Source organism: Lactuca serriola, chromosome 2 (genome assembly GCF_051521515.1).
Source record: "Lactuca serriola cultivar US96UC23 chromosome 2, Lser_US96UC23_V15, whole genome shotgun sequence".
Taxonomy (NCBI): Eukaryota; Viridiplantae; Streptophyta; class Magnoliopsida; order Asterales; family Asteraceae; genus Lactuca; species Lactuca serriola.
This window is the reverse complement of record NC_136409.1, coordinates 126,983,566-127,055,654: the sequence shown is the minus strand read 5'-3', so window position 1 is coordinate 127,055,654 and position 72,089 is coordinate 126,983,566. Positions and strand designations below refer to the sequence as shown.

General features: G+C 36.7%; 2 protein-coding genes across 2 annotated transcripts; both read right to left on the bottom strand.

The window, feature by feature from the left end:
* Positions 1-18,696: 18,696 nt before the first annotated feature.
* LOC145086778 (pyruvate decarboxylase 1) lies at positions 18,697-21,370 on the bottom strand. The gene is made up of 5 exons (XM_079024618.1): positions 20,786-21,370; positions 20,274-20,437; positions 19,534-20,184; positions 19,153-19,459; positions 18,697-19,058 (listed from the first exon to the last, which is right to left on the bottom strand). Exons 1-5 carry the CDS (start codon positions 21,302-21,304, stop codon positions 18,888-18,890), a joined length of 1,812 nt encoding a protein of 603 aa, XP_078880744.1. The 5' UTR covers positions 21,305-21,370; the 3' UTR covers positions 18,697-18,887.
* Positions 21,371-32,320: 10,950 nt separating this feature from the next.
* Positions 32,321-35,000, bottom strand: LOC145086777 (pyruvate decarboxylase 1-like). The gene is made up of 5 exons (XM_079024617.1): positions 34,369-35,000; positions 33,811-33,974; positions 33,072-33,722; positions 32,685-32,991; positions 32,321-32,605 (listed from the first exon to the last, which is right to left on the bottom strand). The coding sequence occupies exons 1-5, from the start codon at positions 34,888-34,890 to the stop codon at positions 32,435-32,437; spliced, it is 1,815 nt and encodes a 604-aa protein (XP_078880743.1). The 5' UTR covers positions 34,891-35,000; the 3' UTR covers positions 32,321-32,434.
* Positions 35,001-72,089: the final 37,089 nt, after the last annotated feature.

Genomic DNA, 72,089 nt, shown 5'->3' with positions numbered 1-72,089 from the left:
ACTTGTATAGTGGGCTAAAGGCTCCATGGATTATCAAGTTGGGCTAAGACCCATAGGATGTTCCATGGAGGTTTAAACCCATGGGTCATGGGAATGAAGAGTTATGTTACATTAGGGTTTACATGGTGTAACCCTACGTGTAACACACTATATAAAGAACATGATATCATCTGAAATCGGTTACACTAAGAAAAGAAGAGGGCTAGGCCAATTTTGAAGTGTTCTACATTCTCTCAAAGTTATTCCAAAGCACTTGGTGTTGTGTGAAAGATTTGAGGCGTCACACTTGGGGTGTTAGGCTCTCAAGGTTTTCAAGGAATCAAATCAACTACAAGGTAGGTAATTCTAGCCATCTTTTATGTTAAAAGTTCCCCATGTATGCTAGATAGGATTATGAACCTTGGAAATCATATTTTGCATGTATTTTAGACAAACATAGATCCAAGGTTTTCTAGGGTTGCATGTACACTTAGGGGTGTTAGAATGCTCATAACCCATCACATCTTTCTCTCCAAAATTGCCACCGACCTCTCAATATAATTCAGGCGCTGATCGACCTGAATATCATCCAAAGGGAACACCGCCTCACCGTCCAACATACAATTGCACAACTGAGACACATGGAAAGTGTTGTGGATCTGACTGAGCTCACTCGACAAATCCAACTGGTAGGTCACCCTACCCACCCTGGTAATCACCCGGAAAGGTCCAATATCACCGACTTGAAATTCACCCTCTTCCTGAATCGTATCATACCCTTCCAGGTGAGACCTTTAGTAATACCATATCACCGACCTGAAATTCCAACTCTGATCGATTTCAGTCAACATAACTCTTCTGTCGATTCTGAGCAGTCTATAGTCTCTACCTGATCAATAGAATAAGCTTTGTGGTCTAAAGGACTACTTCGTTCCTTCCCATGACCCTGTGACCAACCTCTCCCCATGATATTGGGGTACGATATCTCCGACCAGCTCAAAAGGTGGGGCACCAATGCTAGAGTGATAGCTATCGTTGGAGGAAAACTCCGCAAGAGGTAGGTAGGAACCCCAACTCCCACCGAAATCTATGACACAAGTCCGCAACATATCCTTAAGGGTCTGGATGATTCGCTCACTCTGACTGTCGGTCTGCGGATGATAAGTAGTGCTGAAATGTAGCATGTGCCCAGTTCCTCGTGGAACTTTTGCCATAATCGGGAAATGAACCGAACATCTCGGTCTTAAACAATGGAGACCCAAACCCGACAACGAGCGACGACGAGCAACAATCTCTCGAACATATACATCGACCAACTTTTCAGCCGGAGAGCTCTCCCGGATGGCCAAAAATTGGGAACTCTTAGGCAATCGATACTCAATTACGCATATAGCATCAAAAACCTTGGCAGTCTTCGTCAATTTGGTGATAAAATCCATGGTGATCTGTTCCCACTTCCACATAGGAACCTCTAAAGGTTTCAGCTTGTCATGCGGCCTCTAATGCTCGGCCTTGACCATTCTACACGTCAACCACCTCTCAATGTACCAGACTATCTCCCTCTTCATATATGGCCACTAAAAACTCAATCTCAAATACTGATACATCTTGGTAGAAAAGCAAGACTTATGAGCCTCCTCCAACACTATATGCCCGATCCCACCAGAAATGGGAACCCAAACCCGACCGCACCGGGACAACAACCTCTGACTATCGGTGACAAACCTATTGATCTCGCCCCTGATCCTCTCCTATTTCCAGTTCTTCGTCCAAACCCCCTCGGCCTGTGCCTCTCTAATCAAACCCAAAAGTGGAGAATCAACAGATATCCTCATACACATGTCTCCCACTAAAGATCCAACCGACTTGAGGCTTAAAGAATCCGCTACCACATTCATGTAAATAGTACAACAGATCCCATAAAGATAATGTCTCCAAATCTTGAGGGCAAACACCACTGCCCTAACTCCAAGTCATGAATAGGATATCACGCCTCATGCGACTTCAGCTGTCGAGAAGCATAAGCAATCACTTTTCCCCTCTGCATAAGGATCTCCCTCAAACCAGTGAAGGATGCATCATAAAATACCACGAAATCCTCAACACCCTTGGGAAGGGTCAACACTGGGGCCTCACATAACCTCTGTCACATCGTCTCAAAAGAAATATGTTGCTCAGGGCCCCATCGTAAATCCACTCCCTTCCTCGTCAGACGAGTGAAGAGTACTGCGATATTGGAGAAGTTCTGAATAAATCTATGATAGTATCCCGCCAAACCCAAGAAACTCATGATCTCTAAGGGAGATTTCAGAAACTCCCATTGCATCATAGCCTCGATCTTGGCTAGATCGACCAAAATCCCATCTTGGTTAACGAGATGTACCAAGAATTGGATCTCTTGTAACCAAAGCTCACACTTTCAGAACTTGGAATACATTCGTTCTCGCCTCAATACTGCCAAAAGCTCTCAAAGGTGCTTCTCGTGCTGCTCTATGGTATTGGAATACACCAAGATATCATCAATGAACACTGTAACAGATCGGTCGAGCATTAACCTACACACCTGATTCATCAAATCCATAAATATTGCAACCACATTGTTGTGCCCAAATGGAATCACCACGAACTCGTAATGCCCATAACAATTCGGGAACACGGTCTTCTCCACGTCCTCCTCTCTCACTCTTACCTGATGATATTCAGACCTCGGATCGATCTTGGAGAACCAAGATGCACCCTGCAACTGATCAAAGAGATCATCAATCTGAGGGAGGGGACTCATTGAGCTTCAAGGGTGGCAACCCTAAACTCAAAATCGAAGTTGCATGACCAAGCTCCAATCTTTGGACCTAAAAGGTCCAAGTCTTCCAAAACCCTAGATCTAGACTTTGAGGAGGAAAGTTAGAAGCTTTATACCTCCTCTTGATGCCAAATGATGAGCTTAATCCAGATCCCTAAGCTCAAGGTAATCAAGGGCTTCTTCTCCAACCTTTCTTTTCTTCTTCTAACTCCTTCTTTGCCAAAATAAGCTCAAAAATGTCAAACACACACACACAAGGAAGAGTATGAATGAGTTAGGGTTTCTCTGAGGGTGATGGACAGGTAATGAGGTCAAAAAGGGAGGCTATAATGATGTATTTATAAGTCCTTAACCCTAAAACTAGGGTTTAGCATCTGCCCGCGTACGCTGGGCGTACGCACCCGCGTCCCTCGAATCCAATGGCCATTATGCCCCGCGTACACCAGGTTACACCTATCATACGGCTTATAGGCGGCCTACTTCCTAAGCCCACTCCAAATAAATCCATTGCCCAAGTATTAGTCCAAAACAATTATTAACTAAATAAATCAAATTATACCTTGAGGAACGGGTGTTACAATTCACCCCTACTTGAATCAGACTTCGTCCTCGAAGTCTGCTGCTGCTGTTGCATCCGGGAACAACTCCGAGTAGTGCTCCCTCATTTCCTCCTCGGACTCTCATGTCCACTCAGAACCCTTCATGTACTGCCACTACACGTTTACTAGCTCGACCCTTTTGTTTATCAACTCCTTCGTCTTGCGATCCAGAATCGCCACTGGCCTCTCTATGTAATTCAGGCTGTCATCAACCTGAATATCCTCTACGGGTACCACTGCTGAATCATCCACCAAGCACCTCCGCCATTGAGAAACGTGGAATGTACTGTGTATCTGGCCAAGCTCTGCTGGAAGATCTAACCGGTATGCCACCTTTCCCACCCGGGCTACAACCCAAAAGCAGCCGATGAATTTGGAGCCCAGCTTGCCCCGCTTCCAAAATCGAATAACATCCTTCCAGGGTGACACCTTTAGGAGGACCATGTCACCCACTTGAAACTCCAATTCCGAGCGTCGTCTGTCAGCGTAACTCTTCTGCCAACTTTGAGCAGTCTGGAGCCTGCTCCGGATCTGATGGATCCGCTCTATGGTCTTGAGTACTACCTCAGTAATCCCCGTGACCCTCTGACCGACCTCACCCCAACAGATTAGGGTCCTACACTTCCTCCTGTAAAGCATCTCGAAGGGAGGCCGGTCTATACTGGAGTGGTAGCTGTTGTTATACGAAAATTCCGCTAACGGAAGATATGTATCCCAACTGCCACAAAATCTATTACGCATGCTCGAAGCATGTCCTTGAGAGTCTGAATCGTCCTCTGGCTCTGACTTTCCATCTGAGGGTGGAAGGCAGTGCTGAAATGGAGACGAGTGCCCATCTCGTCGTGAAACCGCTTCCAAAACCTAGAAGTAAAATGGACATCTCGATCTGACACCACTGAGACAGGCTCTCCATGGTGTGCCACTATCTCTCGTACATAGATCTCAGCCAGCTTCTTGGCTGATATGATCTCCTTGATCGGTATGAAATAAGCACTCTTGGTCAACCGATACAATAACCCATATTGAATCGACCCCACGTGCGGTCCTGGGAAGCTTAGTGATGAAATCCATGGTGATGTCCTCCCATTTCCACTCGTGAATGTCTAAAGGCTGCATCTTTCCGTGTGGCCTCTTATGCTCCGCCTTGACCTTCCTGCATATCAGGCATCTCTCCACGTACCAAGCTATGTCCCGCTTCATGTAGGGCCACCAGTAATCGGGTCGAAGATCTCTGTACATCTTCAGCACCCCTGGATGGATGGAGAACCGCGACTGGTGGGCCTCATCCGTCAATACATGTCGTACTCCGCCCCATTACGGTACCCAAACCCTCCCATGCAAGGTCAACAATCCTCGGCTATCGTAGTCAAATGAAGCCACGTGGCCCACTATCCTCTCACACTTCTGGCATTCCTCCTTTAGGCCTTCAACCTGTGTCTCCCTAATCTGCTCCAGCAGTGGTGTAATCACTAGCATCCTCAGACAGATATCTCGAATCGGAGCCACTACCGCCTTGTGGCTCAGGGAGTCGGCCACTACATTGGCCTTGCCTGGGTGGTAAAGGATCTCACAATCGTAATCCTTTACCACGTCTAACCACCGACGCTATTCAGATTTGGCTAATCCATTAGGTACCGCAAACACTTGTGGTCCGTGTAGACGGTACACCAGACCCCATAGAGGTAGTGCCGCCAAATCTTGAGGGCGAACACCACCACCCCCAGCTCTAAATCATGCATTGGGTAGTTAGCCTCGTGAGGCTTCAACTGTCTCGAGGCATAAGCTATCACTTGCCCCCGTTGCATCAACATTGCTCCCATACCTGTGATCAAAGTGTCATAGTAAACTACAAAGTCATCTACTCCCTCTGCAAGGTAAGGATCGGCGCCTCGCACAGTCGCTGCCTGAGCTTCTCAAAGGTTGTCTACTGCTCAGGACCCCAACAAAACACCACCGGCTTCTTGGTCATTCGGGTCAACGGAACTGCTATCTTGGAGAAATCCTGGATGAATCTCTTGTAATACCCTGCCAAACCCAGGAAGCTCTGAATCTTGGATGGAGACAACAGAATCTCCCACTACATCACGGACTCTATCATGGCCGGATCTACCATAATACCCTTCTGGTTGATGAGGTGCCAAGGGAACCGCACCTCACGCACCTAGAACTCACACTTGGAGAACATCGCAAAAAGTCTCTCCCTCCTCAGTGTCTCTAGCACCTCTCTCAAGTGCTCCTCATGCTGCTCCTAAGTCTTGTAGTAAACCAAGATGTCGTCAATAAACACTATTACAGACCGATCCGTCATCATTCTGCACATGCGGTTCATGAGATCTAAGAACGCGGCTGGAGCATTGGTGAGCCCAAATGGCATCTGTAACATCCATCAATTTTACGCCAAATTTAAACTTTTTCAATCATAAATAAAACCCAATAGTATTGTTTACAAAAAAATGTTTTCAAATCATTATTCAATCAGAGTGTCCTAAAATCCAAATCATAAGGATGAGGAGTGGTACGGTCACGCCTTCGCCTTGCCATGATCTCCTGCAGTACCTGAAACAATAACTGAAAATTGTAAGCCCAAGGGCTAAGTGAGTTACCCCCAAAATACCAATACCACACTGATAATACCATATCAGTAATAATCAATCAATCAACATCCATACTGGGCCATCGACCTGACTGGACCGCCCTACAAGGCCTACAGTCTAACTGAATCTATACCGAGCCTTCAGCATGACTGGACCGCCACGTGGGCCTACAGTCTCCTCGGACCACTCGGGGTTTAGGGTTTCATCTTCCAGGTCCTACTCGTAGAGTCCCTAGATGGACTTGGCGAGTAGGCCACTAAATACGCGTCCCCAACCCGCTGCTACTCGGCGAGTAGAACAACTAAATCATTGTGTAGACCTCAAAATCAAAGAAATTCATATTTAAACAATACCTGAGAATCGGGGCGTTACAATTCTCCCCCACTTGAACTAGACTTCGCCCTCAAAGTCTGCTGGAATAAACAACACCGGGTAATGCTCTCGCATTTCCGCCTCCCGCTCCCATGTCCATTCGGATCCCCTCTGATGTTCCCACTGCACTTTCACCAAAGGTATTTCTTTGTTCCGCAAGATCTTTTTCTTCCTTTCCAAGATGGCTACAGGCCTCTCCACGTAATACAGGCGCTCATCGACCTGAATATCATCCAACGATAATACTGCCTCCCGATCCATAATACACTTCGCAATTGCGAAACATGGAACGTGCTATGAATTCGGCTAAGATTCTCAGGTAGCTCAAGCCTATAAGCCACTTTGCCAACCCTGGCAATGATCCTGAATGGCCCAATATAACACAGGCCCAATTTTCCCCTCTTCCTGAAGTGGATCACACCCTTCGAGGGTGAGACCTTTAGAAGTACCATGTCACCAACCTAAAACTCTAAATCCGATCGGCGTCTATCAACGTAACTCTTTTGCCGACTCTGAGCGGTCTGCAGGCGCTGTCTGATCTGTTGGATCTTTTTGGTAGTCTGCAAGACTACCTCCGTCTGACCCATCACTCTGTGTCCAACCTCACCCCAACAGACCGGGGTTCTACATCTCCGACCATACAACAGCTCAAAAGGTGGGGCGCCAATACTGGAATGATAGTTGTTGTAGGCGAACTCTGCAAGCGGTAGGTGGGAATCCCAACTCCCACCGAAGTTAATGATGCACGCCATCAACATATCCTCTAGGGTCTGAATGTTCCGCTCACTCTTCCCATAGGTTTGCGGATGGAACACCGTACTAAAATACAGCCGTGTACCTAGTTCCTCATGGAACTTCTTCCAGAAGCAGGAAGTAAACCTGATATCCTGATTGGAGACAATGGAGACTTGGACCCCATGGCGAGAGACAATCTCGCTGACGTACATGTCGGCCAATTTCTCAGCCGACGAACTCTCCCGTATGGCGGCACTCTTGGTCAACCGATCCACGATGACCCACATAGCATCGAACCCCTTCTTCGTCTTCGGCAACTTCGTAATGAAGTCCATCGTGATCTGCTCCCATTTCCACATGGGAATCTCCAGAGGCTGCAGCTTACCATGCGGCCTCTGATGCTCGTCCTTGACCATCCTACAGGTCAAGCACCTCTCCACATACCAAGCAATTTCTCGCTTCATACCAGGCCACCAATAACTCAAACTCAAATCGCGGTACATCTTGTTGGCCCCCGGGTGAATGGAAAAGTGAGACTTATGAGCCTCCTCCATCACTGTCTATCGGACCCCTCCGGACATCGGAACCCAAACCCGACCGTATCGAGACAATAATCCGCGGCTATCCTGAACGAACCGGGCGCTCTCCCTCTTAATCCTCTCTAACTTCCAATTCTCCGATCTCATACCCTCAACCTGAGCATCCCTAATCAAGCTCACAAGCGGGGAATCCACCACTATTCTCATACACCTTGTTGGGGTAGAAGACCTAGCTGACTTGCGGCTCAAAGCATCTGCAACCACATTTGCTTTACCAGGATGGTAAAGGATCTCACAATCATAGTCCTTGACCACATCCAGCCACCTGCACTGCCTCATGTTCAGGTTCAGCTGATCGATGATGTGTCTCAAACTCTTGTGATCCGTATATATAGTGCAACGGACCCCGTACAGATAATGCCTCCAAATCTTGAGAGCGAAAACCACCGCTCCCAACTCAAGATCATGCGTAGGGTATCTCGTCTCATGCGGCTTCAGCTGCCGCGATGCATAAGCTATCACTCGTACTCTCTGCATGAGGACTGCCCCCAAGCCCGCAGATGGATGCATCACAAAATACTACAAAATCCTCGACTCCCTCGGGGAGTGTCAACACCGGCACCTCACATAAACACCGCCGGAGGGTCTCAAACGCCTTCTGCTGCTCAGGGCCCCACCGGAAATCCACCCTCTTCCTCGTTAAACGAGTGAGGGGTACCGCAATCTTGGAGAAATCTCGAATGAATCTCCGGTAGTACCCTGCTAAACCCAAGAAACTCCTGATGTCCGAGGGAGATATCGGAATCTCCCACTGCATAACCGCCTCCACCTTGGCCAGATCGACCAAAATCCCCTCCTGATTAACGATATGTCCAAGGAACTGGACCTCTCGTAACCAAAACTCACACTTTGAGAACTTGGCATACAACCGTTCACGCCGCAGAACCTCCAACAGCTCCTTGAGATGCTCCTCGTGCTACTCTCGGGTCTTGGAATACACCAAGATATCATCTATGAACACAATGACCGAGCGATCGAGCATCGGTATGTAGACTCGGTTCATCAAATCCATGAACACTGCCGACGCGTTGGTGAGCCCAAACGGCATCACCACGAACTCGTAATGACCATAACAAGTCCGGAACGCGGACTTCTCCACATCTTCCTCCCTCACCCTGACCTGGTGATATCCGGACCTCAAATCGATCTTGGAGAACCAAGATGCACCCTGTAGCTAATCAAAAAGATCATCTATCCTCGGGAGTGGATAACGGTTATTCATAGTTAACTTGTTCAACTTCTTATAGTCAATGCACATCCTGTGCGAACCGTCCTTCTTCCTGAGGAAGAGGATCGGTGCTCCCCAGGGTGAACTACTCGGGCGAATAAACTGCTTACCCAGCAGCTCCTACAGCTGAGATGCCAACTCCTGCATCTCTGGCGATGGCAGACAGTACGACGCCTTGGCGATAGGGGCCGCACCCGGCATTAGATCAATCCTGAAGTCTACCTGCCTCTCTGGAGGCACTCCAGGTAGCTCATCAGGAAACACATCAGCAAACTCCCTAACCACTGGAACCTCTGAAACTGAAGTATGATCCTCAATCCGCGTATCTATCATATACACTAGATAACCGGCACACCCGTGCTGAATGAATTGCCGAGTCGTGGCGGCTGAACAAAACCCTGCTCCCAATTTGGTGCCCTCACCATACACTACCAGTTCACCCCTACTTGGGGTTCGAACAGCCACTCGCTGACCCTCATAGTTAATCATGGCGCCAAACCGGCTGAGCCAATCCACCCCTACGATCACACATACTTCCCCCATGGGAATAGGAATCAAATCTATCGGGAATGATACCCCGAAAATCTCCAGCTCGCATCCCCAGAAAATCGAAGAAGCATAAATCCTATGCTCGTTGGCAATCGGAACTCGCAACGGACACTCAACCTCATCTACCGACATACTGAACCCTCTACTGAAGGTCTGAGATACAAACGACCGACTCGCCCCTGAGTCGAATAAAACCAAAGCAGGCAAAGAGTTTACTAATAACGTACCTAAACACAGGTACCACCGATAAGCATAACACAGATACAATAACTGAAATAGAAAATAGAAACATACCAGCAACCACATCCGGTGCTGCCTTGGCCTCCTCGGCCATGAGCTGGAAGGCGCACCCCTAAGCCTTCGGAGGCTCCACCTTGACCGGCCTCCCATCCCCAATCCTCAAAGTAGTCGGTGTGGATCCCTACGCCGGCTTGGCGGCGAGCTGCGGGCAGTTACTCTTCACGTGACCAACTTGATGACACTGGTAACAAATCCTCATATCTGTTGGAGGGGCGGACTGGAGACAGTCCCTGGCATAGTGCCCCTCATTGCCACATTTGTGGCAACCACCTCCTGCTCGACAAACCCGAGAATGACCCCTGCCACACTTTCCACAAGTGCGGCTCTGCTGACCCCCGGTCCGAGTATCAGTGGTCTTGGACCACTTAGGTGTTGTCTGAGACTGTGTCGCAACCTGACGTTGCTCCTTCAACTGCAGCTCTAACTCCAACTCACGGCTTCCTGAAGATCCAAGAGAGTCTCACAACGTTGCGTAGCAACAAACTGTCGAATATCAGTCTTGAGCATACTCAGATAACGAGTCATCTAAGACTGCATTGAAGCAAACTCTCGACAAAACATATCCCTCTCCGTGAACATATGAGTGATCTCCATCACTGACTCCCCATCCCGCCTCAATCTCAAAATCTCCCGAGCAAGCCGCTCCCGCTCAACGCGTGGAACGTAGCAGGTGAGGAACATATCCCAGAACTGCTCCTAAGTAACAGCGGCTCGCTGATCATCAGTGTACGACCCTGTCGTCAATCTCCACCAGTCCTTTGCCCCAAGCCTCAGCAGGTTCAGGGCACACCTGACCTTCTGGTCAGTAGGACATGAACAGATGAAGAAACAGCCCTCCACGTCAGATAACCACCTCATAGCCCTGATCGCATCTTGTGTACCATCAAATGTCGGGGGATTCGTCTTATCGAAGTCCCGGTACTGGAAAGCCCTGTCGGCTCCTCCTCCAACCCCTGCCGCGGTTACAGCCGAAGTGACTGTAGCGGCAGTTGTCTCTTCTAGAGATGCATATCGCTCATCAAAGTACTCAACCATTGCGATCTTAATCGACCCAAACATCTCTGGAAACTGCGCTCGGAATGCTGTAGCTATCTCATCGTGCAGAATCTCCCGGATCCTGGCATCCAACTCCTCTGTCCCTATCTATACCACAGGCTCAGGTGCTACCGGCACCTCCGACCCTCTGTCTCCCGATCCTAATCCTGATCTTGATCCTGATCCAGATCCAGACCCAACATTAAAATGTCTCGTCACCACCATACTAAAAAATACTCAAGACATCAGATAAACAACATAATATCGGGAGACCAAAACCCACAAACCCTAGGGGTTGTGACTTCCTTGCTACATGTATGGGTCCTATGCTTTCAGTAGTACGGGCCCATACTACCTTCCATACCTACCCATATTTTTCTCAAGTATCACCACAACACCCTAACACTATCGTCATCATAATATGCACTCAACCCTCACTCCTAGGGAAACATCGCCTATCTCGCAACTGATCTCACAGCTCCTCATAACTCACACATCCATGAAACTTTCATCAAGCCATGCAGTGCTAGTGCATGTTAGTCGCACATAACACAGGACCTAATAAACTTTTGAATATCCAATCCTATCCGAAGACTGAATCCAACATTCTCAAGCTATAAGATCTTGATTACGCACAACTGTGATGCATACACTAGCAACTATAGTAATGATGTCAATTCCATATACAAGAAACCCTAGGCTAGTAGGCATCGTATAATCAGGCAAGTCTATCATGTGATTCCTGAAGATCCCTAGCCTAGCACTAGCATGTTGTTCTAACATATCATAATATCAAATAATTGTATGGTAATTTGGGGTTTACTTATAGGCTCCGGCTGATCGTACCTTCTGCATCGTCCATCCTTTATTTTGAAAACCATTTTAAAAAATTTTATTTTCCAAATATTCCCTTGATTTGAGACTGGATTCACACGAGTGTTCCTCCATTTCACTCAAACCAAGGCTCTGATACCAACTTGTAACATCCATCAATTTTACACCAAATTTAAACTTTTTTCAATCATAAATAAAACCCAATAATATTGTTTACAGAAAATGTTTTCAAATCATTATTCAATCAGAGTGTCCCAAAAGCCAGATCATAAGGATGAGGAGCGGTACGGTCATGCCTTCGCCTTGCCATGATCTCCTGCAGTACCTGAAACAATAACTGAAAATTGTAAACCCGAGGGCTAATTGAGCTACCCCCAAAATACCAATACCACACTGATAATACCATATCAGTAATAATCAATCAATCAACATGCATATTGGGCCATCGGCCTGACTGGACCGCCCTACAGGGCCTACAGTCTAACTGAATCTATACCGAGCCTTTGGCATGATTGGACCGCCACGTGGGCCTACAGTCTCCCCGAACCGCTCAAAGGGTATGTTGGCCTTCAGCACAAAGCAGGACCACCTCAACCCAACCAACAGACAATTAATCATGTGCGCATAACTAACATATACTGGCATATACAGACATCAAACATATCTATCTCATTGATCATCAATCATAGTAATCTCTCATAACTAAAGCACCGTCCTAGCAGGCCACTAACATGCCAATCCCTAAGGATCATGAAAGCATAACATCTTGTTTATCCTGATTCCGATCTATCATATCATAACCACATATATCATATCATAACCATAACAATGAAAGGGCAGGCCTTGGTGCCTTAGAACCTTTTGATATAGTGAGGATAACTCACCTTGCAGATGTCGATTCGGTAGATAAACTCCAACTCTCGGATCACTTGCCAAAGACTCCACCACCTATTACCATAATACGAATATACCCATAATTCCTCAACCTTACACGGTACTCCATAAGCCAACTAGTCGACCCATGGTCAAAGTCAAAGTCATTAGTCAAGGTCAACAGTCCATGTTGACCCTAACTCGCCGAGTACCCTCGGCTACTCGCCGAGTTCCTTGAAGTACTTGCCCACTCGCCGAGTCACCGGAGTCACTCGTCGAGTTCCTTTGGTTTATGATCAAAACCCTAAGGTAACTCATTGAGTTTCCTTCTTGCAACTCGACGATTACACACACATGCATAAATTAGGGAAACCTCAACCGACTCGCAGAGTTGTTCATCCAACCCATCGAGTCTGCAGCAATCTTCATCGGACTCGCCGAGTTGTTCATCCAACTCGTCGGGTCCAGGTTCATCTTCATGAGACACGCCGAGTCAACCTTGCGACTCGCCGAGTTCCATCAGTCCTTAAGCCATACAGACTCTTTTAAGCCATGCAGTGGCTCCAAGTTACAGATCCAAGCTTCTAAGGCATGCTTTTCATGTAAAGTTGCAAACTTTACGTGCATGCATAGCTACAAAGGCTCTAAATGTCAAATCCAAGCTCACAATGGGGTTTCATACTCAAAGAGGCTTCATACATGACCAAATTCGGGGCTTTATGAATTTAGAACCGAAGAAGGGTCCAGATCTAAAGTTACAACTTCAGATCTATCCCATATCCCACATTATCATCTCAACCAAACCATAAAACCCTAGATCTTAACCAAATGAGGTCTAGAAGGAAAATGAAGTAAAGGTACCGACTTTATACCTCCAAATGATGCTATCTGAGGTAGATTTCTGATTTCCCACACCTCTTTACCCTTTTGTCCTTCAAGTTCCTTTTCTCAAAAGATCTCCTCCCCAAAGCTTTAAATTCAAAAGAATGAAGCACCACACGAATTAGGGTTTTCTGAGCTCCCAATGGACTGCAAAGAGGCCAAAGGAGGCTTATGCTTCCTTAAATAGGGTGCAAAACCCCGCGATTTAGGGTTTCATCTGCAAGCTCCTACTCGGCGAGTAGGCCACTAAATACGCGTCCCCAACCCGCTGCTACTCGGCGAGTAGAACAACCAACTCGTCGAGTAGACCTCAAAATCAAAGAAATTCATATTTAACAATACCTGAGAATCGGTGCGTTACAGCATCACCACAAACTCATGATAACCATAGCGGGTCCTAAAAGCGGTCTTCTGCACATAATCATCTCTGACCCACATATGGTGATATCCGAACTGTAGATCAATCTTGGAGAACCAAGATGCTCCCTGAAGTTGGTCGAACAAATCATCTATCCTAGGGAGTGGGTAACGGTTCTTCACCGTCACCTTGTTTAGCTCCCGGTAATCTATGCACATACGGTGCAACCCGTCCTTCTTCTTTACAAACAGGATCGGGGCTCCCCATGGTGAACTGCTCGGCCTGATAAAACCCTTGTCTAGCAGCTCTTGTAGTTGCGCAGACAACTCCTGCATCTCGGGAGGAGCCAGCCAACAAGGTGCCTTGGCTATCGGAGCCACACCAGGGACCAAGTCGATCCGGAACTTAACCTGTCTCTCCGGAGGTATCCCAGGCAAATCCTCCGGGAATACATCCGGATACTCTCGTTCTACCGGTACGTAATCAACCGTCGCCTTACCCTTATCCTGGATATCCATAACATAGGCGACGTATCCTGCACATCCTTGCTGCAAGTAGCGCCTCGCTCTCGCCGCAGAACAAAGGATCGGTCCGCGTTGTGGGCTCTCGCCCTGAATCACTAACTCTCCCCCACTGGGAGTACGAACCCTCACAAGCTACTACTCGGAGTCAATCACTACCCCATTGGGGCTCAACCAATCCATTCCCACGATAACCTTATTCCCTCGCAGGGGAATAGGAACCAAGCCCACTGAGAACTGCTCATCAAATAAACGAAGTGTACATCCTCTATGAACTCTCGCGACCCTAACGGTCCTATCATCTTCTATCTCAACATCGAGGGGGCAATCCAGCTCCCCCAGAGCTCTGCTAAATCGCTTGCTAAGTGCAAGAGACACAAACGATCGGCTAGCCCCCGAATCAAACAATACCATGGCTGAAATACCGTTCATTAGGAACGACCCTATAAACAACAATAAACATGAGTAATAATCAAAAGTAATAAAGAGAAGATGGAGAAAATACATACCAAAAACCACATCAGGATTCGCTCGTGCCACCTCTACTGTCATCTGGAAGGCTCTGCTCTTCGCCACTGGCGCCTTAGCACGACCTTGTCGGCCGTCTGTAATCCTCAGTGTGGTCGGGGCGGGTGCTACCACCTGTCCTGCAGGTGCTAAAATCGGACACTGGGACTTCTTGTGTCCCCTCTGATTGCAATGGAAGCAAATCAGATCAGATGTTGTGGTAGTGGTTAGACAATCCATACTCATATGTCAAGTCCGACCACACTTGAAGCAGCCGGAACTCCTCGCCTTACACACCCCATCGTGCAACCTGCCACACTTGCCACACCGACTATAGCTCTATTGTCCCCTAGACCTGTGATTAGACACCTTGCGCTTTTTGCCCGAACCTGCAGCGCCAGACGCTACCTCTGGCTTCTTCTTCCTCTCCATCTCTAGATCAATCTCCCTCTCACGAGCCCTCACAATCATGTCCTCCAGCATTTTGCAGCTGGAGTGGCTCACAAACTGGCGGATATCGCCCCGCAACATCTCATGATACCGGGCCTTCTTCATCTCCTTATCCACCATATATTGCGGAACGAGGAGAGCCCTCTCCCTAAACTTGACGGTAATCTCCGCTACAGTCTCTGTTGTCTGCTGGAGGTCCTGAAACTCCCTAGCAAGCTGTTGCACCTCAATCATAGGTGCAAACTCGGCCCTGAACCTGTTTGTGAAATCACTCTAGGTCATCGCATCCAAAACTGAGTCATCACCAATAGCTCGTCCAATCTCCTCCCACCAATCTTGGGCCCTATCCTTCAAAATGTAGGATGCCAATCTGACCTTGTCCCCCTCGGTACATTTTCTGGTGTGGAACGCATTGGAAACATCTACCAACCATCTGGTACTCGCAATGGGGTCTCGAGCCCCATGGTAGTTGGGAGCTCCACAAGCCCTGAACTCCCTGAAAGTCAGTGTGCGCGAACCCATCATGGTCGCCACCTCAGTGCGGAACACACTCAACCTCTCATCCAAAAGCTCAAGAATGCCCTCCTTAATCATGCCAAAGATCACATGAGTATGGTCTAGTATGTTACGCGTGATCTCTGAGGAGATGAACTCCCTGGTCTGCTCATCTAGCTACTCAGCTCCAGAGCCTGAGCCTGATCCCCTACCGGCACCTGAACTTCTGACTACTGGTCTAGGGCGTAAAACCACCATTCTGAAAAATCCAACAATACAACATCAGAATACTAAAAATAACTCGAGTGATATCATACACTACAAGTTTCCTGGATTCATCTCAGTCTTCCTTGGTTCGAGTACGGATCCTTTGCTTTCAGTAGTACGGGCCCATACTACCTTCCACACCTATCCGTACTTTCCTCAAGAACTGCCTTGACTCCACCAAGTCCCTTCTACTACTACTGCTTCACGTGCTACTCTCATCCTAGGCTTTCCCTAGGGTAATCACCATCCCACTCTCCGCCATCAGCTGCATAAGAAGTCTCGGTTACCTTCCCCTAACTAGCTCGCGAATACTATTACATATTACTTAGACTAGTTAATTTTTCGAATGAGAGATCCTACCCTACAACAATTGGACTCAAACAAGAGCTGCACAATAAAGCTAGACCTAACCTTCTGAAATTATTTAATCCTCGCAATATGTAACGCAACATATTCATTCACTAGTTAGTAAAAGATAAGTAGGACTCCTAAAGGCACAAAGCAAGCAACATTCGAGCATTGAGTACACATAATCAAGCATATACTACTCTGGCTATCATACTGACAATTCTGTACTAGCATGCAGTTCTCATAGAGGTAAAACACATATAACATGCACATAAGGCATCCTTCCTAGATCCTTAGTCCTAATCTAGCATGTTGTTCTAATAAAGTTGATTATCATGACATAACATAAACTTGTATGGGTAATTTGGGAGTACTTACTTGAGCTCGGCTGATTGCATGCACCACACCCTTTTTCAAAGTTCTTTTCAAATTTCAAAATCCCTTTTTGTAAAAATGATTTTCTTTTGAAAATTTTATACCACTTCCTTAGTTTGAGTTCAGACACACCCAAAAGTATGCCCGAATCTCTCAAACCAAGGCTCTGATATCAACTTGAAACATCCCAAAAATACGACCCAAAAATTTTGTTTTCAATTCATTAATAAAGTCATAAATCATCATAATTCATAAGTGAAATCATAAGTCATGTATCATAAAACATCATACTGTCTGTCTCAAATCAAAATCCCATAACAAAACATCAGAGTAAACTCCCAGGCTGTGACTGTGGTGTGTGACATGCAATCAATCCGAGCCCTTCCCTTTGCTAATGGAAGTACCTGAAATCAAAACTGAAAACTGTAAGCACGAAACTTAGTGAGCTCCCCCAAACAACCACATACCATATAATTGATGGGTTTTGAGCATTCTAACACGCATATGGTGTACATGCAACCCTAGAAACCTTGGATCTATGTTTGACTAAGATACATGCAATAATTATTTTTTTCCAAGGTTCTTATCCTATCTAGCATGACATGGGGAACTTGAATCAAATAAAGCTAGTAGAATTACTTACCTTGTAGTTGTAGTTGATTGCTTGGAGTTTTAGAGTCTAGCACCAATAGTGTGGATGCCTCAAATGGAAATCACAAATCACCACAAACTTTGGAACTTTGAGAGAATAGTAACAACCTTCTTGAAATCGGCCCTCTTAGTATATACTCACAACAACTAGTCTGATTTCAAGAACCAAAGCCTCATTTATATAGTGTGGTGGATTAAGGTTACATCCATGTAAACCCTAATACCCATGTCTTTTTATTTCCATGAGATCCATGGGTTAAAGCTCCATGGAGTATCCATGGACTTTCCATGCAAGCCTAGCCCATTCCAAATAAGCATTAGCCCACACTATATAAATATAAAAGCCCATATTTAATTAGTCATACTTTTGATCTCTAAATTAATTCTAGATCAATTATAGATCAATACTAATTAAATAATATGATTTTATATTAATATATTAGAACTTATAATATATTAATATATAGTAGTCGGAACACTGCTGCACCACAAGCATTTATGGACATGCTTAAAGTTGTTAAATAAAAATGGTGAATAAACTAACACGAGCATTAGGTTGTTAAAGTTTAGTTTTTAATAAACCAACCACCCTTATATCTTTTTGTATTAGTAAATAATATATGAATATATGAATTTCTTAAACTAACAATTACTCCAATTAACAATTACTCCAATAGAATGAATGTAGCACATCCGTTCACATTTGAGTGAATACATTGCCTAATTATCAAGATTCTAAACAAGGTGAGATATGGCAAGATCAAGCCTAAGTCATGACGACCTTGGTGTGTCATAACGTTTTTAAAAGACGTGACAATTTTATGTACTTTAAAAAAGATAAATCATAGAATTATAGAATTATTTTGCATTACATTTATCTTTTACCAAGTCTATTGTTTGTGTATTTATTTTCAAAGAGTTGTATTTACTTTGCTTTACATTTATGTTTACTAAGTCTATCGTTTGTGTGGATCTCTTTGTGCAAATAAGATGCATGCAAGAGTTAAATTAAGTGAAATTACATATGTCACATAGTTTGGATGATAGGTTTTCTTATATTAATTAAAAAAAAAGCTATATTATATGATCTAATTAAAAGATCTTTTGAATAAAAATATATTTTTTGAACATATACCGATATTCAAATAAAGCAATTAATGTTTATCTTTATGTATATGAATCTTTCTCATCTCTTTCAAAAAAAAAAAAAAAAAAAAAAAAAAGTTCACGAGAATACAATGTTACTTGCTTTGTTTTTCTTTTTCAAAAAGTTCGAAAGACAATCACAAATTTCACAATCGGAGAAACAGTTGGGCCTTTCCACGTCTCAAAAACACAACCATAATTTTGAAAACTCCATTTTCATACCAAGCGAAAACACACACAACTAAAAATCATTATTCTTTCTCGATCAAAATAGCAACAAACGTTTATAGACTCCTAACACTTTATACATCATAAAACCACTTTATACATCATAAAACCCTAGCAAATCCTCATCCGGCCCCACACAGTAAAAATAAATTAATTTTATTTTCACTGAGGGTTCGGAGGTCGGCTGTTAGCAGCTGAAACTCTGGAACCCCACTCGAGCAACTCTTTGCTCGTATCATCTTTGTGCACAACCACTTCAATAAAACACAAACAATCCTTTTTCTCCCCCATCGCCTTCTCAATAGCCACAACAAGCTCCTCTTCACACAACACCTACAAAAAAAACATAAGTTTCACTTAAACTACTGCTCTGATACCATCTGTAAAACCAACCAACATCTGTAACAGTCGAAGCCCAATAACTTACCTTACTAGTCCAACACTTGCCCTCGCCATTATGGATCGCGTCAACTAAACCAGTGTAGTTCCAATTTTTTATGACATTGTAGGGCCCGTCATGGATCTCGACTTCAATGGTGTATCCGCCATTGTTTATTAGGAAAATGATGGTGTTTTGGCCACATCGAATCATTGTTGAAATATCTTGAGCCGTGACTTGGAAGCTTCCGTCACCAATACACGCAATCACTCGTTTGTCGGTTGCGGCTTGTGCGTATCCAAGTGTCGCTCCCACCGACCACCCAATCGACCCGTATTGCATCTGGAACTCATACCTACAAAAACCAAATCATCCTCTCAACTTTAAAACCAGATAACAGATAACAAATAGCAGATAATCGAAACTTACCCGCATCCTTTTGGAAGCTTTAGCTTCTGACAATTGAACCACGAATCACCGGTTTCAGCAATGACAGCTGTATCACCTGACAACATATTCTGTATGTGTTGAAACAGAACGTTAACCCTCAATGCCTCTTTAGGAGCAGATTTAAGAGGGTGACCTTCTGGAACATAAATTCTATGATAATTCTCATATGCAGTGGTGTTCTTCTTAAGTCTTTTTGATAAACCTAACAAGAAATCTTTCATCAACACGCACCCGAAAGTTGGGCCATTTCCAATTATTACACGATCAGGTTGCAAGATTATGGCTTTGTCTTTCTTGAGGAGAAGAGAATAGCCTACAGAGCTGTAGTCGTTGAATATAGGTCCAGCAAATAAGTAAGCATCAGAAGATTCGACAATTTCTGCACAAAAAGCAGTGCTTACAGCACCCCAATATGTTCCGATGAAATGAGGATGGTGTTCTGGGATCATCCCTTTCGCTGATGGCATCACAGCTACAGGATACCCACATGAGTCTGCTAATTCAACAAATGCGTTGCTGGCTTTTGCTACACGGAGTTTAGGTCCGGCGACCATTACTGGCTTCACCGCTTTGTTTAGAAACTCTGCTGCTGCTTCAATGGCTGCTTCTAAACCCATGTGATTGCTCAACCTATGTGATTTTGGTAGAAGAGATCGGAATTTAAAATTGATTTGAATGAAATTATGATTAGTTAGAGATTCGAAGGATGTGGAACTTACTTGGGAGAGAGAGAAAAGGGAACAGGGTCCCGGGTAAAAGTAGGATGAGGAATTGCAGGTAGATTGCAGCTGATACTGATGTAAACTGGCTTGCTTTCTTTTAAGGCTGTTGAAACAGCTGTGTCGATCAGTTCGTGTGCATCTTCCAAATTGTTAACCACGGCCTATATTCAAAGTAGTAATTAACTCAGAATCATAGAACATAGTAATAACCAGAGTGATAAGTCATTGTGATTTCTATATCGCAATGAATCGATGTTGTATCTGTTTAAGTAACTAAGGATTTTACTGAGTGATTTATAGCAATCCAATGCACACAAAAGGATGAACGAAAACAAATCATAGCAAAGACATTTGTAGGTTTTCGATCAAATTGAAAATAACCTAAGTTTAAAAAGTAACGCGAAGTGGTTGATCGAGTGGAATGTGAAGTATACACGATCGGCGAAATTGAACGATCAACACTCAACAGAATCATATATTCGAAAAGTATGTTAGCTTTGAATTGGTACCTGAAAGCAAGTAACGGTTTGAAAGCATCGAATCTCTTGGCTAAAATCCGGCAACCCGATCGTATGATGAAGAATTCTGTTAGTACCGTAATCATTAGAATTCGGACCACCGACAATACAAATCACCGGTAGATTCTCACTGTAAGCTCCGGCAATGGCGTTGATCACACTGAGTCCGCCGACAGTGAAAGTAACGACGCAGGCTCCAACGCCGCGAGACCTAGCGTATCCGTCAGCAGCATAACCTGCGTTGAGCTCATTGCAGCAGCCAACAAGGTTGAGTCCAGGCTCGGCGATGAGGTGGTCAAGCAAAGTGAGGTTGAAATCGCCGGGAACAGAGAAGACATCAGAGACGCCGATCTGAACTAGCCTGCGAGCCAGGTGTCGGCCGAGAGTGGCCTCAGAGAAGCTGATAGGAACGGTGGATATCTGGACGGAAGATACACCACCGTGTGGCGGACAGCCGATGTCGCCGTTAGGGACGGCGACGACGTCCAGAGAGCCTACTTTGGTGTCCATTGACACGTGTCCTCCAACAGAAAAAATGAGAGTGAGAGTATGAATGTATGAGAGAGTGTAATTTTGACTTGTGTTTGATTTATGACGACTCCGTGTATTTATATATACCCAGAGAAGCGTGGGGCCCAAGAAATACAGTCGCCTGTCTTGGTTTTACAAGTGGTTTTTAAAACCGGCATCGCCAATAGCAAGTTCATCTACCAAAAAAGAATTACAATTAAAAAAGTTAAGATAAAATATTTGAGAATAAAAACATTTTTTATATTAAAGAAGAATATATGATCAATGAAAAATAGTGTAGTTTTGTAATTATTTTGGACTAACTAAAAACATGCATCATTTCAAGAAACTAACATAAGTTTTTTAAAAAACATCTAGGCCATCTTATGGTGGTATGAAATGACATCAAAATTAAACCGATTATTATTTAAATTTAAAGCATGTATTTGTTAATTATAAGAGAAAATTAGTTAATGTTATATATTATATAGTAAAAAGAAAAGAAAGAAAAAAAGAAAGGAAAAAAAATAATGCATATATGATATCTAACATGAAGAATACCGTTGGCCAAAACACTTTTCGCGAACATATTTATAAAAATCCAAAATGGGGACTTTCCTCGTTCATCCCATGATAACCCCTTGAATTATTGTTGACATTTTTTTTTCTTTTTTCTTTTTCAAAACTCAAAAGGGCCCAAGATATAAGCAAAGGAAATAACATGGTGGAACTGTGCGTTTTAACAATTTTTAGCATGTTGTATTTCCGTTGTGGTTTCTATATGCACGAACCAATTCGTATGTTACGTAGTAGTATGTTATTTATGGAAATATGACTTGTTAAAGTAATTAACTTTTTGGAATGTTCATATCTAGGTAATTTTTTTTTTTTTACACATCTAGGTAACAAACTTGTTGGAAGTGTTCACATATGACCATTATGACCTGCTATAGCAGGTTAAATCCTAGATGTGAACGCTTTCAACAACTTCGTTACCTAGATGTGTACAAAAAAAATAGTTACCCAAATATGAAAAAAACGAAAAGTAAAAATTAAATTACACGAATGGTCCTTGTGGTTTGGGAGAATTTGTGTGTTTGGTCCCTAACTTTTTTCTTTTTAACTTGGTTGGTCCATATTGTTTATTTTTGTTGCGCGTTTGGTCACTGTCTTTCTTAAAAAGACTATTATGCCCTTATTAATTTAATTTTTAATTAATTTTCTTATTTATATATTTATTTTTTACATATTTAAAAAAATTAATAGACCCCACATATTTGTATCTCTCCTCGGATGAACCCTACTGTTTATTTTTTAATTAATTTATTTTTTTAACTCGGATGGTCCGTACTGTATATTTTGTTATGGTTTTGGTCCCTGTTTTACCTAGAAAGACTATTTTGCCCTTATTAATTTATTTTTTAATTAATTTTCTTATTTATGTATTTATTTTTTATATATTTAAAAAAATTAATATACCTCACATATGTGTATCTCCTCACCGTAAACTTGAAACCAGATTTGAGAACTTTAAATTGAGTCTTACCGGTCACCATCTCATCTCTCATCGTCCCCAACTTCTGTTTCTTTTCCATCTTTAGTAATATCGACGTCTTCACCATCCTTCGTTTTTTGGTACTTCAACTCTGGCGAAGCAGCACCATAACCTACTGTTTCTTCATCTTTAGTAGGTTGTGGTGTTGATTCGACGGAGTTAAATGACCGAAAAAAAAGGGATGATGAAGACGTCAATATCACTAAAGATGGAAAATAAATAGAAGTTGAGAAGGAAGAGAGATGGGATGGTGAGGAGATACCGATATGTGGGGTCTATTAAATTTACTTAAATATAGAAAGCATAAGTACATACACAAGAAAATTAATTAATAAGGGCACAATAGTCTTTTTAGATAAGACAAAGACCAAGATCGTAACAAAATTAAACAGTAGAGACCATCCGAGTTAAAAAAAATAAATTAATTAAAAAATAAACAGTAGGGATCATCCGAGGAGAGATACAAATATGTGAGGTCTATTATAATTTTAAATATGTAAAAAATAAATACATAAATAAGAAAATTAATTAAAAAATAAATTAATAAGGGCACAATAGTATTTTTAGGAAAGACAGAGACCAAACATGCAACAAAAGTAAACAATAGGTACCATCCAAGTTAAAAAAAAAATAAGCTAGGGACAAAAAAACACAAATTCTCCCAAACTACAGGGACCATTCGTGTAATTTAATTTTTACTTTTCGTTTTGTTCGTATTTGGGTAACTATTTTTTTTGTACACATCTAGGTAACAAACTTGTTGAAAGCGTTCACATCTAGGATTTAACCTGCTATAGCAGGTCAGAATGGTCATATATGAACACTTCCAACAAGTTTGTTACCTATATGTGTACAAAAAAAAGATAGTTACTCAGATGTGAACATACCGAAAAGCTAATTACCTTAATAAGTCATATTCCCTATGTTATTATATCATATAGCATGATTTAATAAAGTTTTGGACATTTTGGTAAACTATGGACTTACTAGTTAGTTAAGTTTTTGGTTAAAAAAATTAGTCTAACTTTTTGTCTTCCTTTTAAAAGGACATGATCAAATATTTTATTCAAGCATGAAGATGTTTGCCAACCTTCCTCTTTTGTCCCTTATGTCTCTAAAGTGTAAAGAATACTTTAGATTATTAAAGGGATATTTCCAGAAAAGTCCCAATATTTTGGGCAAATTTTAATAAAGTCCTAAAGTTTATTTTTTGAATAAAAAAGTCCTGACTTTTTCACCTTTTGAATAGAAAAGCCCAAGAAACCTGCTAATTTATTCACTTTAGCCTTTTTTGACCTGTTCAGCAGGTCATGGGACCAAATTGTTAATTTTTCGAAAATAACGGGACTTTTTTGCAGATTTCGTCAAAAATTTTATATAATGTATAAACATATTTTTTTACATATCTATATCAAATTTTACGTATTTGTGTATTTATTAAGTTTTTATATGTATATATTTACGTATTTTTATGTATTTTAAATGTTTAAACGTATTTTTTTTACTTATTTATATGTATTTTAAACAATTTTACATATTTTTTTTATGTATTTTTATGTGTAATTTTTTATGTATTATGTATTTATATGTATTATGTATTTTTACGTATTTATGTATTTTTTAAGCTTTTTATATAGATGTTTATGTATTTTAAATGTATAAGCATATTTTTTTACGTATTTACATCTATTTTTTAGTATTTTACATATTTTTTATGTATTAAGTATTTATGTATTCATTTAAGTGTTTTATATAGATGTTTTTGTATATTTATGTATTTTAAATGTATAGACGTATTGTTTTACGTATTTATATGTATTTTTTTTAATATTTTACTTATTTTTTGTGTTTTTTATGTATTATGTATTTATATGTATTTTTGCGTATTTATGTATTCTTTTAGTTTTCTTATATAGATTTTTATGTATTTTTATGTATATTAAATATTTAATTGTATTATTTTTACGTGTTTATATATTTTTTACGAAAAAATAATACACTTTAACATTTAATGTACATAAAAATACATAAACATCTATATAAGAAAACTAAAAAATACATAAATACCCAAAAATATATATAAATACATAATACATAAAAACACACAAAAAAATATATGTAAAGTACTTAAAAAATACATATAAATACGTAAAACAATACGTTTATACATTTAAAATACATAAATATACAAAAACATCTATATAAAAAACTTTAAAAAAATATATAAATACATAATACTTAAAAGATATGTAAAATACTTAAAAATAGATATAAATACGTAAAAAATACGTTTATACACTTAAAACACATAAACATCTATATAAAAAGCTTTAAAAATACATAAATACATAAAAATATATCAAAATACATATAAATACATAATATATAAAGAATAAAACATAAAAATACATAAAAAAATGTAAAAAGGTTAAAAATACATATAAATAAGTAAAAAAAAATATGTTTATACATTTAAAATACATAAAAATACATAAATATATACTTATAAAAATATAAAAAATACAAAAATACGTAAAAATAGATATAGATATGTAAAAATATGTTTATACATTATATAAAATTTTTGACGAAATTTGCAAAAAAGTCCCTTTAGTTTCGAAAAATTAACAATTTTGACCCATGACTTGCTGAACAGGTCAAAAGGTGAAAAATTCATGACTTTTTTATTCAAAAAATAAAATTTAGGACTTTATTAAAAATTTGCCCAAAATATCGGGAGTTTTCTGGAGATATCCCATTATTAAATGGGGAAACTTTTGACTTGCATTGAGTATAAAATAATCCATGTGGCTTGCATTTATGACTAGTCTTTCTGTAACACCCTGTTCCGGGTTATTCTGTGATTCAGGGTCGTAGGTCAGAAGTCGATTGTGTAAAGGCTTGGGCCTTAAGGAGGCGAGGTTTAGACCTTTTGGAAGAAAGCAATGAAGGTTATGAGACCTAAATCCTTTATATTGTGCATTGGGCCGAATGGTAGAGTGGGAAAAATCAGAGGTCGGTTTCTTGCATGCAAAATGGATTTTTGTTCGAGGAGTTCTTAGTCCAAGATATTTAGATATTATTCAATAACTTTTCGTGGATATAAAAAACGTCAAAATCGGAGTTAGAACAAAGAAGTTATGGTCATTCGAAATTGGAGGGTTTTTAGGTTGATCCTAGTACGTTGGGCGTACATGGTGTACGTTTGGTGTACTAGGCAAGAGGTGATATCGGAGTTGAACCTAGTACGCTGGGAGTTAGACATTAATCAGGGTATCCATAAATTTGTTCAGGACGGATAGGTTTGTGCAGTTCGGGATATGAAGTTGAGTCATTGTGAAATGGTTTGAAGTGGTTTTGCTTTCCTGGGAGTCAGGGTTTTCAATAACTTTTCGTGGATATAAAAAACGTCAAAATCGGAGTTAGAACAAAGAAGTTATGGTCATTCGAAATTGGAGGGTTTTTAGGTTGAGCCTAGTAGTTGGGTGTACATGGTGTACGTTGGGTGTACTAGGCAAGAGGTGATATCGGAGTTGAACCTAGTACGCTGGGAGTTAGACATTGATCAGGGTATCTGTAAATTTGTTCAGGACGGATAGGTTTGTGCGGTTCGGGATATGAAGTTGAGTCATTGTGAAATGGTTTGAAGTGGTTTTGTCTTCCTAGGAGTCAGACATTAATCAGGGTTTTCAGTTTTAGGCGTAGCGGTTGGTCACTCGTGGGCATAGAGCAAAGTTGAGGTTCATTCGTTGTTAGGGCTAGTGATTTCCGCTATTTTGGGTTTGAAAATAGTAAGGGTGGATGGTTATTGGAGTGAGATGATTTTTCTCGATCATCTTTGGGATTGAGGGAGTGCAATCAGGATTGTTCGGTTCAGCAGAAGGTAGTAAGAAATGATTTCGAGGATGAAATCTAATTTAAGTGGGGGGGGGGGAGTTGTAACACCCTGTTCTGGGTCATTCTCTGATTCAAGGTCGTGGGCCGGAAGTCGATTGTCTAAGGGCTTGGGCCTTAAGGAGGCCATGTTTAGACCTTTGTGAAGAAGGCAATGAAGGTTATGAGACCTAAATCCTTTAGATTGTGCATTGGGTCGAAGGGTAGAGTGGGAAAAGTCATAGGTCGGTTTCTTGCATAAAAAATGGATTTTTGTTCGAGGAGTTCTTAGTCCAAGATATCTAGATATCATTGAGGGGCTTTTCAATACCTTTTCACGGATATAAAGAACGTCGAAATCAAAGTTAGAACGAAGACGTTATGGCCATTCGATATTATTGGGGGGCTGTTCAATACCCATGCATGGGTATGATTGTCTTAATGGATTAAGATGTTAGGGTTTTAGTGATTAAGCACACTAGGGCCATGCAAGACCATAAAGTTGGAAAATTTATGGTCAAGGACAACATTCGAGACTTGGATCTATAGTTTGGTCGAAAAAGGCTTATACATTAAGCCTCTAATGAGTTAAGAACATTCAGATATGTATGTTGGGTGTACCATGCGGTACGCCACGCGTATGTGGTTAGGCCCCTGACTGTTTTGGTCGCATTCGAGAATGCTCCGCGTAAGTTCGAAGTATGCCCCGCGTACCAGAGTGAGGCAACTCGGTTGGATTGACTCGACTGGGTTGACTCGGCTGATTTATTGAGTTTGACCAATGTTGACCTAAGGATATTTTGGATAATTTAGTGTTAATTAAGGTTGTATTATGAATTGCATAATTGGTGATGGGTAGAGCCAGTATTCGGGTTCGAGACTTATTTCAGTTTTGTGTTCGGTTTGAAAGGTGATTTCTCTCACTATGCCAATGGTTCGAAGGCACCAAAGCCGACCCATTTATTGAGTTATGTATCCTGAGGTGTAGGATTGTTGTGATTGTTCTATGTGTTAATTGTTTATATATATGTCAACATATGTGTGGTTGGGTTGAGGCCATGGGCCAACAAACCCGATGTGGTAAGGTTAAGGCCATGTGGCAACAAACCTCGATTGTTAGGTTGAGGCCACGTGCAAACAAACCCTGGATGATTAGGTTGAGATGTTACTACTCCGTGATATAAACCAATAAACCCAGTGTAGTTGGGTTGAGGTCAAGGACCAACAAACCTTGTATGCATGCTTGTATTGTATATGTATTTGTTTATGACGTGAGTTATTTTGGAAAGCTCACTAAGCTTTGGCTTACAGTTTGGATTTCAATGTTTCATGTACTTTTGATGAGCAGGGAAAGGCAAATGTGTGATTATACACAACATCCGGTAGTTTATGTCGACTGATACTTTGATTCGATGTTTTGACTTATTATGATTTGTAAAAAATGTTTTGGTAACTTTGGGGCATATGGATTTTTCTTTTGAAAACGAAAAATTTTACTCTAATTTTTTAGACGTTACATTTTTAGTATCGGTGTAATTCCTAGCGGTTGTAACCCCTCATTTATAACCTTAATTCTTAAGGTTTAAAATTCGTTATTTGTGTTAGACTTAGAAACAATATCATTGATAGTTGTGCAATATATGATTATTGTAAAAGTATTATCAAATTCGTATAACTAAAGTGGTTGGTGTGTTGGTTAGTAAGGAATAGATGGCCTATAAATGTCAACAATTTTTAGATGGGACGTTGATGTTGAGTGAGATCGTAGCATGGTGTAAAAAGAAAAGGAAAAAGCTTATGATTTTCAAAATAGACTTTGAAAAGGCATATGATTCATTAACCTAGGAATATCTCGATCATGTTATCGGGGCTTGTGGTTTTGGTCTTAGATTGTGTGGATGGATTAATGCTTGTCTTTATTCAGTTGGAGCTTCGATGTTGGCCAATGGTATTCCTACGGTAGAATTCTCAATATTTTGTGGTATGTGTCAGGGAGATCCATTATCACCTTTCTTATTTATTTTAGCTGTGAAAGGGATGCATATTGATCTGGAAGATGCATATTGATTTGGAAGATGCTATGGAGGCAGGGTCGGTCATGAAAATTGAAATACCCTAGACAAGCTGAGAAAAAAAGACCCTTTGGTCTTAACGTGGAACGAATTAAATTACATAAACTGTTTTTTTAAAACAAAGATAAACTTTCTAACAATAAAAACAGCAAAATCATGGTATTTTAATAAGTACCGACTAGTTGTTCTGGACCGGATATTTTATACTATATTTTCATTAAAAATGTTTTTTTTAATTAAACGAAGATTTTAAAAGTTAGTTTGGTCATTAGTAAAATGTGACAAAAATCTACTATTCTCCATCAACCGTTCAACGATTCTGTATTGATAACTAAAAGCCGTTACTATTATTTTCTTTTCGGAAGTCATTATAAATCAGTGAAACAAATGGGTGCATAGTGTTCTAAAACTCGTAATTAATCTTTTAAAAAATTACTTAATACTTTAATAAAGTATTACTTGAAGGATCTTGCAATTTTGTTCTTAGTGGATGGGAAAAAAAAAGAGAGAGAAAGAGAGAGAGATAAAAAGGCACGAGAATTTAGTGGAGGCACACAGAGAAAAATAAAATATTACTTGAAGAATTTTGTTCTTAGTAGATTCAAAAAAAATAAAAATAAAAAAGGCAGGAGAATTTAGTGGAGGCACACAAAGAAAGTTTAACACAATTAAAAAGGCACCACCTGAAGGGATTCGAGCTCGGGTAGTTTGTATTATCTTAAAAAATTAGAAGCACGCTTAACACTTGACCATAAGGAAACTATGTCTTTGTTTGAACGATCTATTATTTATATAAATATTAAATAAACAATACTACTAAATCTCAGGCACTATTTTTTTGGGGCCCTGAGCGGCTGCCCACCTTGCGCCCCTCAAATCCGGCCCTGTATGTAGGCAAGGTTGATTAAAGGAGTTCGGCTCAAGAGGCAAGCATTCTGGGTATCACATTTATTACATACGGGTGATGGTGTGTTTGTTTCAAAGTGAAGTCAAGATGTGATTGATAATATTATTAATGTTTTGGAAACGCTTTATTTGGCTTCGGCCTTGAAGTTGAATATGCATAAACTGAGTCTTTTTAGTATTGGTGTGGATGATCAAGAGGTTACCAACGTTGCAAACTTGGTGGAGTGTAAACCGGGAAGGTTCCCATTAACTTACATTGGCTTACCGATTAGTGATAAATTAAAGTCGCGATTGTCAACATGGAAATCCAAATGTTTATTGGTCTGTGGTAGATTTACCTTAACCAAATCGGTTTTAGATAGTATATATATATATATATATATATATATATATATATATATATATATATATATATATATATATATATATATATATATATATATATATATATATATATATATATCACATGTCGAATTTTGAAGCATCAAAATGAGTAATTAAGGAGTTGGAGTCGTTGAGAAGCAATTTGTTGGGGGTTGATATAGCGTTGATAGAAAAATGGAATGGATTAAATGGGAACAAGTTATTGCTAGCTTTGAGAATGGTGGTCTTGGGATTGGTAGTTTATCGACTTTTAATCATGTGTTATTACAAAAATGGCGATATCGCTTCCTAGATGAAATTGATGTTTCATGGGTGCGATTTCTTAAACCCATTCACGATGATTCGGGTGGATTTGATCGACTTTGGATTTTCGGGTTTATGACTGTTGGCGTGATGGGAGTTGGGTTTGGAATTGGAGGCGGGAAGGTTAGAGGGGGCATTCAAGTCGAACAGTTACGTGATTTACTTTTAGTCTTGGGAGATGTCGTGGTTTCTACGACTCTGGATCGTTATGGTGGAGTTTTGATTCTGTTGGATGCTTCTCGGTTAATATTACAAAGAAACATATTGATGAGGTTTTGTTGGTGAGTGGTGATTATGCTACAAGGTGGTGTAAGGTGGTTCCAAAAAAAGTAAACATTTTCATTTATCGTTTGGCCTTAGACAAGCCTCCTATTAGGTTTAGCCTCTCTAAAAAAGGTTTAGACTTGCAATCCATTTATTTCCCTATTTATCAACGGGGTGTGGAGTCTTCCACTCATTTGTTTTTTCGTTATGAGGTGGCTAAAACAATTTGGAGTTTGGTTGCTCGATGGAGTGGTGTGGTGTTTTCGTTCTCTATTTCCATGAGAGAATGGTTATCAATGGTAGATGATTATTATTTGACAAATGAAAAAATTAAATGTCTTGAAGTGATCGTCTTGATCACTTGTTGGATACTATGGAGATTAAGAAATTTGATGGTGTTTGAGGATGTTCCTTTTTTGTCTATAGTATTTTGTTAATTTCTTTTTGTGATTAAAAAATGGAATAGAGATTCCAAATCTATTATAGGTAAGAATGATTGGCTTTTAAGTCCTTTAAATTTTGTTTTTTTTTTCATTGGTTTTAAGTCATTTGTAACTTTTTTTTTTCAGTTCAGGGTGCTTGCTAGAATGTGGTAATATATGAAAAATGTGCTGTCATTTTTTTGTCCATATGCTTCGGCTTATGGAAATATGACCTTAGGAAGTTATTGAAACAATTTAATTAAATTGCAATAAGTTCTAATTCTATTCAAATATTGTATAGATATTGATAAAGTAATCTTGGTGGTTTCTTTGGGGGTGACTTGTGTCGTGAAGGCAGCAACGGAAAGTAAAGAAGGAAGAAGGAGGAAATAAGGAAAAGCGAACGAAATTGTATTGGAGGAGGAGGGCGGCAAGGCGGCGACCAAAAGGGATAAGAGGGAAAGGGAAAAAAGAGAAGTATTGGGGCGCTTTCAGAGACGGCGAAGAGCAGAGGAAGAGAGACGCGAAGGCAAAATAGAAACGCAAAGAAGCGAAGAGGAAGGAAGAGTAAAGAAGAAAGGGAAAAAAAATAAAGAAAACAGAAACGAACCGAATTGGAGGACAATGGCGGCAACCAGGTTTGAGGAAGAGAAGATAACGATGAGAAATTCTATGACGGTTTGTGCGAGAAAAGAAGAAGTAGAAGTTTCAGTGGCAAAATAAGAAATGCAAGTACTTCCGTGCGAAAATAAGAAAGAGAGAAAATGTAAGTTGTAACTTTAGCTAACATTTTGAGAATTAATAGTACATACTAATAATCAATTTTCCAATAATTATATTATTATTAATATGTAATCTTGTTCCACAAAAGCATATTTCATTATTAGGAAATTTAGTAATAACAAAACAAAGGGATTTGAAAAAAAAAAAAAAATTATCTAAGGTTTTAAGAAAGCAATTAGTGTTTACCTTTATGTATATGAATCTTTCTTATCCCTTACCAATAATAATAATAAAGAAAAACATTTACGAGAATAAAGTGTTACTTGCTTTCTCTTTCTTTTCAAAAAGTTCAAAAGACAAATCATAAAATTCACAATCACCAATTCAAGAAACGGTTGGGCCTTTCTCGTTTCAAACTCAATTTTCAACCAAAAGAATCGATTTGGAGACATTCCACGTCTCAAAAACACAACCATGATTTTGAAAACTCCATTTTAACACGAATTACGCCGAATCACACAACTAAAAATCGTTATTCTTTCTCAATCAAAATAACAACAAAAGTTTATAGATTCAATACTTTATACATCATAAAACCCTAGCAAATCCTCATCTGGTTTTGGTTTTTTTACTGAGGGTTCGGAGGTCGGCTGTTAGCAGCTGAGACTCTGGAACCCCACTCGAGCAACTCTTTGCTGGTATCATCTTTGTGCACAACCACTTCAATAAAACACAAACAATCCTTTTTCTCCCCAGTCGCCTTCTCAATAGCCACAACAAGCTCTTCTTCACACAACACCTACAAAAACAAGTTTCAATTAAACTACTGCTCTGATACCATCTGTAGTATCTGGAACAACCCAAGCCCAACAACTTACCTTACTAGTCCAACACTTGCCCTCACCATTATGGATCGCGTCAACTAAACCAGTGTAATTCCAATTTTTTATAACATTGTAGGGCCCGTCATGGATCTCGACTTCAATGGTGTATCCGCCATTGTTTATTAGGAAAATGATGGTGTTTTGGCCACATCGAATCATTGTTGAAATATCTTGAGCCGTGACTTGGAAGCTTCCGTCTCCAATACACGCAATCACTCGTTTGTCAGTTGCGGCTTGTGCGTACCCAAGTGTCGCTCCCACCGACCACCCAATTGACCCGTATTGCATTTGGAACTCATACCTACAAAATCAAATCATCATTTCACCTTTAAAACCAGATAACAGATAGCAAATAGCAGATAATAGATAATTGAAACTTACCCGCATCCTTTTGGAAGCTTTAGCTTCTGACAATTGAACCACGAATCACCGGTTTCAGCAATGACAGCTGTATCACCTGACAACATATTCTGTATGTGTTGAAACAGAACGTTAACCCTCAATGCCTCTTTAGGAGCAGATTTAAGAGGGTGACCTTCTGGAACATAAATTCTGTGATAATTCTCGTATGCAGTTGTGTTCTTCTTAAGTCTTTTTGATAAACCTAACAAGAAATCTTTCATCAACACGCACCCGAAAGTTGGGCCATTTCCAATTATTACACGATCAGGTTGCAAGATTATGGCTTTGTCTTTCTTGAGGAGAAGAGAATAGCCTACAGAGCTGTAGTCGTTGAATATAGGTCCAGCAAATAAGTAAGCATCAGAAGATTCAACAATTTCTGCACAAAAAGCAGTGCTTACAGCACCCCAATATGTTCCAATGAAATGAGGATGGTGTTCTGGGATCATCCCTTTCGCTGATGGCATCACAGCTACAGGATACCCACATGAGTCTGCTAATTCAACAAATGCGTTGCTGGCTTTTGCTACACGGAGTTTAGGTCCGGCGACCATTACTGGCTTCACCGCTTTGTTTAGAAACTCTGCTGCTGCTTCAATGGCTGCTTCTAAACCCATGTGATTACTCAACCTATATGATTCGGAGAATTTGAAAATTGAATTGAATGTGATTATGATTGGTGAGTTATGTGTAGAGATTTGAAGGATGTGAAACTTACTTTGGCGAGAGAGTAAAGGGAACAGGGTCATGGGTAAAAGTAGGATGAGGAATTGCAGGTAGATTGCAGCTGATACTGATGTAAACTGGCTTGCTTTCTTTTAACGCGGTGGAAACGGCGGTGTCGATCAGTTCGTGTGCGTATTCCAAATCGTTAACCACGGCCTAGATTCAAAAGTAGTCATAAAATCAGAATCGTTAACTATGTTACAATAGATCAACCAATCTTAGAACGTATAATAATCAGATTGATAAGAACACTGTAATTTGTAGAAGTGACGCCAATCGCTATGAATCTATGATGCATTTGTTCTTAGGAACTTACTGATTGATTTATAAAGATCCGACGCACACAAACTCATAGAAAGTGATGGATCAATGAAATCAAATCATATCAAGGACATTTCTAGGTTTTCAAACGTAAGTATAAAAAGTAACGCGAATCTATGTTCAGTCTGTTCAAGTAATCATGCTTTGTTAATGGAGTTGAGTGCGACGCATAAACGATCGGAGAAATTGAATGATCAACAAAATCAGAAGAGTATGTCTAGGTTAGTACCTGAAAGCAAGTAATGGTTTGAAAGCATCGATGCTCTTGGCTAAAATCCGGCAATCCGATCGTGTGATGAAGAATTCTGTTAGTACCGTAATCATTCGAATTCGGACCACCGACAATACAAATCACCGGTAGATTCTCACTGTAAGCTCCGGCAATGGCGTTGATCACACTAAGTCCGCCGACAGTGAAAGTAACGACGCACGCTCCAACGCCGCGAGACCTAGCGTATCCGTCAGCGGCGTACCCTGCGTTGAGCTCATTGCAGCAGCCAACGAGGTTGAGTCCAGGCTCGGCGATGAGGTGGTCAAGCAAAGTGAGGTTGAAGTCGCCGGGAACAGAGAAGACATCAGAGACACCGATCTGAACTAGCCGGCGAGCCAGGTGTCGGCCGAGTGTGGCCTCGGAGAAGCTGATTGGAACGGTGGATGTCTGGACGGAGGAAACGACTCCGTGTGACGGTAGACAGCCGACGTCGGCATTCGGCGAGGCAACGACGTTGATAGAACCAACTTTTGTGTCCATTTTGGTTGACACGTGTCCGCTTCTAGTGGTTTGGAAATAGAGAGCGACAGAGAGAGTGTGCTTTTGACTTGAGTTTGATTTTTTGAAGCTTTGGATACAGAAGAAAGATGACGCCGTGTATTTATATATACCCTGAGAAGATATACAGTCAGCGGTTTTACAAATGGTTTCTAAAACAGGCAACGCCCATAACATATTCTAATTTGCCACTAACATTTTTAAAGCAGAAAATGCCAAAAGAAGTAACTTTTATTAAACTTTATATTAAAAATGTCTCAAAAACTCAGGATTTTACATAATAATCATGCATTTTGTAATGCATGTTGATACTTAAAGAAACTATACCAAAATGACATTGTCTTTGTTATTTTACAAATTTTTAAAGATTTCAGAAACAATTCATATATATATATATATATATATATATATATATATATATATATATATGTGTGTGTGTGTGTGTGTGTAAATCTAAACTAATTACATAAGAAAAACTTGGTCAGACACATATTTTCCTCTTCCACCATTAAGAATTGAGTTGAGAACATGTTTCTCTATAGCAAAATAAAAGGGAAAATGAGGTCTCATATTTTCTTTTTGGCCTTAAAAAGGTTTAAGGGGAAAACATACAGTCTATTTTATAGGGCTTAGTGCAAAATGTTTATGGGCATGTAAAATGGTCCAAGACATGTTGTTTGACGCATATTTTATAAGAGAAATTAAATATTCATTTACTTTTCTTTTTAAATATCTTCCTATCAATTTGAAATAATTATAAATGTCTAAAATATAATTAATTTTATCAAAATATGACATTTGTCCCTATTTTACATTTGTAGGAAGATAAATAGAAATAAAAGATAAGAGGTTATTTAATTTCTGATTTTATAATGTCTATATACTCTATAAGCATTTTGCCGGATGTCTACCAAAATATACATTATTGTTGTTTGATAATTTTTAATTTTTTACCTAAACTTTAGAAAAAAAACTTAAGAAAAATCTATATATATATATATATATATATATATATATATGTATGTATATAATTTTATGGTTTGATAATACTTTAATTTATATAAAAAAAATTAACAGAATATTATATATCCTAAAAAAAACTTAACATAAAATATGATATAATAATTATTAATAATAAAGTATATGTAGAATAGAATAAATCCCATCCATCAAAAATTCAAACCCTTTCCGTCGACTTCCTTTTCACCGAACCTTTTTTTCCCATCCAGCCGCTATAATTATTGGAACTCTATTTTCCTTTTACAATGGGTACCAAGATTTAAGCAAAGGAAATAACATGTGGGGTTCCATACGTCTTCATACATGTTCCATTAATTATGACTACAACATTTAATTGTGTTGCAACTACACTAGAACCAGGTTTCACTGAGAAACAATATAATCGATCTCCGGATATCCAGAGATGCCCTTTAAAAAAAATTAATTTTTAAAAAAAAATTATGTTGTGTATATATACATAGTATTAATATGTTTAGCGAGATAATATCACAAATGTTCACATGGTTATGGTGTTAGGGGTGTTTTTATAGGTTGCAAGTTTAAATCTTCTTTCAACATTTATTTTCTTTTATTTTTGCAGTGTTTTTATATAGTTTTATACGGATTATACATATTACATTATGATGTTGTAAAACTAAAGACAAATATTGAGTTGCCCAAACCGTAAAGTATTGAACTTTTAACTTTGTGGTCCCTATTTTGAATCTTGGCACTTACATCGGTGTAATTTATTGTTTTTTTACCAACTTTTCAACTTGTTTTTTAAAATCCTAAAATTGTTTTACATCGGCGAAACATAGCTCCTATACATCTATATATTTGTTATATAAGCAACATAAATTTTTTAATTTTCAACAAGTTAAACTATCGAATGAGTTTGGGTTTAAACCTTGAACCGAGTTTGGAAAATTGAGAAACTAAACCTATCGGTTTGTGATACCCTTTTACTTTGACTCTGGCACCACAACTGCTGTGAAAAATATAAATACATCTTATGTATTTTAAATTGATATTGGTGTAGGTGATTAAAAGAAGATATCAATGTGAGTTGGAGACTTCCCTAAGTTGAGATTTAATGTACGTAAAATTTTAAAAATATGTTGTTATTTTATTACTTTAATATTTATTTGATATAAAAGATTGGAAAGTTGTGATGATTACCAACTTTTTAACAAATCAAAAACCAAATAATATTTAAATTCTAAACTAATATTAATAAAAGCTCAAACTATCAACCATAAACACTAGATAAATTTACGATACAATGGTACCTTTATGTTCTTCTAATAATCTCAAAACATAAGATAATCTAATCTGAAAGAGCTACATGTAAGAAAACTACAAAAGATGTTCATGTGATTTTTTTTAGGTTAATAGGTGGCATCACACTAGGTGTTTCAAAAAGTCTAGGTGTGGCAAACAGGTAAAACTCAAAATTTTAAATAAATGAAATGGTAAAATAAATCAAGCAACCAAGGACAAGGAGTTTAGAATTTTTTTGATTTTAAATTATAAAAAAAATTCTTTTATTAGATGCTGGAAATAACAACATACTTTATAAATAAAATATGCTAAAAGGTTAAACAAAGTTTTTTAAATAAGATAATAGTAGAAATCAAGCAAAGGTTTTAATTTTTTTTATTTTTAAATGCTTGACATTAAATTTCAGTAACCCATGGAACTAATGTTATACCCGTCTGTTGGTCGAGTATATTAACGTAAAAACAATAGATCAAATTTACTTTTTTGTATAACACCATACTTTCATATATTCCAATTATAGTATTATACTATGAAATTCATTATTTGTTGTACATATGTCGTTCATTCGTTCTAATTATACAAACACATACAAACTTTTTTTTCATTATACCAGCCTACATTCATAGCAGTTATTTTTGGGCAGTTAACCTAGCTGTAAATTGAAGTACAATCGCATTAGAGGGCTAACAAAAACAAATAGCAATGCACTTCCATTGTTAATTCTTGTAATCAATCCAAATATGGGCTAAATGCATTAAAAAGCAATGTACATTCAGTTTTTTACTAAATTAACATATTTCTCACATTTGTATATAAAAAGACTACTTATATTTTTTTAAAATTTCAAACTAAACCATTGTCCTTTAAAAGTACATTGCTATAATTCATTGACAATAAATAACAATGTACTTTAGTATAGACACAATCACATTCAACCCACATAACATGAACGACAAATTAACCCTTAAAATAAACTGCATGCTATATTGTTAAACTAAATTATCTTTAATTGTAGTTAACATTCACCTACTTTGCTTTAAAGCTATCCAATTATCATAGAAACAAGTTAAGTTTAATGGAAAAATACAATAATATGGGTCATAGGGATAATATCATCCGAGAATATAACTACATCTTTTTTTGTGTAAATTACAAAGACTAACAACTTGTTTTACCTAATTTTCTAATACAGGAGATGAACTTCTTTATTACATATAAGAAAATCATAAGTAGATTGTAATTTTAGAAAAAAACAAATGTTATTATTTTTCTAGTATAGGTAAAAGAATAGCAACATATATAACTTTGACAATAAATAAAACACAAGAAATCCAACAAATGCGTCTTTAAACCACATTAAACATTTTTAGAAAAAGACAAAAACAAAAAACATTCATACTAAACCAAGAGAAAACAAACTAAGGGCTGCAATACTCATCCACATCTACGCCATCAAAAAGCTTCATAATGTGTTATCGATTGTGAAGATTAATTGTAGCTTTTTTTTTTTTATTTGGTTCTTTGAAAGGTAACTTACCATTCAACTTATACTGACAAGTGTAACACCCTGTTTTGAATCATTTCTCATTGCGGGGTGGTGATCAAGGAGTGGGTATTAACAGATTTAGAACCCTTGAAGAATTGAGTTTGGGCTCATTTGGACGTAGATGATGTAGTTTGGGTGATCCGGGTATTCGGTTTGTGTTTTGGAGCCCAAGGGTATAGGTAAAGGCGTTGGTTCGGGCCTTTTATGTAACGCCCCAAAAATCAAGGGTAAAATTTTCATTTTTATTATAGTCAAAACATAAATATCTTTTAATCCAGACATTCCAAAACATAGTTCATTAAAACATTTATCATAGTTTATCCCAAAATCCAGACATTCGTAACAAGCTTTCGGACATTGAACTTAGCATTTTTACTACTAAGGACACTCCCCCAAATCTAGGGGTGAGCAAAAACAGAACCGATAAAAGAAAAAAACACAAAAACCGCAATAAACCGTAACTGAAAAACCGAAACCGACGCAAAAACCGATGGTGCGGATTTTTTTTTTGAAAAACCGAACTTATTGATGCAGTTTTTATCTAGAAACTGGACCATCAAAACCGAACCGCACCGCAAGCTTATTAACAATAAAATAAATCACTCATTTATATTATACAATTATACATATTATTTAAAAAACTAATAAATTATAATTTATACATATATTATATATTGAACATGATGGTAATTAGTAATTAGGTATTATGTTTAATATGTGAGTTTGTCATTTTATGTTTGTGACTTAATGATTATGTATAAAGTGTAAACACTATGTGGGCTACAACTTGTAAGCTTGTAAATTCTAAACGCAAATTGAATAAAAAATGAGGTTGGGAATATGAGTTGCAAATGAAGTGATCAAGTAAACAACATAAAAAACTCAAAACTACAACTTCTAAATGTGAGGAGACGAAATGACACCATGTCATACAATTATAAATTTTCACATGAACATCACAGTTAAAAAAATTATACCGGTAAACATAAAAAAAACCCACACAATATGTTTGACTCGATTTAAAACCGACACCGAATCGGTACAAACCAAAACCGCACTCAAAAACCGCAAAACCGAACCATTGAAAAACCGCACCCTGCGGTTTGCGGTTCAGTTTGTCCCTGAAACCGCACCAAACCGCACCATGGTCACCCCTAACCAAATCTCAGAATACACTAGCAAGTGCCATTTTTAGTCAAATTGTCCAAGATATGGAAGTGCATCTTGATATGATGGCTCGATAGAAAGCAGTTTTCCAGTGTTTGTGTACATCACATGCTCAAGATATCCTTCTATCTATCCCTATAGATCGGCTTGGCCAACATATGTCTCCTTTGGAGTATTGTACTATCATAAAATATTGACTCATGATCCCAATATTCCCAAATGATGATATATGTCCGATGTGCCGCAAGGCATGTTTGGACTCTTTTGGAGAGCATGCAGTTCATTGTAAAGAACTCTTGTGGTTTAAATACAGACACAATATGGTTATGAATGTTTTGTTTGACATATCTAAGCATGTCGATGTTTCTGCCAAGAAAGAGACTCCTGTGAATTTCTTGACTAACCCAACAGAAGGAAGGTCAACCCTTAGACTGGCCGATGTTCTGATTTTTGGATGAGTTGGAGGGAAACACGCATGTGTGGACCTTACAGGGGTATCCCCTCTCGTGGGCTTGAGAGCTGGGGGTTTCATAGCGGGACAGACTGCTTTAAAAGCTGCTACATGCAAGGTCACCAAACATGAGAAATCGTGTATGGAAAATAAACACGTGTTCATACCATTTGCATTTGATATGTTTAGTTTCCTCACGCCGGTGCAGTGGAGCTTCTTAAGAGAATACAACGGATCATGCATAACAATGTGATATCCCCTAGATCAATAGATGTAGTCTTCAAAAGAATTGCTTTACCATACAAAAAGGTTTAACGGCGCAGCTTGTTACTCGTTTGCCATCTCACTCGTTGTACGATAATAACTAAGTTTTATTATTATATATAATCTAATTGCAATATGAAAAAAAATTCAAAGTATTGATACCAAATTAAAAAAAAAAATCTAAGTTTCAGAGTCTAATTAGATGAGTAGATTATTTCCTTGGGTAAGCTTTACAAGTTCATCATACATCTTGACGATTTCTTGTTTTTTTTGACTCAATTTCTTCACTTTCCACCTTTAACTTCTTCCTTTATCTCCTTATGAATACAACCAATAATAACCTACAAAACAAAAATAACCAAGTTTATATCAAATTAAATATCAAGTCATATTGTTCAATTAAGAGCAACATACTTTTAACATGATAAACAAACAACAAAAAATTAAAAGCAAAATACTTTAAACTTGAAAAAGGAACTATAAATAATTAATAGCAAAAATAACCCAGTTTAAACCTAATTAAAAACCAAGCCATATCATTAAATCAATAGCAACATACAATTCTAGGATCAACATCCCACCATCATTGAGGAAAAACCACTCCATATTCATTAATATACAACTGATATAATACACTTTTATAGGCCAAAAATGCCATGCATCAAGAAAATTCGAGAATTAAGGGTATATGCTTGCATACAAAGAATAGTAGACTAAAGAAAGTTATTGGATAATATGGGGAACATTAAGCTTAAATAGGTCCTATAATGGAGTTTGTGGATCACAAATTGTAATAGTCCATACTTTGTTTCTCAACAACTTACCTTGTAAAAAGGTAAAGACATAATTAGCCTTTAGGAGTCATAGACAAGTGTCAGTGTGTTCTTAGCTCTGAAGTCAAAGAATATGGTGTATCAGTGGCACCAATTCTACAATGGAAAGAGACAATTTGGCATATATTATAGTATGGAGTGTCATGGAAAAGGTAACAAAAGAATGAAATTGATAATTAACCTATTATTACATGAAAACCTATCACTTTTAGTAGAATTTTAAATCCACAAACAATCTTTTATAATCAATAAACATTGAAGTAGAACCGAGGGAAAACTTGAGTTAATGATGCTTACTTTCTGATTAATGCAAAGAAAAACATAATTTTGTCATTAAAAAAAAGCAAAATCACTACTAAAAAAAGGTTAATAGAGTACGCTTGAAATTATGAATATAGTACGTACATAGAGGGCGTATTAATAGAGGGGTGTATTAGATTACATGCCTAATAGAGTACAACTATTTAACCGTACTATATGTATCCTATCTACTTTTTACAACTCACATACAATCATCTAATACGCCATATATACACATCTAATACACCAATAAACAATCGTACTTGATGTCTCACATCCCCATTCCCTTCCACCATTCATGATTGCATTCTAGCCTATTCTGGCTTTGCATTCCAACCTTATTCATCAGCAAACTCCACTCCATAGATGTTGCGGAACACATGGGATCACCATTCCAACCAACACAAACTCTTCAATTTCTACAAAGCTTTTACCATGTGAATTTTAACTAAAGGATCAATCTCTACAAAATACAAACCTACTATATGATTCCATTCCAACCATAAGAAGTGGGACATCATTGATCCTGTTTTCATTTTCAGAAACAGAAAAAAAAATTACAATTAACCACTTAGTTCATTAAACATAAAAACATTAATATTCATTAAGACTTATCTACAGTCTATACAATCTAAAAGACTATTATATGTATACCTAGTTCATTAAACATAAAAACATTCTTAAATCTGTTGAATGTCACACCTCTGACCTCTCTTTCCCCTTTGTGGCTGATTCATTGTATGCCTACAAAAAGAAGAAAACTTGGGATTCAAAATCTCAAATAACTTTTAATGAAGAAAACTCAAATTATAGGACCTTCCCGCTATTAACAACTTCATCTATAGCGATGCAATGGTGAAAACTTCTCCAGAACATAAAAAATATGAGCAAATACAACATGAAGTACAAGGGATGTATGTGTACCTTACAAAAATTTTTATGCAAAGCCTCCATAACAGCAACCTCCATAATAGAAATTTGCAAACTTCCACAATAAAACACAAAATATAGCATCCTACTTTTATATATCTCATTTTCCATAAAAAAAAACTTTCGTCCAATTCCTCACTAGAAAATGGTTTTTTTGAAAAACATAACCAATTATAACAATGTATATAGAACAACTAACCTTTAACTTGAAAAAGGCTTCACTGTATCACCAAAAGTTCTCATCCATGTTTTAACACGTTCGTCCAGGTCCTCACTAGTACCTCATCCATATGTAATGGTAAATTTTTGATGTATAACCTCAGACCTGTTGATAAGAAAATGAGCATAAAAATGATCATAGAAAATGATGTGGGTAAAGATATGTTCAAGATTATGACTTAATCCAGCTAATGAGCAGATTATGACACTTTATATATATATATATATATATATATATATATATATATATATAAAGAGAGAGAGTTGGGTTCAAATGTTTCTAACAACTATTGTGTGCTTCTAAGAACCAATGAAAATTCAGATAATAATAAATAATTAAATAAATTATTCAAGGTTATAATAGTAATCTTTGCTATAACTAATTATAGTAAACAATTAATTTAATTAATATCCCTTCAAATTAGGGATATCATTTTTCACAAACCTTATATCTCCACGCCTCTATCTTCGTGATGACCACAACAACCAATTTACCTCCATCGCCAGATCACAAGTCACCATTGTTGCCCCCAACCAGAAAACTTTAGGATTCAATGCTTGAAGCAATCAAATTTGAAAAGATCTGTGACAACCCATGAATATTGATTATCCATAAACAAGGTTGCTGATAAAATCTTAAATTACTAGTCGACGTTTTGTTCTAGCCTTCTTTTTCACGTTCTTTCTTCTCCCGTTTTGTTTAAACATATGTTATATGTTCTGATCACAAAATTTAATCCCAAAAGAAAGACCTTAATTTTGATGGAATTTTGGGTGGTACGTTTTACATTATAGGTTTAAAAGCAATAAAAGTTAGCAATGAAAATATGACTACCATAGAAGTTGTTGTTCTTTTACATTTCTTTAGTTATTATAATCACCAAGTATAAATGTATGAGATATTAGTTGTGAATTATAAAAATTATATTTGTTCTCCGGCTAGTAATCTTAGTATAATTTGATTTTATATGTTAAAGGATTGTAAATAATCTGTTTTGTTTAATTTTTAATTTATGTTGTTACTTTTCATTTATGATTAGTTATTTCATACTCTTGATAATACAAATTCTTTAATAATATTCAAAACCATTTTTAGAGAATTTTTACAATATCATTCTTGTAGAATAAACATGTTTCTTGATAGCTATTATACTCTAAGTAATATTCTGTTAGAATAAAGTATAGGTGTTCTTATAGAATCTTTGTTTGCCATTTATTATTTTTTTTGATAAAATTTAATATTTGAAAGTTGATTATGTTTTCTTTGTGGATTTAGGTTTTGAAGAGGTAGCCATTGATATGGAAAATGAAGAAAACATGGAGAACGAGAGTATATTCTACCAGAATATATTCTTTCAGAATGGATTGGTGTTTTTGTTATATTTTGATGTTTTTTTTTTTCATTTTTAACCATTCTTATTTTTAATCTTTAAGAATAAATGTAATTACTAAACCATTACTAGTTTTATTTTTTTCAAAATGAATGTAGTAATTGGTTATAGTCTCATTCTTTACGAATTAATGTAATTATTGATTCTTAAATAAATAAAATCCGTATTCTTAAAAAAATGTTATTCTTGATAATATTTTGTACAATTCTTTAAGCATGTTAATTATAAAAAAATATATCTTGAATATAACCATATTCTGCAAGAATAAAATCAAAAATATCTTTACTAGTTTATGGTTGACGTTGTCATTCTGAAAGAATAAAATGGTTATTACTAAAAACTATATTAGAACTAAATTAGAATTAAAAAAATCAGACGTTTAAAAATAAGAGATCTAATTATCCCTTAAAATCCGAAAATTTCATTTTTTAATATAGGTCATTTGACAAAAATACCCTTATGCTGAAATTTATGTGATTATACGGTACATGTTACCCTATTGTAATATCATAGACTCTCAGATTATGACATTTGATTATATTCCATCCGGTGGTCCAGATCTGTGCATTCTGGCACACAATAGTTAGTAAAAACAAAATAACCTAAGCCTATATATATATATATATATATATATATATATATATATATATATATATAATTTTTTTTATAATAGATCAAAACATAAAAAAATCATACCAAAAAAATGTGATATAGTCATTTCATTTAGGATAGAGACCTTGATGGTTATATAACATATGAATAAGGACCAAAATTATATTTGATGTAATTTATAATCAAATACAACAATAAACAATTACATTTGATGAAAAAAAAGAAATATAATGCAATTTATATTCAGCCCTTATTGATAGCTACTGCAAGAATAAAGGAGTCGTTTTCACTTCATAATGAGATGGTTCAAATGGGTTTAACTCCAAATGTTGTAACTTATACTTCATTGGTTGATGGTTTATGCAAACAAGGAGAGATCGATACAGCAAATGATATGCATGCAACAAGTGAAATCTACAAGGGTATGTTGGGAAAAGGAGTTTCCCCGGATACCAACACATATGATGTTCTAATAAGAGGACACTGAAAAGCAAGGAATATGGAGGCATCGTTTTTGTATAAAGAAATGGTGGAGAAGGGATATGATCTCACAGTAAATGGTTATAATGCTCTCATCAAGGGGTTCATTAAAAGGAAAAACTATTTTCAGCTAACTTCATGTAACCCTTTCAATTCAAGAGCTTGATATTGTTGTTTCTTTGTATCTTCAACTAACTTCAGAACAGAAAGAACAATACGTGGGAAGTAGGCCACTGGCAGCTTTATATTTGTAACAGACTTGTCATACCTCCATACATCAACATCCAGATTCTCATAAACAGAAACTATTACACACATCAAAGAAGGATTAGAGATTCTCATAAACAGAAACTTCATCGTTCTCGTGATAAGCAAACAAGTATAAGTAAAAATGAACGTAATAAGAATTGCAATTTTGACTTTTGGGTCAATTTTGTTAAGTTTGCAAATTTTGACTGTTTTACGACAAATTGAAAATGTGCCCTTCAACTTTCTCAAAGCTCATATGGGCTAGACTGATGGGCCCCTTCAATATAAGTTAAATATATGATGAAGTATAATTATTAGCAAAACATCCGCGTTTAAAGTTTTAAATTCGAGCTTTTTTTTTTAATTCATTTTCTTGTGTGGTGGAGTATAATTATTTAAAGATTAAAATTTATGATATTTTAGCATACATGTTTTTTATATCCTATCATAGATAATATAAGTTAAATATACGATGGTTTAGAAACAAAAAAAAATGGATGTTCGAATTTTCACAAGTAGTATATAATAAATTGAGAAATGCTTTTTTTTTTAACTAAACAAGAACAATACAACCATTTATTCATAGTTTTATTATTTTATCGATCCAATTAGCTCAACATCTATACATACTAATGTTCATTTTTCCTAATAAAAAATTTAAATCTCCTTCGGCTGATTGATTTTCAGTGAAGGTTCAAAGAATCCTGCTCCAATAATCAAGAAGAATAATAAATATAAAACATTTAATAAAAAAATGATTAAAGACTTGTAATTGATCATCTTACCTAGTGAGAGTTTTCTCCCTCCATATAACTCTTGGGGTCAAAGGATTTGATGCCCAATTATTAACAGCAAGAAGGCTCGTGGGTTGGAATCCTATTATTTTCCCTTCTAATGATATCACAATCTGAAATTTCAGCTCATGTCAAGATTTATTTTTTTGATGGATGGAATGGAAAAAGTAATGGAATGAGTTATTCCATTCCATTCCTTCCCTGATTCCATCATTACCAAAGACCGGCTATTATAGTTTTTATTGGGTTAAAAGAAAGAAAACCTGATAACTTGCGACTTTATGTCCAGATGCTAATAACAAATCATGGTCATTTTTATCAGGTGGCTATTATAGTTTTTATTGGGTTAAAACATATCTTAATTGTCATGGAAAACGTATAATAATAAGAATGTGTCACATAATTCACATTACTCTTGATGCAAAACACAACATGCAAAAGTTGTAATAAATGTGGATCTGTATCCAAATTCCAACATTAGTAGTAACCAAAATGACCAAAAGTAAAATGACTATATCAAACAAAATTTATTCGTATGAAATATCTGGTATGTAATGACATATTTACCCCTAATTAGGTAACAAATGGTGATCCTGAACTACTCCGTGACTCAAAATTCTATCACCAATTACTATAAGAATTTTTTGAGACCGTTGATCTGGAATCCTCAGAGGAAAATATGCCAAAATGACCATATTGTCATTTTTAATTCTCTAATCCTTCTTTGATGCACCTGAAAGAAAGTGAGCAAACGAAACCATGAATGAAAGGGTCTCTGTGAGTAAGAAGTTGATATATTGAAATTGATTGGTATGAACTTAGTACTCAAGGACTCTCAAGTAGTATTTGTCATTCCAATGTTTGTGTTAATTACAATTGATTTTAACAAGAGGGTGTTTGAATTTTAAGATTCCAAGGTCATCTGGTTAAAATTAAACAATAAGTTTTCAAAATAGAGATCCTACCATTTGATTTTGCATCTCGATCACAGCCAAAATGCTCCCTTATCCTTTGTGAAACAGTTGTAGTTCCTTTGTATTTCTGCCTGTGTTTGTCTTTTGCAAAAACAGAAATCAAAGCTCTTACCCTTTAAACTTATTCCGCGTATTCAATTTAGGTATTAAGTCGTACTTATTCAAAATGGGGCGTATTTTATTTAGGTATATGATCTTGTTTCTAGTACGTCTCATTAACCGTGTTAGATGTTGTAATTGTGCGTATTATATTTATTTAGCCCTTTATAATATGGTTTTTATTTATAACTGTAATAGATGCGGGTGTACTATATATAGCATATTTTCCAGTAGTGAATTATGAAATTTGTGATAGATAATAAGATAATAAGATAAAAGATAAACAAAGAAAAGGTAAAAAAAAGATGATTTCTCATTGAAAATGAAGGCAAAGTTATAAACTTTGTGATATAAACAAAATAGGTGAAAACCATGAGCACCAAATTTAAATGTGTAAAAGTTACCATGTCGTAAAGATCTTGCTTCCATTTGTCATCATTTCAAGATCATAATGAACGTTCTAAACCTTTACTTGCTACATGACAACCCAAAAAACATCATATCATAAGCTCATAATCAATCTTTCCGACACTATCAGAACATTCTAAACCTTTACTTGCTACATGACAACCCAAGAAACATTATATCTGAAAATTGGAGTCATAACTCATAAGCTCATAATCAATCTTTCGGACACTATCAGAACATAGTAATCTTTTAAGCACAACTAATCCCTACCAAAGAAACAAGTACCTAATCAAATTATTAGAATGTAAACCCTACATCTATAAAAACGGACCAAAAGATGAAGCGATTTTTAACCCAAAAGAACACACAACTATCAGATATTAACTGAAGAAAAGAATCCATTGAATCAAACACATATTAACCGAATAAAAGAAGCCACACAGTTCGAAACTTACAGGGAGGATACTTCATCTTTCAAGCTTCTCGATCAGCTTAATTCTGTCGTGTTCAATCCTTCCATCTCCAGCTTCGACTTCCGACATCTATAGTTCAAGCTCCGACATTCATACTTCAATCTTAGACCTCAATCGGTCTTACCTCACCTCAGGTATGTTTAATTTCTTAAATGGATCGGTGTTGATGTTATTCACTCAGTTCATCAATAAAAAAAATCCAAACATTGTCACGACTCATGAGTCTATCTGCTTAGTTGAGGTGTTATTGTGTGTGCATACTGCATAGGTTTTCGTTTACTTCTCTTTCTGCTAAGCAATTGTTACTTTGTGTTACATTGTGGTGAGAGCATGTACTTTTGACTTTTATGATCAAAGGAGCAACGTTTTAATCAGAGTTAATCCTTCATTTTTATAAACTTAATAGAAACATCTTTTACATTCAGTATAAGTTTGAATATTTTGTGGCATGATTCATAGATATATCACTTCATACAATCTTAATTTCCTCATATTAATGTAATATGTCATGTTCTTTATTGGTACTACAGTTTGCTGGATGCCATGGAACTCTTCAAAAGTAATCTGCCAATGTGTCACAACTGTACTTTAGCAAAGTTCTCGATTATGGCATCATACATTAAAGTGCATTGCTATTAGTATTGAAAATAGGCTGCTATTATGAGTGAAAACTTAAAGTACAAAAAATCGAAAATGGTTTCCTATTATAATTAGAGTTTAAAGTATGTAACTATAATGAAGAATTTCAGAAAAGTACGTTGCTATTTCTAATCATTAACTCTTTTTTATTCAAACTTCAAGTGGAGGAATATTGTACTTAAAATCACATTTTTTACGTATTATCATAATTGCTAATTGTTAATATTATTCATTTTTACTTTTTTGTTCCCCTTTATTGTCAACACTTGAGGGCATTTATCGTATTTGACAATATATAAATATCTCTTTTGCTAACAACTCTCAATGACCGGTGTGGAATCCACGAGCTAATCAAGAAGGATACTCTCTATCGGTTGTTGAGGTCGTGGGAATTATAGATGAAATTTTTGATGCCATTTTAAAAAGTAGATTGCTACTATTTTTAGTATTATGCATTAAATATCGAATGTGGATTGAAATTTATGAATTTAATGTAAGTCGAATATTGAAACTTTTTTACTTTTATATTTGTTGGTTTTAAAATATACATGTATGTTTTAAGATTTTTCTTTGAATATGTAGTTATTTTTATTTTTTTTCATGAATTTATAATTATTTTATAATGCCAAAATCTATTGCTAATCTGTCACAAAAAATCTGTTGGTTATTCCTTAGTGAGTTATTCCGTTGGTAATCCCTTGCAAACACATTCCGTCAGTAATTAGTTACTAATTACAAAAATTTGTCGCTAAAATTTTATTTAGCCGTTGAAAATCCGTTGCAAACAATTCGACAAGAATATACCGATGAATTTTGGTCTGTTGCAGTTCCGTTGGTAAAGCCTATTATCAACGGATTATCGACGGTTTTGGCCGTCGGTACTGCTCTTTTTTTAGTAGTGCAGAAGGGGCCGACCCGTCGTGGGTTTTGGCTAAGGTTTCTGCCTGTTGGGAACAACAAGAAGACGCCTATCTTTTCAATCGAGCTACATACACCCGTTACCTATGGTTTTATGTTTTTTGGAGTTTGGAATCAAGCAAGTATTGAGTCGATTTGGAAGGATAAATGAGGATATGTCCATTTAGGAGGGAACAAATTAAGTAGGAAGGAAATACAAAGTCTAATGAAATAAACGGGAAGGAAATGAAAAATTAGCGGCAGATTGTCACCGAGGTGTTAAAATAGATGCAGTTTTAGGTGTTAAAATACATATTGCTTCCATCGCTGATCCCTAGCAAGTCCGTCGCAAATTAGTTAGGGATTTTTTCCGTCGCTAATACCTGTTTTTCTAGTGTTGAAAAATGAAAAAGTGTAATTTTTTTTTTCTTTCAAAACATAAGTATATTATTGTTTTGGTTTAAAGTAAAAGTTTGCTTTTGTTTAGCGTTTAAATCAAAGTGCTCACATTCATAAACTTATATTAATTTGGGTTTGATTTTCAAAGAGTGCATTTACAAAAACATGTCTGCCTGGTGGACACACGTTTTCTCGGAGGACGATTAATTTCTTTCAACAATTTGTTAACTTTAGAAACATGTAATAATCAAAAGAGCAATAATTGCATCAACGGATATCATTACTTTAAATGAAGGTTTGATGCTATAATATGCAAAACATAAAGTATAATGTCCTAATTAAAAAAAATTGATTACACAATGCTATAATGGGTAGAGATTTATCAAGGTACACTGCCTAAATAATAATAAAAAGAAGTATATGACTATAGTTAGGTAACATTTTCAAGGTAAATGTCCTAATAAATTTAATTGAAAGTGTAATGATAGAGTGGGTAGATATTTCAAAGTGAAATTGCGAAATTAATTGCCTTAATAAGAATAAAAATGAAAGTGAAATGTTATAATTGAGAAACTTTTTAAAGTAAAATGTCATATGAGAAAAAAAAATGAAGTAATCTTTTTTAGACGATTTTGGCGGTTTTGATATATTTTTTCCTCATTGTTGTTGTATATAATGTTACTTCCACATGAGTTTTTGATGCTTTTTTCCTTGAAAACTAGGGTGTTCGAGACAAACAAGAAACAAGTGGAATCTCTTTATTCACAAAAGTTCTCAATAAAAAAAACTGTCTCTCAAACGAGAATCAAGACAAAATAAATAAGCCAAAACAGACCCTCCAAAGTAGGAACTAAGGAAACGATGTACTTGAAAATAATAGATAAAGCTAAACAATAATAAACTAGGATTGGCATTCTAGAACTAAGCCATCTTCAAACGGGTCGTTTATCGGGTCAAACCGGGTTTGGGCCGGTATTTGAATCAGGCGGTCGATCTGCATCATTGTATCGAGTCCAATGGATTATCCAACTGAGGAAGAAACGAGGACAAATCAGCGACACATTATAATGACTCAACAATTCTACTTTGTACGCGTTGTCATTAATACTTTTTAAATTTTTGTATGTCCCATCAGCCTATGAAACGCACTTTAGTGAGATGAACCCACACGAGATCGCCTTCCTGAAACACCACCTTCTTGCGCCTGAGATTGGCTCGTCTCTGATAGACGATGTTATTATTTGTAATTTGTTCCGCACCTGTTGGTGGATAAGTTACCACTACAAGAAAACTGCTTATTAGTGTCCATTTTTTAGTGACGACCTAAAATTTGGTCACTAACTTCATCGTTTAGTGACCATATATTAAGTCGTCACTGAATTATGGTAATGCTACAAATTTAGTGACCAATACCATTATAGTCGTCACTAACCGGTCACTAAAATATAAAACTAAATTAAAATTATTTTTTAATATCATAACAAATATTAGTGACTAAAAATAATAGTCACTCATCTACAAACTTAATGACCAAAATTAATGGTCACAACATTGTAACATTAATGACCAAATATAGTGGTCACTAGAAAATTAAACAAAAATATTACATTTCATTGAAAATACTTACGTTTTGAGAGTCAAATTTAGTTGAATATTACTACGTATTTTATTAGAAATGTATAACCAATAGGTCTTTTTATCAATAAATTCAAAGATGAGGGTGTTTTATATAATTTTTGAAAAGTTAACTTTGCGTTTCCCCTAAATCCATGTGCCCATGTTTAATTCTTTTACTAGGGTTACGTGTAGACATTCTATTGTCGATTTGAACCAATTTTCCAAATTCATCGCAAATTTCCCTCTTGGCCAGGCACGAATCAAGACGACATCGTAAAACCAACCACAATTGGCATCATCATTTTTGGTGTTTCTCTCAGTCGGTCACGAAGAACCACCATTGATGATATTACTCTCGCAATTGTTGTCCACTGATGAGTTTTGGCGCCCGCCTGCATCGATAAGTCGATCGTTGCTTGCATCCATTGTCAGAAAAACCTCCGTCAGCCTCCAACATCGACCCGACGACCACGATTGACCTCCGTCGGCCTACCTCATCAAGCCGACGATCATGATCTCAGGTAAGCTCTATTTCTATTTCTGTTTCTGATTTTATTGTAATAAAATACTACTTTGTGTTATATTGATTTCCAAGCAATTATCACCGCATAAATCTATGTATGATCATATAATAGTGCTCTAAGTGTGTTTGATTTCAAGTCTAGTTGCATAAATATGTTGTGTCTGATTTCAATTGTTGCCTGATGGATTCACTTTACTGGAAATTAGGCTCATGTGTCTCAAGAGGTCGGTGAATCTATCCTAAACTCTTTGATTTGATAACATACGTTTATTGAGGTGTATCTGAATGCATCGTGTTGGTTGTGCCTTCAATATTCTATAGGATATCAATGCATTGTGTTAGGATGAATCAGTACTTGCCAATGTAATATGTACAATTGTACGCATATATGGTGAGCACTTAGTAATCTTTCTTTTCTTTTTGAATAGTAAATTGATTAACTTAATCTCATTTTAAGTTTTATTTATTCAAATTTTTCATTCACTTGACTATATTTATAATGCCATTAGTGTATGCCTTCATGATTGTAAGCCAGAAAAAATTGGTAAGCTTAAGATACTCACTTATTAACATTGATCTTGTTACTAATATATTAATATGTGAACAACATTTTTTTCTTTTTCAAGTTAATTCACACTCTTATCAGCTAAAATTATGTGATTTAGGAGTGCTTTTTTTTTTGACTTGCTGGCATGGAAAATATTTTTAGGGTCTAAGTGATTAAAAGTTGCCATCATTATACCTTCTTGATAACATTGTGAAGAATATTGGGAAAGATTACAAATACTTTACTGGTAGACTACCTGAGGTTAGATCTTTAGATACACTGTTTTCCTTTTTAACTATGTTTCTTTAATAGTTGAAGCTATCTTGCATGTCTTTTACATGAAAAAATACTATAAAGTTTAGGATTATAAAGAAAAAGTAATTTGCTACTTACCTTTATTTTTGTATTTTTGTCATGTACCTTTGTGGTTATATGCATTTAAAACTTGTTATTTTTAAGTGTTTTTAGTTGTCTTCTACACGAAAAAACATCATAAAGATTAGAAATAAATAAGAGCAACTTGTTATTTTCTTTCAATTTTGTACATCTCTTATGTATCCTTGTGATTATATGCAAAATCTGCTTCTATACACATTCGAATATGTAAGTAGTTCTACTTTTAAGAGTTGATTCATTAAATTGTTTGATCACCAGGATAATGTGATGATATATTTAATTTTCTTGTTGCCTGGTTCATACATTCTTACAAGAGGATCTTCTAATGGTAAATGTGTTCAAGTAAGATTTTTTTATCTTGTAGTATGGTTCGAACATTCCATTTTTTATAAATATCATTGTTGATTGAATTTTTTTTTTTGTTATTATTAGTGTTCTTGATTTGGCTATTTTCATAATTTTCCGTCAAATATTGGTGCCAAAAACATGCAGTTGTTATGCCTGATGCACACATGCGACTGATATCTCTAGAAGAGAACCCATGGTTCGCATTACAGGTATCAACATAAAAAACACTAAATTTTTTAGCTTTTTTATATTGATTAATCAATTGTGAGTTTCATTTGTCTTTTAAGTTCTATATTAAGTCAAAACTTTCTTCGTAATGATTTAGATATAAGGAATGAAGTATGTAATGGGGTTAGTTCTAATTATGAATGTGAAATTCACTGGAGTAACAGATGGTGACCTTTTTGGAGTAAGGGCTCTAAGGAAGATTTGACTGCTGTAAGTTTCATTGACTGATAGATTTTTGTCAAGTAAAAAACAGTGAATTTTGTTAACTGAAATCTTATACATGTATTGCAGATTGAGATAACATTTTTGTTTGGGCATCACTTGAAGGAGTAATAGATTAATGTATTGCAATACTATTTCATCCATATTGCTGAAAGGATAATGAGAATATAAAGGCAATTATTGCAAGAAAAAACTGGAAAATTTGCTGAAAAGTTGTATTAAGGTTTTGTTGAGTATATGATGTATACCTGCATGATAATTTAGACAGTGCCAAGTGGAAAATAATTTTCCCCAAGCTTTTTTGTTTTTAGATATTATGAGTTTGTTTGAATTTGAGAATAATTTTTGTTTATTTTTATAAATGAATCATAGTATATTTTACCATTGACTAGCTACTTAAATGGGTTAAATACAAAAATAGCAACAAAGATCAGTGACGACTTTTTATGGTCACTAAGTGGATAAACCAGTGACGACTTTGTATGGTCACTAATTGAATAACATGGTGACGACTTTTTATGGTTACTAATCGTATAAATTAGTGACGACATTGTATGGTCACTAATTGACTAACATAGTGACAACGTTTTATGGTCACTAATAGGACAAAATAGTGACGACTTTCATTGATTAGTGACAATATTTAGTGACGAAACAGGTCGTCACTGATTTAGTGACCAAAAAATTTTAGTCACTATTTAGTGACTACTTATATATTTTCGTCACTAAATCGGTTTTGTGACGGACCTATAGTGACGAAAAGTGACGATCGGAATTTTGGTCATTAAATGGTTTAGTGACGATTCCTTCTATTGTCAGTGACCATTTTTTCTTGGTCACTAATTAGCTTTTTTTTTTTTTTTTTTGTAGTGTAAATTTGTGTAGTCCGGTCTTCCCCTTCCACACTAAAATATTCGGTGGTTGGTAATATTGGTGCTAAGTCTAGAGGTGTAAATAGGTTTCAACCATAGACAACCACGAACAGACTCATTCTTGTGGAGCGGTGCGTGGACTTGTTATATGCAAACTCGGCTTGAGGGAGAACTAAATCCCACTGTTTCGGGTTCGAACTAACAAGGCTTCGTAGCAGATTTCCAAGACACCTCAGTTTTGTTGGTTTACTGCCTTTTAATCACTTGTCTTTTTTTTTTTTTGTATCTATATTGCTGTCACACGTTTTTTTCTTTAAAAAAAGCTAGACTAATACAAAGAGAACAAACATTTAAACTAGACAACTACTTCTAACTTTTTCAACTACAACATTAAGGAAAACATTAAAAAATGGCAACAACCTTCATTAAAAGGAAATAGTCAAACACTCATTCTAGAGTAGGATAGCTTCCAAAAAAGTGATTGCACCATCACTTTTCCTTTTTTTTTTTTTATAAAACTTATGGATCACTATAATATTTTCCCCCTTAATCCATAATTTTTATCTGCTTCACTCCTAATAAGTTACGCATTTCTTCAAACTTTTTGCTTGCCATGGATTTTGTGAGAATATATGTCTTCTGTTCCTTGCTGCTCACATGCATGACTTTTATGTCTCCATTCTCAACACACTCACATATGAAATGAAACCTTGTGTCTATGTGTTTGCTTCTCCCATGAAACACTTGGTTTTTTTTATCAAATCTATGGCTGATTTGTTGTCAACATGCAGCACCAGGACTAATTTTTTTTTCATGTTAACTCACTAAGTAACAAACACATCCAAATCGCTTGGCACGTTGCACTTGTCGCCGCCATGAATTCTGCTTTGCATGAGGAAAGAGCTACACTCCTTTGTTTTTGCGACGCCTAAGTAACCAGATTTTCCTTATGATAAATGAGATTCCTGATGTGCTACGTCTGTCATTTACGCCCCTTGCAAGATCAGTATCAGTGTACCCGGTTACAATGTCTTCTCCACTCCCCCTGGTGTACTTTAATCTATAATCAATGGTTCATTTGATATACCTGAAAATATATTTCATTGCTTGTAGATGCTTGACTGTGGGTCTCTCCATGAATTGACTTACAATAGCATAAGAGATGTCAGGTCGAGTGTGTGTGAGTTATCTTAGACCTCCAATGATGCTTCTATATTCTGTGGGATTTACCGGGTCTCCCTCTTCATCTTTCGTTAGCTCTAACTTGGGTTCCATTGGGTATTTACATGAGTTGCACTCAGCCATGCCTGCCTTCTCCAGGATATTTTTCGCATAAGCCGTTTGCTTTAGAGTAATACCATCCTTTTGTTGAGCCACTTCAATACCCAGGTAGTATGACAATGAGCCAAGGTCACTCATTTCAAACTCCTGTTGCATTTGTTCTTTGAAGAGCTTCACCTCATTACTGCAATTTTCTGTAACAATCAGATCATCAACATACACCCCAACTAATAAGAGCTTACCATTCCTTTTTCTTGTGTAAATCGCATACTCTTGTGGGCATCTTGTAAATCCCAAAATTTTCAGACATTTGTCCAGACGAGAGTTCCAAGCTCTTGGATCTTGACAAAGCCCATACAAAGCTTTCAACAACTTGTATACTTTTCCTGGTTCATTATTATTTACAAACCCCTCCCATTGAGTTACATAAACTTCTTCTTCCAAATCACCACTTAGAAATGCAGATTTTACATCAAGGTGGTGCATAATCCATCCATTTTTACCTGCAAGGGCAAGCAAAATATGTATTGTTTCAAGTCGTGCAACAGGTGGAAGACTTCATCAAAATCTGTCTCGGGTTTCTGAACATAGCCTTGTGCTTTAAAACATTCCCTTCTAGATCCATTATCAGTTTGTAAACCCACTTGAGACCAATGGGTTTTCGACCTGGTGGGAGTTCAACCAGATTCATAGTTTTATTTCTTTGAATGGCTTCCAGTTCATTCTCATTGCATTTACCCAATCAACATTCTTACTAGCCATGGAGTATGATAAAGGCTCGTCACTATCTTGCATGAATAAAAGTTCATCACACTCATCATAAATATCATCCAATAAACGATATCGTTTCGGGGCTCCTCCACCTGTTGAGTCTGATTCAACACTTGCATAAGTATCTAAACTGATCGAACTTGAGGGTGTAATTGTAGAGGTTTGTGCACTTGTCTGTTGGGTTTGTTCTAGTGTAGGACTTTGCATCCAGATTTCATATTCCTAGTTGTTTACATCTTCATAGCTATCTTCTGGAGAGTAGCCTTCAATTGTCAAAGTTACTCCTGGTGTACTTTTTAACAAATTTGTCTTTTCCCATGACCAAGCTTTATCTTCTTCAAAACATACATCCCCACTGACGCATATTTTCCATATGTCCGGATCAAATAGTCTATATGCTTTCGTTACTGTCTCGCATCATAGGTGCACCAGACGTTTGCTTCGATCATCAGGTTTCTGAAGATGACTTCCTATTGCTCTTGCATGAGCAATACATCCAAACACTCTTAAGTGATCAACTTGTGGCTTTCTTCTAGTCCGCATCTCATAAGGTGTTGCGTCTTTTAAGGCTTTTGTGGTCACCCGATTAAGAACATAAGCAACATGATGTACAACCTCCCCCCCCCCCCCCGCCCCATAACGTTTCTGGTACATGCATACTCTTGAGTATACTTCTTGTCATCTATACAACAATATGATTTTGTCTCTCCACCACTTCGTTTTGCTATGGAGAATATGGTGTTGTGTAGTTTCTGTTTAGACTGGTTTCATCACAATATGTGGTGAATTGTTTTGACATAAATTCACCACCACGATCTGTTCGAAAAGTCATTTAACTTTTCATCTCTTTCTGTTTCAACAGATACCCGAAACTTTTTGAAAACATTGAAGGCTTCATCCTTAGTCTTCATCATATATATATATATATATATATATATGTATATATATATATATATATATATATATATATCCACATTACTCTAGTAAAATCATCAACTAACAACATAAAGTATCAGTTACTAGCAGGTGATGGTGGTGAAATAGGACCACAAAGGTCCGCATGTACTAGCTCAAGCCTCTGTTTCGCCTTGAAGCTTTCTTGTGTTGGGTATGATTTTCGTGTCTGCTTTCCCACTAGACATCCCTCACACAACTGTGTAAGGTTATCTATCTTTGGTAGTCCACAAACTAAGTTCTTGTCTGACATTTGTTTGAGGGCAGTAAAGTCAACATGACCCATTCGTGCATGCCAAAGCCAAGTTTGTTCATAAGTCTCTCCAAGCAGACATCTGGACCCGACTTCATTCAAAATGATTTTATATAGACGGATTAGAGATTGTTTTACCTTCAAGAGTAGTCTCCCTTTTACATCATGAATCCACCGAAACGATCCATGTATCAAGATCCGGTCACCATTCTCTGTTGGTCGACCCAAACTTATGATATGATTACACAAGCTTGGGATGTAGTACACATCTTGCAACTTTTGTTGCTCTCCATTCTTGCACTAGAATATGATAGAAACTTTCCTTTCTATGCGCACCTTGGACCCATCTCCAAACTTTACATAACCATGAGTTGTTTGGTTAAGATCATAAAACTTATCTTTTTGACCCGTCATGTGGTTACTTGCTCCGTTATCTAGATACCACACATTTGACTGAGTTGTTTCATCACTTGCTAACTTCAGTTTTGGTGTCACTTTTTCTTCATTTAGGAACACTTCCTCTGTTGCTTGATTATTATCAAAAGAAGCCAATAATAATGTCGGTTCATAATGATCTTGGGTCAGATTTGCCTCATGGTTCTTTTGACGTCTTGGGTTTCTACATTCTGAGGCATAATGCCCAAATTCTTGATAGTTATAACATTGGAGTTTGCTCTTGCCGAGACTGTTTGATGACCCTCGATTTCCTCCTCGTTCTTGTTCAGCAACACCTCTTCCATGGCCTCTTCCACGGTTGCTATAGTTATTCCATCTTCCATGACTTCTTCCATGACCTTGTTGATTGCTTGGACTGCTATGGTAGGATTTATGAGAGGATTTTGAGTCCTCTTCACTTTCCTTCTTGTTTCTTTCAGACCGCTCTTGGTGAGTCAATAGAAGCTTCTTTTCTTCAACTTCACTATGCCCACAGATTCTCTCCTCGTGAGCTTTCAACCTACCAACAACTTCTTCAACAGTCATCTTATCAAGATCTGCGAATTGCTCAATGGTTGATGCAATCTGCAAAACTTTGATGGAACTGCCCGTAGTAGCTTCTTCACTACATATGCCTCCTCAACATTATCTCCTAAGGCCTGGATATTGATTACAATATTGTTTATCTTCATAGCAAACTCATCCACTGTCTCCATTTCCCTCATACTTAGAACTTCAAAGTCTGCTTTTAACGTTTGCACCCTTGTTGTCTTTACTCTATCAGCCCCCATATACATAACTTTTAGAGTCTCCCATGCTTCCATAGTTGGTTGCTTCTCTGCCAATGACAACAACATATCTTTTGGGATTCCTTAATAGATGGATACAAGTGCCATCTTATCTTTTTTAACTTCAGCTACATCTTATGGTTTACTGGGCTCTACAACATCCTAAACACCTTGTGCTTGCATGAACACTTTCATTTTAATGGCCCATGCAACATAAGATAGTGCAATGTAATCTGCCCTTCCTTATCATTCCTTGACGAATCTCCCATGGATGCAGAATGGGGTTGATATTTTGGCATAAATTTTTATAAGATCTTATACCAAATGTTGGTTTACTGCCTTTTAATCACTTGTTTTTTTTGTAACTTAATTGTTGTCACACCTTTTTTCATTAAAAAAGCTAGACTAATACAAAGAGAACAAACATTTAAACTAGACAACTACTTCTGATTTATTCAACTACAACATTAAGGAAAACATTAAAAAATGACAACAACCTTCATTAAAAGGTCAATTTAGAGTAGGATATGATGAATTGGATAGCTTCCAAAAACGTGATTGCGCCATCTCTTTTTCCTTTTTTTTTTATAAAACTTATGGATTCTTTAATAAGTTCGACGGTCGGTCTGAGGGTGGTTTATGCTACTTAAGATTTTTTTTGAACCAGCAAATCTAATCTACTCCTAAGCTAACAACACCTATTCCACTTATGTCCACAACAGGACTTGAACCCTCGACCTCAAAGAGAGAGGGCACTACCTGATACCGCTGGGCTACAACACCATAAATGTTGCTATTTCATTAAGGGCGGTGCTAAAATTATTTATTATTATTATTATTATTTATTATTATTATTATTTATTTATTTATTTTTTTTTGGGGGGGGGGGGGGGGGAGGGGGGTACTTAACTGGTTTTCGATAATTGATTAAATCTATCTAAAACTTTAATCAATCATAAGTGCTATTGTTTCCTTTTCATGAATAGTGTCTTGTCGACGAATAGTTTTATTTTGGGTGATTAAAAATTGATGCTTTAGGTTAAAATTAAAATGAACTAAACTTATTTTTTTTCTTTCAAAACATAAGTATACTATTGTTATGGTTTAGAGTAAAAGTTTGTTTTTGTTTTGCGTTTAAAATAAAGTGCTCACATTCATAAACATTAATTTGGGTTTGATTTTTAAAGAGTGCATTTACAAACCCTACAAGATTTTATTTTTTATTATCTGGAAAGACACGTCTAGTATGTTAGACTAGATTATTATTTATTATATATACTGTTTTGTATTTATTTGGCCCATGTTTCTGATTTAGGCCTAGTCCATGTATTTGCTATATATATTGTTTCTATTAATGATCAGAGCTCTCCAAAATTCACTCACCCTAGCCGTATTCTTCTTTTTCCCTCCTGTTCTTCTCGTCCAAGTATATTCTCTGTTCTCTCGTTCTCATTAAATCTCCTCTTCTTTTTCTGTTATTTATCAACCATGGGTGAAGGACCATCAAACACTACACCATCAGAAAAACCATATGGCATATCCAACATCAAGGCTTCAATACCCATTATTCTTGATCTCGAAAATCTGAATTATGACGCCTGGCGTCACCTCTTCCAAACCAACTGTAACGGTTTTGGTGTTCCAAACATCACCTCATACAGGCGCTCCTCAACCTACAGCTCTTCCACAGATGTTCAATGTCATGTCTCTTAATGATCCATCTCAAGACGGTTGGGTAATGGACACCGGTGCTACCTCTCACATTCATTCCAATGCATGTATATTTTGTTCTATTAGCAATAAAAGCTATAATTTACCTTCGGTTTTGGTTGGTAATGGAACTAAAATTCCTGTAAGTAAGACAGGACACACTTTTTTATCTAACCCAAATCCATATTGTCCTCTCGTCCTAAAAAATGTTCTTATCACACCCGAAATTATTAAAAATTTGATTTCTGTTCGCAAGTTTACACGTGCTAATCTTTGTTCCATTGAGTTTGATGCTTACGGTTTTTCTGTGAAGGATTTTCAAACCAAGCAAACACTCCTCCGATGTGATAGCACTGGTGATCTGTATCCGGTTACGCCTCATATACCTCAAGCTTTTGTTTTTGTTGACTCTACCGTTTGGCATCAACGTATTGGTCATCCCGGTCAAGATGTTTTTAATAATTTATTTTCTCAAAAGTTAATTCCATGTAAATATAATAAAAGTAGTAGTTTATGTCATTCAGTTAGGAAAGCATACTCGTTTACCTTTTCAATTATCAACTTCTGTTACATCTGTTGCTTTTGAAATTGTTCACTCTGATGTGTGGACTTCTCCCATTCTTAGTAACTCTAGTTTCAACTATTATGTGTTATTTCTAGATCAATATTCTCATCATGTATGGGTTTATCCCCTTAAAACAAAATCTTAGGTGTTTGACAAATTTTTGCATTTTCGAAATTATATTAACAATCATTTTGAAAGTTACATAAAAAATTCCAGTGTGATAATGGTAGTGAGTACAATAACACTCAATTTCACACCCTTTGTAATTCTCAAGGCATTCAAATGTGTTTCTCTTGTCTGTATACCTCCCAAAAAAAATAGGAAGTCTGAACGAATGATTCGATCCATCAATAACACCATTCGTACTCTTCTTTTTCAAGCTCGTCTTCCTCCTACATTTTGGACGGAAGCTCTCTTCATGGTTGTCTATCTTCTCAACATAACACCGTCTACCACCCTCCAAAATATATCTCCATATAAAAAATTGTTCAACAAACAATCTTCATATAAACATCTTTGGGTCTTCGGCAGTCTGTGTTATCCTCACATTCCCACTTCACATAAACTTTCTCCTCGGTCCACCCCATGTATCTTCCTTGGTTATCCATCTCAACACAAACGATATCGTTTCCTTAACCTTCACACCAACATGATTATCATTTCCCGTCATGTCACTTTTGATGAAACAATTTTTCCATATGGGTACTTCACACTAAATTCTACTCCATCATACACTTTTCTTGACACTTTGGACTATCCTAATCTCGTTGCATCTCAATTTCTATCAAAGCCCATAACTTCTACTCCAATCACCTCTCTTGACCCTACTCCACCGAGTTCACCTTCTCCAATGATTAACAAACCCTTATCGTCTGCTGATTCTTCTTCGTTCAATAGCCCCTACTGTATCACTGTATCATCTCCGTTATCACCCAATAATTTTACTTCCTCTGCCACTTCCACTCATCCTATGGTTACCCGTGCTCGTGCCGGTATCCACAAACTAGTTGTCAAATTAAATCTTTATACTCAGTCCGTCTCCTTTGTCCCTCGTACTTACTTACAGGCGTTTAATGATTCGAACTGACTCAATGCCATGAAAGATGAATTTAATGCTCTTATTTCTAATAAAACATGGGTATGGGTTCCTAAACCTATTGGTGCAAATATTGTTAATTGCATCTGGCTATTTAAAAAGAAAGAAAATGCGGATGGTTCTTTAGCTCGCAATAAAGCATGTCTTGTAGCAAATGGTCGCAGCCAGCGACCAGGAATCGACTGTAACGAGACTTTCAGCCCTGTAGTCAAACCAGCCACGATTCGCACAGTTCTCAGTCTTGTAGTGTCTCAGCATTGGCCGACTCGTCAACTAGATGTTAAAAATGCCTTTTTACACGGGCATTTACAGGAGATGGTATATATGCATCAGCCTCCGGGGTTTCATGATCCATGTTATCCTGACCATGTTTGTCTTTTGCAGCGCTCTCTATACGGTCTTAAACAGCCCCCACGTGCTTGGTTTCAGCAGTTTGCTTAATTTTTGCTTCAACTCGGGTTCACTAACAGCCATTGTGACAATTCCTTGTTTATTTTTAATCAGGGATCTGAGATTGCTTATTTAATTTTGTATGTGGATGATATTATTCTTACTGCCTCGTCTACAAAGTTTCTACATCAGATTATTGTTACTCTTAGGACAGATTTTGCTATGACGGATCTTGGAGATCTCAACTATTTTTGGGAGTGTCCGTGGTTAGAGATTCAAAGGTTATGTTCTTATCTCAGCGCAAGTATGCTATCGAACTTTTATCTCGAGCCAACATGCTTAATTGCAAACCGGCTAAAACTCCTTCAGATACTGTAGCCAAATTGGATGACTCCGGTCAACCTGTCTCTGATCCTTCCCTGTATCGTAGTCTTGCCGAAGCTCTTCAATATCTTAGGTTTACCACGCCTTATCTTACATACGTTGTTCAACAAATATGTCTATATATGCATGATCCTCGAGAACCACATTTTACATCTCTTAAGCGAATCTTGAGGTATGTTCGAGACACTGTTGATCACGACTTGCCACTATAATCTATGCCCTCTCATGGTCTTATTGCATATTCTGATGCTGATTGGGCTGGCTGCCCTAAGACGAGACGTTTCACCTCTGGTTACTGTTTCTTCCTTGGACAAAATCTTTTATCATGGTCATCTAAACGTTAAGGTACTATTTCCCGTTCAAGTGTTGAGGCTGAATATAGAGGTGTCGCTAATGTTGTGGCAGAAGTTTCCTTGCTCCGTAATTTATTGTTGGAACTTCACTGTCCTACTACACGAGCCAGTATAGTCTATTGTGACAATGTTAGTGCCGTCTATATGTCCAATAATCCGGTTCAACATCAACGCACGAAACATATTGAAATCGATATTCATTTTGTTCGTGACAAAGTCGCTCTCGGTGAGATTAGAGTTTTGCATGTTCCTTCCGCTTCACAGTATGCAGATATCTTCACTAAAGGTCTTCCATCATCCATGTTTCTAGATTTTAGATCCGGTTTGAATGTTCAGCAGTTGCCTCCATTTCCAACTACAAGGGGCTGTTAGACTAGATTATTATTTATATATTGTTTTGTATTTATCTGGCCCATGTTTCTGATTTGGGCCTAGTCCATGTATTTGCTATATATATTGTTCCTATTAATGAAAGGCTTTCGGATGGGAATTATACCAAACAACTTGGTAGACACATGTTTTCTCGAAGGACGATTAATATCAACAATTTGTTAACTTTAGCAACTTGTAATAATCAGAAGAACAATAACTCCATCAACAGATATCATTACTATTAAACATGAAAGTGTGATACTATAATACACAAAACATAAAATATAACGTCCTAATTAAAAAAATTGATTACACAATCCTATAAATGGGTAGAGATTTTATCAAGATACACCGTCTAAATAATAATAATAATAATAAAAACGTACATGACTATAGTTGGGTAACATTTTAAATTTTAAAGTACAGTGTCATATGAGGAAAAAAAATTGGAAGTACTCTTTTTTAGACGATTTTGGCTGTTTTCATATATTTTTTTTTCTCATTGTTGTATATAATGTTACTTTCATTGGGCCATCTATGTTTAATGTGTTTCTTTTGCTACATTGAGTATGTGATCTAAAGTTAATTTAATTGCTTTTTACCAATATCAAAAATACCTATTTTTGTTTACATTGTAGCATCAGTCTTTATTATTCATTTTTTTTTGTTTCATAATCTAAACACCATAATTAAGGGTTTTTTTTTTTTTTTTTTTTTTTTTTTTTTTTTTTTTTTTAACATAGTAATTTGGCGAAATGAATAAAACTGTAAGTGCATGGAACGTGTATTTTACACATCTAGTGAGCATGGTAAACATAAACGTTAACGCATTTGTATATTTTCATATAAAGGCTATTAAATAATGATTTGAGTATACATCATACGTGAATTCATTAAGTTCACTTTTAAAAAAAGATTATCAAAGTAAATAAAAGGTAACATGTTTCTTTCTTTTATGTTATTTTCCCTTCTTTCCTGGGTCACTTCTTCTCATTATCACTTTCCTATTGTAAAAAGATACAAATACAAATAAATAATAATAATAATAAAATAAAATTAAGTTAAAAAAAAATCTTCTAAAAAACAATAAAGAATTGGAATAAGAATGTTTAAAACAAAATAGTGATGTTTCAAGAATTTATGACACAATTAGTACCTTGTTAACGAAAGCAACAATGAGTTCTTAAGAGGCACCATGTAGGATTTCACCATTAAATGTTAGATATTCACAACATGTTGACCGGTCAACCATTTTTTTTTTCCTGTTTTTGTTTGTTCTTTTTTCATCTGTGCAAGAACCCATATCTTTTTATTGTTTTGGGCATCATTTTTCCAATAAAAAATAAGAGAATATGATGCTTAAATGTTCTGAAAGATCATTGAAAAAGTTTTTAAGGTGTCGTGATAATATGCGTACTTTGTATTGAAAACAAAGAAAAATATGTTGATAAATATGCTCTTTCATTCAAACTAATCTATTATAAATACATGTCTATTGTTTGGGGTTTGTTTTGTAATATTTATTGGGCGTGGTTATAATGTATTTATGTAATAAGGGTCAAATGTGTTCATCTTCAATTTCTGTGGATCGCGACTCGTTTTTTTTCATTTTAGTTTGCAGAAAAAAAAAAACACATGGGTTGCTTTCAGACATGTTTTATTTGACCCATGGTTTTGGCTCCGAAGTATATATGGCTAATCTGTGTGTATATTTCTCATAACAGAAAAATATATACACATACACACTACTTGTCATCTTCTCTGTATAGTTTGGCTTTCTTCATCGAGTTTAATCTTTCTTCTTTAATATTGTTTGTCTGTTCATATCTGAGGGTAGGTTAGAAGAGAGTTGTAGTGAGGATTCTTTGTAACAAGTGAGAGAGAACTTGTAGTTAGGTTTTTTTTGTGTAAGTTCTTGAAGATCAAACTGGTTCTTATTTTTCATAATAAAAGAGTTGTTGAAGTTGTATTTTCTTGTGTTTTAGATGGTATCAGAGCCAGTTTTGGATGTTGTTTCGTTGTGATCAGTGTTTTCATTGATCTCCTGAGTTAGGTTTTTGATCTTCGTCTAGGGTTTGTCCTAGGTTCTTTTCTTTTTTGTTCAGGTTGCTATTCCTGGTTGGCTTCTTGCTGTGTTTCTTCCTCTATTTCTGTCTGGTTTTCAGTTGTGATTAATCTATTAGCTATCTGCCTAATATTTTTAGTTTTCGTCTATAGATCACTTTGATTTGGTCTCTGATGACTATGAATCTGATTTGATCTATAGAAACTATGGTAAAACTCTCAGTGTTGGATTCTCAGATTACTAATTCATATTTCTTTGATTTTGTGGTCAAGTTATCATGACTAGACCAGCGAAAACTGGAGAGTCTTCTAATAAACATGAAACTATTGATTTAGATGATCCTCTTTATCTGCATGCATCTGATAATAGTGTTACTACTATCATTAATTTCAAATTGCTTGGTACTGAAAACTTTAGAATCTAGGAAAGTTCTATGGTTAGGGATTTAAAGGCTAGAATCAAAAATGGTTTTATTGATGAAAGTCTATTAAAGGACAAAAAAGATATTCTTAGGTCTCTTAAATGGCTTCATGTTGATGCTATTGTGTGTTCTTGGATTCTCAATTTAGTGTCTGAGTTTATTTATGTTGGTCATGCTTGTTCTGAGTTTGCTCTTGATGTATGGATTGAGTTGTGAAAAACCTAATATAAGGCTGATGGATATGTTGTTTACAATTTACATCAACATATTAATTCTCTTACTCAGAGTGGATTATCTGTTTCTGATTACTAAACTTGATGGTATTTGGAAGGAATTTGATAGTCTCACTAAGTGTATTGATTGTGTTTGTGATGTTGCTACTCAGCTTAATAATCATGCTAAACTCATGAAATTGATGCAATTCCTTAGTTGTCTTGGTGAGTCATTCAATCAGGTTAAAAGTCATATCTTAATAATGGAACCTTTACCCAAAGTAAAGATTGCATTCTCAATTGTTTCTAGGGAAGAGTCTAATAAAAAAAACAAGGTTTTGTTTCTACTGTTTCTAATAAGGGCCAGTCTTCTACTTTTGTTGGAAAATTTAATGATAATAAAAAGACTAAAGGTATAAATCAAGGTCTTCAATGCAAGCATTATAGCCTTAAAGGTCATAATATTGAAAAATGTTACAAATTGATTGGTTATCATAAAGATTTTACACCTAGATCTGATTTTAACAAATCTTCTGTGAGTTCCCGTGTTGTTACTTCTCTTGTTAGCAATATTTCTAGTTCTTTGTCTGCATCTGGTGACAAGGTAGAACAACATTATCTTACAAGTGAACAATACTCTAAACTTCTTACACTGTTAAATGATAAAAGATTTTTTTGAAGAAACAAGTGGAGTTGCCAATATGGCAGACATTGCTTGCAATACTTATCTTTCATAAAAATAAAAAACTAGATTGTTGACTCTGGTGCTAGTCAACAATCACTATCAATGAGTCACAACTTCATGATATCATTGATGTTTCCAAACATAATCTTAGAATTGATCACCCTAATGGTTCAACTGCTAAAATTGATAAAATTAGAAACATGAGTATATCTAATTTTGTTTCTTTACTTGATGTGTTTGTCATTCCTGACTTTAATGTGAATCTTTTATGTGTTCACAAAATCTATAGAGATAATAAATGTAAATTTGTGCTTAATGAGAATAACTGTGTCATTCAGGATTCACTGTCCAAGGAGACTGTGGAGACTGCTAATGAATCTTGTGGTCTTTACTATCTAAAAGATAACTTTGTAGGTGGAATATCTTTCTTGTCTAAATCTTCTCTTTATCTAAAAGATAACTTTGTAGGTAGAATATCTTTCTTGTCTAAATCTTCTCTTTGTTGTATTTCTAAATTACCTGGCATAATAGGTTGGGTAATATTGTTGATCATTCTTTAAATGTTCTTAAGGATCATTTAAAATTTGTTAATGATTCTATTCCTCCTTGTGATGTTTGTCATAGGGCTAAACAGACTAGGGAAACTTTTCCTCTTAGTAGTCAAAAAAGTAATTGTCTTGGTGAGTTAATTCATCTTGATGTTTGGGTCCTTATAGAGTGATTGCTTTAGGGGGTTTTAGATTTTTTTTTTACAATTGTGGATGAGTTTTCAAAGGCATTTTGTGTTTATCTATTGAAATCCAAGGAAGAGGTGTTTTCTTATTTTATTGGTTTTTCTAAACTTTGTTAAAAATCAGTTTAATATCAAAGTTAAAACTGCTAGATCTGATAATTGTTCTGAATTTGTTAATCATAGAATGAAGAATTTTTTTTGTTAATAAATGAATTTTACACCAAACATCTTGTATTCATACTCCTTAACATGATGGAGTTGTTGAAAGAAAACATAGTCATTTGTTGAATGTATCAAGATCTTTACTTTTTCAGTCTGGTTTACCAAAATGTTTTTTTTTGGAGGGGGGGGGGGGAGCTGTTCTTACAACTGTTTTCTTAATTAAAAGACTTCCCTCTTTTGTTTTGAATGGTAAAAGTCCTTTTGAAATGATCTATAAATGCCTTCCTAATTTTGATAATATTCAAGTTTTTGGGTGCCTTTGCTTTGCTACTAAGCTTAATATTACTGATAAATTTTCTAAAAGATCTAAAAAAATGTGTTTTAATTGGTTATTCTAATGAGAAAAAAGGTTATAAACTTTTCAGTCTTGATAATAGTGTTATTTTCTATTCCAGGGATGTGAAATTTTATGAATCAGTGTTTCCTTACAAGTTGTCTTCTGGTTCTATGAATGATTATGAAATTCTTGAGTCCTCTTCATCAATTCATAATGAGCCTTCAGATCCCTTTTCCGATGATGAACTTTTTATGCAAGAAAATCTTAATGATTTAAATCTTAATAGAAAGTCAGATAGTAGAAATCGGGATAGTAGTGATTACGTAGATAATTCTATTGGTGCAATTGAGTCTAATCAGTATGATACTCAATTTTTGAATTGTAACATCCATAAAATTCGAGCAAATTTAAAACTTTTTAAATCATATAAAACCATTCGGTTATTAAAATTTGTTTTCAAAATAGTTTAAACATCAGAGTTCTAGAAATCATAATCATAAATCGAGGAAGTATACAGTCACGCCTTCGCCTTCCCGCGACCATCCGCTGAACCTGAAACAATAATCAATAAATGTAAGCTCGAAGGCTTAGTGAGTTCCCCCCCCCCCCAAATACCCATGCACATAACAATACACATAACATAACAAACAACATATTATGGGTCCAATCATCCATCGGGATGGAATACCCCAGACCCTCAACCATCGGGTTGGAATGGCCACATACTACGAGTCCAAACATCCTCGGGATGCAATACTCTCAACCCACAACCATCGAGTTGGAATGCCCACTCATAATACATACATAACAGATACTATGGGTCCAATCATCCATCGGGATGGAACTCAACCATCGGGCTGGAATGCCAACATACTATGGGTCCGATCAACCCTCGGATTGGAATACCACAGGCCCTCAACCATCGGGTTAGAATGCCCACATACTATGAGTCCAATCATCCTCGGGATGGAATACTCTCGGCCCACAATCATCGGGTTGGAATGACCACACAACCAATCAAACATGTGCACCTATATTAGATAATCATATAACAGTCTATAAAGAGAACATACTAGGGTCCTATTATCCTTCAGATGGAATACCCTCAACTACCAATCAACCATGTGCACATATAACAGGTAATCTCCTACCATCATACAGACAGTCAGACTACACTATAGGTCACTAAGCATAACCACATCCGATCTACCAAGATACCGATCTAACAAATCATACTAGCATATAACCATCTTATCTATCAGGATACCGAGCTAACATATCACAACAATAATAATCCTAAATAACAAATCAAAGGGTCGGCCTTGGTGCCTTAGACCCTTGAGTACAATGAGGATAACTCACATCGCAATGTCGTTCTGAACTGAAGCATCGACTCTCGAAGTGCTGTCTCACCGAAAATCCCGAACTATCCAACATAACGAATACCGAGTCAACATATGGGCTATCAATCCTGACTAAGGGGTCCATATTGGCCATTTTGTCTTTTTTCTTATTTGGGCCAAGACCCGATACCAAAACCAAAACCCAACACTAGGTAGGCTTTCCAATCCCACTAATGGCCCAATTTGCTAAATTGGGCCTAATCCCTCCAATGGGCCTTAACTTGAGCGCAAACATCTTCTTGGCCCACATTAACTGACTTATGATGGCCCACTAAGGCCCAAAGGACCAAAATCCCCTACACTGCCCAAACCGAGGCCAAAAACTCGCAAGGCCCATATCTGTTAGTACACTGGGCGTACTCCTATGTACGTTGGGCGTACTAGCTAGATGGTGAGTACGCTGGGCATACCTGAATTTACTCTCTGCGTACTCCCCTGTTAAGTCACTTTCCCATTAAGTGCTTAACACTCCAAACCATAAACTACAATCACATATCCAAACCCTTTTCAACATCTTAATACATAAAGTCACTGACTTGGTGACTTTGCATGACCCTAATAAGTGTATGTAACGCCTGTAGATCCGGGCTAGTCAATTTAAGGACAATAAGCGTCAAAAATGACTTTTTGATGGAAGATTGTTTAGAATGAATAATCATAACCAAGTTGTAGTATATGTCACAATGTTTTCGTGCATACAAAGAACGCCGAAATCCGAGTTATAACGAAGAAGTTATGACCTGTCGAAGTTTCGCGACAGAACCGACACGACACAGCGCGACGTAAATAGTGAATTTACGAGAGAGCGATATTTGAATTTAGCGATCTAAACAAAAGTCATAGAATACGTTAAACCGAGAGCGTGCATGAAAAGAACACCCAAATCTGACTTCGTATGAGGAAGTTATGATTTTTTGAAGTTTCGGCCTAGCAGTGTACAACCCGAAGTTTGAATATGAGATCGAGCGATATTTAGCCGAAACAATCTAAACGAGAATTGAATATCTCGTCGATTGTAGTCCAATGGTGAAAACACAGACGAAAACAAATGATAGATGAAGAAGTTACGATTTTATAACGGAGTTTTCCTGTCCCGGCCTACTAAAAATAATATATAAATAATATAATAAAAAGAAAGTCAAAATTATCCGACGAAGTCTAAATGAAAGTTGTAGATCTTATTTTTACCTACGCGTCGATATAAAGAACGTCGAAAACGGAGTTCATATGCGAAAGTTATGAATTTCTGAAGTTCGGGGCGCGAAACCCCAAAACTGTCAGAGTTCACGACGTGAATACAGTGTTCACGACGTGAACTCAGTATTTATGACTTCTGGAGCCTGACAGACACAAGTTGCGATGATGCACCTGATGACTATTGAACTCACGACGTGAATATTTGAGATTCACGACGTGAATCTAGAAAAATGGCCCTATAAATAGAATTCAAGGGGCAGCCGAGTTTGGTTGCTCAATCTCTTCTCTCCCACTCCCGATACCCTCTCTAAGCCCTATTTTAACCCCTCGAAGCCATGGTATCATCCCGAGACCCGAAGCAAGGCCCGAAGCCCGGAGATCCATAGAAGAGAAGAGTTTCTGAGCCGAAGCTCTGCCTGCGAGAAGCCCGGTGTGTGAAGATCTTCCAGATCT

Bases quoted from the DNA above. Each gene is read 5' to 3' on its own strand.
- LOC145086777 (XM_079024617.1), bottom strand. From the start codon at position 34,890: ATGGACACAAAAGTTGGTTCTATCAACGTCGTTGCCTCGCCGAATGCC. The intron at 33,975-34,368 runs GTACTAACCTAG...TTTTGAATCTAG, and splicing joins AAACCATTACTTGCTTTCAG to GCCGTGGTTAACGATTTGGA. The intron at 32,992-33,071 runs GTAAGTTTCAAT...TTGATTTTGTAG, and splicing joins AAGCTTCCAAAAGGATGCGG to GTATGAGTTCCAAATGCAAT.
- LOC145086778 (XM_079024618.1), bottom strand. From the start codon at position 21,304: ATGGACACCAAAGTAGGCTCTCTGGACGTCGTCGCCGTCCCTAACGGC. The intron at 19,460-19,533 runs GTAAGTTTCGAT...TGGTTTTTGTAG, and splicing joins AAGCTTCCAAAAGGATGCGG to GTATGAGTTCCAGATGCAAT. The intron at 19,059-19,152 runs GTAAGTTATTGG...TTTTTTTTGTAG, and splicing joins GCAAGTGTTGGACTAGTAAG to GTGTTGTGTGAAGAGGAGCT.